The sequence below is a fragment of the Lynx canadensis genome, chromosome F2 (genome assembly GCF_007474595.2).
Source record: "Lynx canadensis isolate LIC74 chromosome F2, mLynCan4.pri.v2, whole genome shotgun sequence".
Lineage (NCBI taxonomy): Eukaryota > Metazoa > Chordata > Mammalia > Carnivora > Felidae > Lynx > Lynx canadensis.
Genome location: NC_044320.2, coordinates 47,755,043 through 47,827,131, shown reverse-complemented (window position 1 = coordinate 47,827,131; position 72,089 = coordinate 47,755,043). Strand labels below are relative to the sequence as shown.

Here is a 72,089-nt window from a genome sequence, read left to right as displayed (position 1 = left end):
AGGCAAGGAGATTTAATCTAGTCTAAAGGTAAAGGAAGGCCTCCTCATAAAGTCAAGTTTATGCTGAAATTTGTATGACAAGAGTTTGTTAGGCAAAGAAGTGGTCTCCGTTTGTACCATGACTTTGCTTCTTTAATTCCTATTGTTAAGGAGTTCATTTGCTTCTTCCTTCAGATTCTTAAAAGAGATCAATAGATCTCTATTGACCCTTATTTTATCCTTTCCAGTCTGGACAACAGATCCTAGGTCAATGGTTAGCCTATGTTTGGTTTCTCTTACATCATATGTCATATACCATACATTTGGCTATATGGCAAAAGCCACAGTCAAGATTTTATTTAGAAAAGAAGATAAATATTGGTTACAGTCAGATGGACAGCTCCAGAAAAGGAGTGTTCTGGTTCCACGTCCTATAACATTACTTAATCTGTCATTAGATAACTTACTTCTATAGTCTCCTTCCCACTTGCCCAGCTGGAAGGAACACTGATTTTTTTCCCCTCCTATTAATAAAGGCCTACAGGGAAGGTGTGGTCCTCTTCAAAATGTTTCACATTTAAACGCCAGACAGAAAAGAAACCATTAGTCATAGATGAATGGAGACCTCTGAGACTTAGCAAGCATGGGGTGGTCAAAAGTAACACTTTGAGTTATCATTCCCTTGAGGAGGTGACTAGGTGGGTGGAGGCTCTAGGGCCTCATCATCCAAGTCGCCAACCCATTTTTACTTTATTTCTTAACATCTGTGAATAGTTTAGTGTTTCAAACAAGGAGTCATTAAATCAGCTTTGTTTATGACTGACTCCAAGAATCTCTGATCCTGTATAAATTCAAAAGGCAACTGGAAATTTTCTCATGCTTGTGGTCCAAAGAGTTATATTAAATATTTTTGCAAGGGATTGCTTATCTACAACTCTTGTTAATGTTAATGGCATGATCTACTTTACACTCTAGGCTTATTTTTTACATTAAGCTTCTATGAAATTATTCTAAAGAATAATAGGGATTCTAGGCCAGACCACCGAGGCTGAGGTCTGTTGAGGATAGGCAAAAATGACAACTTGGAATTTTCTGGGATTACTTTCACATGGGGGATTTATTGCTTTGGCTAGGAAGTTGGGCTAAGAACACAGGCAATGAAGCATATGTAGTGGAGTCAGTGCATGCAGATCCCTGATGCCTTCCTGTTTCTTACATAGGCACACCCATCCTGGATCCTTTCAGTAATCTAGATGAATTGAGCAGGACACCAGGTGAATGCAGGCCAGAGCTGCACGCTGATTTTACACTTTCTCAGACTAAAGGCTTACAGATGAGAGCCATATCAGATTAGCATAAAGAGAAATTCTGCTTGCCACCAGTTACAAAGACTAGTTTCTTTCTTTTCTTTCTTCTTTCTTTCTTTCTTTCTTTCTTTCTTTCTTTCTTTCTTTCTTTCTTTCCTTTTTAAATTACGTTGTTCTTTTATTGTTGATTTATAGAGATTCCTTATATAATTCTGGATTTCAGACTTTTGTCAGATAGATTTGCAAGTGTTTTCTCCCAGTCTGACACTTGCTTATTAATCTTTCTGTTTTTTAAGGTTTTAAGTAAACTCTACATCCAATGTGGGGCTCGAACTTATAACCCCAAGATCAAGAGTCCCATTCTCTTCCTACTGAGTCAGTCAAGCATCCCTAGACTAGTTACTTCTGTGTTGTATTTCTTGTTGTTCCATTGGACATTCTCGAGATTTCACTGCAGCAGGCTACACACAACCTAAAATAACAGGACTCTGTATTGATTAGGGCAGTACTTCCAAATGTTTCTAACGTAATGACGTACATAGAAAAGCATTAAACAAGAAAGTACAGCAGAGGGAATATAGTCAATAATATTATAATGTTATATGGTGACAGATGGTGACTACACTTACCTTGCTGAGAATTGAGTAATGTATGGAACTATTGAATCAGAATGTTGTACACATGAAACTAACATAACACTGCTTGTCAGTTATACTTCAGTATTTTTTTAAAAAAGATCTTTTGAGAAGATGATAACTAGCCTAATGGTTCTAGCAGCTTCAGGCTCCGCCTGACTATTCTAAGGGCTGAGGAGAAGATTTTCTTGGCACACTTGAAACCGTTTTGTGGCAAATCAGTATTTTGTGGTTCACCATCAAATTAAAATGAATTAAACAAGACAGTAGTTTATTTCCCTTAGGAGAAAAGATGGTAGTCTAGGATTTATATGGCAGCCAGCAACTCAGGCCAGAGGTAGCATCAGTACCCTAAGGTAGTCTCTTTGTGCACATGACCTGAGATAACCCATCGTCAAGTTCATGTTTCAGGAAGCTGGATGAAGGAACAGGGTAAGGAGGGTATGCCCTTTTCTTTTAAGGGTATAACCTAAAAGTGGAACACACTACATCTTTACACACCATTGCTAAAGTTAGTAAAATTTAGTAAAAATTACTAGTAAAAGATAGGCATGATTTCACAGGAGCCTGGGGAATATAATCTATGACTGAAGAAATGGCTTGATTTTTATAACAAATGATATTATGGAAGAGTAATCCAAAACTGGGAAATTAGTTGTCTTTCTACTGGCGGCCCTTTTGATCACCTAAATCTCTGTGTGCATTTCTTTGTACACATAGACCATACCTGTTTTCCAAATGATGGAATTCTACATGTCCAGTGAGTTAATGCACTTAACTCAAACTATAGAATCATGATGACATACATTCACCTTTATGAGGTCCAGATAGCCTTGTAGAGGAGGAGGGACTGATGACCTCTAAGTCAAAAAACAAGTTATCTAAATCTCCCCCCAACACACACACACACACACACACACACACACACACACACACACACACCTTATAACTTATATACAACCGTGGAGTCAAAACAAGATAATGTCACTAAAAATTATATTCAGAAAAAGGGGGAATGGAAAATACACAACAGACCCATGTCCATTTATAAGTATCAAATCGTACTCGTTGGAAATTGTAAATATGTCCCTGCCTTGGCAGTGAAGTAAGTTCCTGTTTGTTCCATCTCAAAAGTCCTAATTCTGTTCTCTTGGAGGATCACCCTTACACATGGTCCTCCATTTGTCCCTGAATTTTCCTCTGGAAGGTTCTTCCTGTCCATTATCCCTAATGACTACATCTAAAGTGAACAATGGACAGCTGGCCCTTCTTGGTGGCTGAAAAAAACTTTCCCAGCCCTATTCTTGCTACTGCTCTTCTGAGGACATGGGCATTATTATCTAGCTCACATGCTCTGGCATGGATGCTTGAAGTTTCTTTGTCAATACAGCCCTCGAGAAACATAATAGATTTCTAGGATATTTGCTTACAACAAATTCCACATTCATGTAACCAACACCAAAACTCTCATTTATCTATATTTTTTAAACCTAAAGACTTTACCTTTTTTTATTCACTAGTGTCTCTGCTCATCCCTCTTCTTAACGTAATAGAGACCATCTTAAAGCAATCTAGATAATAGGTTTAGGTGAGAGAGATAATCCCCTTAATAAGATTTCTACCACTATGACAGCTTCCTTTCTCTGGCCTAAAAGTCTTAAATTGGAAGTGTTTGAGAAGTACTTGGGGGGCATATCTCTTGCCAGCTTCAGAGGCACCTCACATAAATGTTTTAGGTTAAGTAGAAAAGCAGTTTTTCTTTTTTGTTTAATTTTCAAGGCTCCTAGTTACCAGTCACTCAGCCAACTTGGATTGCTGGGTGTAGGTAGAGAATGCCCCTCATCCTCGCTGTATATGTTCAAATTTCTCCTTGTAAGTTGATTAGCAATAGCCTGAGTTCATTTTTTCCTTTACAGAATTTGTTAAAAGTATCGTTACATACCAATTTATATTGGCATTCAGGACTTTTCTTTTCAACTATTTCCCTAGAGTTGTAGTACCAGTCAGCATTTGGTCTAGTTTTCAAGATCCAAGATATTAGAAGCAAAATTCTACCAAATACTTTTTAACAACATTCCAGCTTTTTCAGCCAGGTATATCTGTGTCTTCCCTGCCCACTTACTGACAATTTAGCCAATAAATATTACACATTTCAAGATATGTATGTCATGACATCACTTTCAGCTGCCAAATTTTGTGGTTAATGTATATTTCAGCTGTTTATAACAGAGACTCAAAAGTGCTTAAATAAGACAAAATGTTCTTTCTTAATAAGAATCTAGATATAGGCTGTCCAGGGCTACTAAAGCAGATCTACTTTACCAGAACACAGAGAGACCCAAGATCTTTCTAGATTGTTGTTCCACCTTTCCTAGTGGGTTGTCTTTTCCCACATAGTATAATCTGGCTCAATATTGTATTCACATTTCAGAAAAGAGCATGGACAAAGAAGAAAAAAGAAAAAAAATATGTTTCTTTAACATAACTGAGAAGTGGCTCATGCTATTTCCTCTCACAGACATCATTGGTCAAAATTTAGTAACAAAGCCAAAACTACATACAAAGGATGCCGGGGAATGCAGTGTTTGGCTAGGAAGTCATACGCTCACCTTGGAATTATATTAGTATGGACAAAGAAGAGCATCTACTTTGGATGGAAAATGTCAGTCTTCTTCACAAGTTCCTTTTTTTTTTTTTTAAACCCTTAAAACAGAACACTTAGTTTTATTTCCTCCAGTCAAAAAGTATATATACTTAGAGAATCCATGACCTTTAGAAATGGAATTTCTAAAAGTAGAAAAGTAAAGGTGAACAAAGTTTCAGATTATAGTTTTCTTTGGTTTTCCAATAATTTGTTAGTAGGTACTTATTAAAAGCTTGTTATATGAACCATTCTTTGAAAAAGGGTCCTCTTTTTTATTACTTTAAAATATTGATTTATTTTTAATTCTTGCTACCAAATATTTGATCTTTTAGCTTAAGGGAAGTTGAATGTTTGTTATGTATTTAAGACACACACACAAAAAAACCCTACTATTATATGTTGAATTTTATCTAGAATTTGCTCAGAATATGAATTATAGCAACTATTTGCAAAGCCAAGGAGAGAGCTGCAATGAATGAGTTTTTCCTGAATATCTGACATATTTTCGTATAACTTCTGATTTTGAAATTGAAAAATTCTGTTAGGGGGTTCCCAGGTGGCTCAGTCAGGTAAGCGTCTGACTTCAGCTTAGGCCATGATCTCATGGTTTGGTTCCTGAGTTTAAGCCCCACATCAGGCTCTGTGCTGTGAGCACCTAGCCTGCTTCAGATCCTCTGTCCCTCCTCTCTGCGCCTCCCCTGCTCACTCTTTCTATCTTAAAAATAAAATAAAAACATTAAAAAAAAAAAGAAAAATTCCGTTATTACTCATCACATTGTAACTAATACCTCGGTTATTTAACTGCAGAGGGGAAAAAAAAGTAGCTCCTTTTACAGATTTATAAAATGTTATGCCACACCATTAATTGTTCTAGTTAATACTACCTTAAACATTTCCAACATGTTTATCAGCAACCTAAGATTGTAAAATTGGCTCTTCCCGCAAATCAAGTATCCCAAACATGAACGAAGGTCTTGGTGAAATAACATTTCTAACATGAGAGCTATAACGATGTTTGAGGATTCTCTGGGCTTAGAATTTAGACAGATTTGAGTTTAGACTCTCAGTTTTATTACTTACAAATGTACATCCTGGGAAAATAGTGTACTCACTCCTCTAAGGCTTAGAGTTCATATCAATAAAATTCAAGTAATAGCACCACCTATTTTTCAGTTTAATGTAATTAAATGAGATTATGCATTAAATGTAGTTATACAGCCTCTAGCATACGGAAAACATACAATATTTATTTGCAATCCCAGTGGGAGTTCCCATATACATTTGTGTGAAGGAAAAAAATCAAACATAATAGTGCATAAAGTGGGTTAGACACAAAAGAATATATACTGAATGGCTCTTTTATATACAGTACAAAAACAAGCAAAACTAATCAATCAATAGTGTTTGAAGTCAGGATAGAAGTTACCCTTGTAGTGGGTAGTCACTGGCAGGAAGCAAAAGATAAGTTTTCTTAATTTCCTGGTAATATGTTGATTCTGACATGTATGGTGATTAAAATAGTGTGATGAACTTATAAAAATTCATGAATTTTCCTAAATCATATTTTTTTCTAAATTTTTATGAATTCATCACAGTACATGTAGTCTTCTGCTTTCTGTACTTTTCTATGTATATGTTATGTTTTAATCAATGTTTTTCTTTAATGTCTTTTGACAAAAGAGGGTAACCACTGACTAGAAAACCTTTCAGTCTGTTATTAAAAGAAGTAACTGTACTTCCTAGCCAAAGAAAAAAAATAGTAAGTCTATAAAAATTTTATGGGAAGCGTGCATTCTTGAAGACACTGTGTTATGTGAAGTCACCTAATCCAAGACTAAGTATCTCATTGAAATAAATGCAAATAAGCATTTGCATTATTCTTTTGAAAATTTGGTTCATAAAACACGATTTCATGAATATTTTATACTATTTTAAACTAGCAAAATCTGAATTAACATAAAATGCATAGCATTTGTGATTATCAAAATTCCAGTAATAGCTAGAAAAGATTACATTCTACCCTCTTTAGCATTCTAGGTATTCCTGGTGTCTAATAGAATATTTGATAAATGCTTAATAAATATATCCCGAAGGGCTGATTTTTGAAAGGTGGTTTCATTCTTATATTTATAAGGGTGCTGTTCCTCAAAGTATTGTAACATGAAAACGGAAAAGAGAATGTGTGAGGATGCTATACCCAATAGGCAGTTAACTCTTTACAGTTTAAATTTTCTTATATGTGAGGGCCAGTACAAATAATAACGAAGTTTTCCCAATATTTATCATGTGTTCAGTCACTGGTGTAAGAAGTCTACAAATATTTTTGCTTTTAATTCTCACACTGAATCTGCAAGAGGTATTGATCTTCCCATTTCTGAGATAATGAAACTAAGGCATAGAAAGGCTAAGGAACTTGGTCAAGAACACCAGTAGGAAGAAGAATGAGACTTGAATCTAGGCACCCTACATCCAGAGAAACTGAGCATACTTAACACTCCTCTATATCTGGGTAGGAATTTCTTGTGGATTCTTATCCCTTGTCTCCCAGTAAATCATTAAAATATCTTTTTTTTTAACAAATTTGAGTTTCCGTGATGCAGAATGCAAAATGTGCAAGATTGTAAGATAAAACATAAAATTTTTCCTTCAGAATTTTTAACCCTTTTTGGTGTCTCTGGATTTCTAGTGCTGATGTTTTTGAGGAAAATTTTGAGTTCTACATGGAAGTATTTTTCTTTTTTCTTTTAATTTTTTTTAACACATTCATTTTTGAGAGACAGGGACAGAGACAGAGGGGAGGGGCAGAGAAAGAGGGAGACACAGAATCTGAAGCAGGCTGCAGGCTCTGAGCTGTCAGCACAGAGCTTGACACAAGGCTCGAACCCACGAACCCTGAGACCATGACCTGAGCCGAAGTCAAACACTTAACTGACTGAGCCACCCAGGTGCCCTAGAAGTATTTTTCTTAATGAAGTAGTTAAGTGAAGGCAGCAATAAATGAAAAGTCACTGAGTTGAATGATGTAGTAAATAACTAAAGAGATATATATCAAGTGTAGAATTTTCCCTTTGCCTTTTATGCATTCAATTGAAAAGAAATTGTATTTTACCTATGAACTCAGTTTATATCTTCTAATTTGCTTTCAGTATTTAAAATTCTGTGCCACATAGAAAGAAAAAAAGAAGTGCTTGCTTTAAAAATTGAGTAACTCGTAAGGATATACCTTCCTAAGGAAGCCTTTCTTTTTTTATTTTTATTCATTTTTTTAATTTAATTTTTTATTTTTTTAAAATTTACATCCAAATTAGTTAGCATATACTGCAACAATGATTTCAGGAGTAGATTCCTTAGTGCCCCTTACCCATTTAGCCCATCCTCCCTCCCACAACCCCTCCAGTAACCCTCTGGTTGTTCTCCACATTTATGAGTCTCTTCTATTTTGTCCCACTCCCTGTTTTTATATTATTTTTGTTTCCTTCCCTTATGTTCATCTGTTTTGTCTCTTAAAGTCCTCATATGAGTGAAGTCATATGATTTTTGTCTTTCTCTAATTTCACTTAGCCTAATACCCTCCAGATCCATCCACATACTTGCAAATGGCAAGATTTCATTCTTTTTGACTGCTGAGTAATACTCCATTGTATATATATACCACATCTTCTTTATCCATTCATCCATTGATGGACATTTGGGCTCTTTCCATACTTTGGCTATTGTTGATAGTGCTGCTATAAACATGGGGGTACATGTGTCCCTTCTAAACAGCACACCTGTATCCCGTGGATAAATGCCTAGTAGTGCAATTGCTGGGTCATAGGGTAGTTCTATTTTTAGTTTTTTGAGGAACCTCCATACTGTTTTCCAGAGTGGCTGCACCAGCTTGCATTCCCACCAACAATGCAAAAGAGATCCTCTTTCTCTGCATCCTCTCCAACATCTGCTGTTGCCTGAGTTGTTAATGTTAGCCATTTTGACAGGTGTAAGGTGGTATCTCATGGTGGTTTTGATTTGTGTCCCTGATGATGAGTGATGTTGAGCATTTTTTCATGTGTCAGTTGGCCATCTGGATGTCTTCCTTGGAGAAGTGTCTATTCATGTCTTTTGCCCATTTCTTCACTGGATTATTTGTTTTTTGGGTATTGAGTTTGATAAGTTCTTTGGAGATTTCATCTGATATATCACTTGCAAATATCTTCTCCCATTCTGTCGGTTGCCTTTTAGTTTTGCTGATTGTTTCCTTCGCTATGCAGAAGTTTTATTTTGATGAGGTCCCAATAGTTTATTTTTGCTTTTGTTTCCCTTGCCTCCAGAGATGTGTTGAGTAAGAAGTTGCTGCAGCCAAGATCAAAGAGGTTTTTGCCTGCTTTCTCCTCAAGGATTTTGATGGCTTCCTGTCTTATATTGAGCTCTTTCATCCATTTTGAGTTTATTTTTGTGTCTGGTGTAAGAAAGTGGTCCAGGTTCATTCTTCTGCATGTCACTGTCCAGTTTTCCCAGCACCACTTGCTGAAGAGACTGTCTTTATTCCATTCGATATTCTTTCCTGCTTTGTCAAAGATTAGTTGGCCATATGTTTGTGGGTCCATTTCTGGGTTCTCTATTCTGTTCCATTGATCTTAGAGTGTGTTCTTGTGCCAGTACCATACTGTCTTGATGATTACAGTTTGAAGTCTGGGATTGTGATGCCTCCTGCTTTGGTTTTCTTTTTCAAGATTGCTTTGGCTATTTAGGGTCTTTTTGGATTCCATACAAATTTTAGGATTATTTGTTCTAGCTCTGTGAAGAATGCTGGTGTTATTTTGATAGGGATTTCATTGAATATGTGGATTGCTTTGGATACTGTCGACATTTTAACAATATTTGTTCTTCCTATCCAGGAGCATGGAATCTTTTTCCATTTTTTTGTGTCTTCTTCAATTTCTTTCATAAGCTTTCTATAGTGTTCAGTGTATAGATTTTTCACCTCTTTGGTTAGATTTATTCCTAGGTATTTTATGGTTTTTTGTGCAACTGTAAATTGGATCAATTACCTGATTTCTCTTTCTGTCACTTCATTGTTGGTGTATAGGAATGCAACCGATTTCTGTGCGTTGATTTTATATCCTGCAACTTTGCTGAATTCATGAATCAGTTCTAGCAGTTTTTGGTGGAATCTTTTGGGTTTTCCATATAGAGTATCATGTCATCTCCAAAGAGTGAAAGTTTGACCTCCTCCTGGCCAATTTGGATGCCTTTTATTTCTTTGTGTTGTCTGATTGCAGAGGCTAAGACTTCCAATCCTATGTTGAATAACAGTGGTGAGAGTGGACATCCCTGTCTTGTTCCTGACCTTAGGGGGAAAGCTCTCAGTTTTTCCCCATTGAGGATATTAGCATTGGCTCATTCATGTATGGCTTTTATGATTTCGAAGTATGCTCGTTCTATTGCCTACTTTCTTGAGGGTTTTTTATCAAGAAAGGATGCTGTATTTTGTCAAATGCTTTCTCTGCATCTATTGAGAGGATCGTATGGTTCTTGTCCTTTCTTTTATTGATGTGATGAATCACGTTCATTGTTTTGCAGATATTGAACCAGCCCTGCATCCCAGGTATAAATCCCGCTTGGTTGTGGTGAATAATTTTATTAATGTATTGTTGGATCTGGTTGGCTAATAACTTGTGGAGGATTTTTGCATCCATGTTCATCAGGGAAATTGGTCTATAGTTCTCCTTTTTAGTGTGGTCTCTGTCTGGTTTTGGAATCAAGGTAATGCTGGCTTCATAGAAAGAGTTTGGAAGTTTTTCTTCCATTTCTATTTTTTGGAACAGTTTCAGGAGAATAGGTGTTAAATCTTCCTTAAATGTTTGGTAGAATTCCTCTGAAAAGCCATCTGGCCCTGGACTCTTGTTTTTTGGCAGATTTTTGATTACTAATTCGATTTCCTTACTGGTTATGGGTCTGTTCAAATTTTCTTCTTCCTGTTTCAGTTTTGGTAGTGTATATGTTTCAAGGAATTTGTCCATTTCTTCCAGATTACCCATTTTATTGGCATATAATTGCTCATAATATTCTCTTATTATTGTTTTTATTTCTGTTGTGTTGGTTGTGATCGCTCCTCTTTCATTCTTGATTTTATTTATTTGGGTCCTTTCCTTTTTCTTTTTCATCAAACTGGCTAGTGATTTATCAATTTTGTTAATTCTTTCAAAGAACCAGTTTCTGGTTTCATTGATCTGTTCTGTTTTTTTGGTTTCGATATCATTAACTTCTGCTCTAATCTTTATTATTTCCTGTCTTCTGCTCGTTTTGGGTTTTATTTGCTGTTCTTTTTCCAGCTCCTTAAGGCATAAGGTTAGGTTGTATATCTGAGATCTTTCTTTCTTCTTTAGGAAGGCCTGGATTGCTATATACTTTCCTCTTATGAACGCCTTTGCTGCATCCCAGAGGTTTTGGGTTGTGGTGTTATCATTTTCATTGACTTCCATATACTTTTTAATTTCCTCTTTAATGCTTGGTTAGCCCATTCATTGTTTGGTAGGATGTTCTTCAGTCTCTAAGTGTTTGTTACCTTTCCAAATTTTTTCTTGTGGTTGATTTTGAGTTTCATAGCGTTGTGGTCTGAAAATATGCACGGTATGATCTTAATCTTTTTGTACCTACTTAGGGCTGATTTGTGTCCCTGTATATGGTCTATCTGGAGCACGTTCCAGGTGCACTGGAGAAGAATGTATACTCTACTGCTTTAGGATGAAATGTTCTGAATATATCTGTTAAGTCCATCTGGTCCAGGGTGTCATTCAAAGCCATTGTTTCCTTGTTGATTTTTTGATTAGATGATCTGTCCATTGTTGTGAGTGGGGTGTTGAAGTCTCCTACTAGTATAGTATTACTATTGAGTTTCTTTATGTTTGTGATTAATTTATTTGTATATTTGGATGCTCTCACATTTGGCACATAAATGTTTACAATTGTTAGGTCTTCTTGGTGGATAGACCCCTTGATTATGATATAATGCCCTTCTGCATCTCTTGATACAGTCTTTATTTTAAAGTCTAGATTGTCTGATATAAGTATGGCTACTCTGGCTTTTTTTTTTTTTTTTTTTTGACCATTAGCATGATAGATGGTTCTCCATCCCCTTATTTTCAATCTGAAGGTGTCTTTAGGTCTAAAGTGGGTCTTTTGTAAACAGCATATATATGGATCTTGTTTTCTTATCCATTCTGTTACCCTATGTCTTTTTATTGGAGCATTGATTCCATTGACATTTAGAGTGAGTACTGAAAGATATGAATTTATCGCCATTATGATGCTTGTAGAGTTGGAGTTTCTGGTGGTGTTCTCTGGTCCTTTCTAATCTTTGTTACTTTTGGTATATATATATATATATATTTTTTTTTTTTTTTCATCTTTTCTCCCCTCAGAGAGTCCCCTTTAAAATTTCTTGCAGGGCTGGCTTAGTGGTCACAAACTCCTTTAATTTTGTTTGTCTGGGAAACTTTTTATATCTCCTATTTTGAATGACAGACTTGCTGGATAAAAAATTCTTGGCTGCATATTTTTCTGATACAGCACACTGAATATATGCTGTCACTCCTTTCTGGCCTGCCAAGTTTCTGTGGATAGGTCTTCTGCAAACCTGCTGTGTCTTCCCTTGTATGTTAGGGACTTTTTTTCCCTTACTGCTTTCATGATTCTCTCCTTGCCTGAGTATTTTGTGAATTTGACTATGATATGCCTTGTTGATGGTCAGTTTTTGTTGAATCTAATGGGGGGGTCCTCTGTGTTTCCTGGATTTTGATGTCTGTGTCTTTCCTCAGGTTAGGAAAGTTTTCTGCTATGAGTTTCTCACATAACCTTCTACCCCTATTTCTCTCTCTTCTTCTGGGAGCCCTGTGATTCTCATGTTGTTCCTTTTTAGTGAGTCACTGATTTCTCTAATTCTTAAATCATGCTCTTTTGCCTTAATCTCCCTCCTTTTTTTTTTTTTTTGCCTCATTATTCTCTATAAGTTTGTCCTCTATATCACTGATTCTTTGTTCTGCCTCATCCATCCTTGCTGCCCCTGCATCCATCCGTGATTGCAGATCAGTTATAACATTTTTAATTTCACTCTGGCTATTTTTTACTTCTTTTATCTCTGCAGAAAAGGATTCTAATCTATTTTAGGCTCCAGCTAGCATTCTTATTATCATGATTCTAAATTCTGGTTCATATATCTTGCTTGTATCTGTGTTGGTTAAATCCCTGGCTGTCATTTCTTAGTGCTCTTTCTTTTGGGGTGAATTCCTTAGTTTTGTCATTTTGAAGGCAGAAAAGGAATTAATGAGGTAGAAAAATTGAAATTAATGAAAAATTAAAATTAAAAAAATATTAAAATTAAAAATAAAAAATGCACACACAAAAAAATCAAATAGATGATGCTAGATCCTAGGTGTGTTTTGGTCTGGGTGTTGAAAGTGATTTGACAAATTAGGGAAACAAAGGGGGCGAAGAAAAAAAAGGAAATTGTTTGAGAATTTGAAAAAATGAATACACTGAAGTAGACTAAAATGAGATTATGGGGGTAAAATAGAATTTGAAAAAATATACAAAGGTAAAGAATACAGTAGAAAAAAATTAAAGAAAAAGATTTTTAATAAAAATTAAAAATAAATATGAATTTTTTCTTTTTCTGTATTTAAGAAGAAAGAAAAGAAATGAAAAAGAGAAAAAGGAAAAAGAAATCTTTTGAAAATTTGAAAAAGTGAACACACTGTTGTAGACTAAAATAAAATGATGGAAGTAAAATAGAATTTGAAAAAATTTACATAAATGCAAAAAAATATAGTAATAAAAATTAAATAAAAATATTTGTAATAGAAATTGAAAATGAAAACAAAGTTTTTCTCTTTATGCATTCAAGAAAAAGAAAAGAAATGAAAAAGAGAAAAAAGAAAAAGAAAGAAAAAAAGGAAATTGAAAATTTGAAAAGGTGAATACACTGAAGTAGACTAAAATAAAATGATGGAAGTAAAACAGAATTAAAAAAAATTTACACAAAAGTAAAAAAATATAGTAATAAAAATTAAAGAAAAATATTTTTAATAAAAATTGAAAGTAAAAAGGAATTTTTTCTTTCTGTATTCAAGAAAAAGAAAAGAATTATAAAAAAAAAAAAGAAAGAAAATTGAATTAATGAACCTGCTAACAGATTGAAGTAGGACTGAAATTGCTTCGTTTTCCCCTAGAAGTCAGTTTATGTAGCTCCTTATCACCCATAAACTAAGCGGGGCGTGAGACTTGTGTTCTTGAAGAGCGAAGTTGGCCCAGTTGGGCGGGGCTCAGTGTAACAGCTCTGCTCTCCACTAGATGGCGCTGCTAGCCTACTGGGGTAGATTGTCGCGGTGCTCGTAGGTGTATATGTGCATGCGCGGATTGGTGAGAATGGCCCCACGCAGCTGTTCTCCTGAGTCTGTTCTCCTGAGTCAGCAATCGTGCACCCGTCCTCTGTCTTCAGCTCTCCTCCACTCCCCGCTTTTTCACTCTCCGTGACCAGGCCCCAGGCAGTACCTCTCTCCTGGGTTTTGTCTCAGATGCGGCTGTTTTCCCCGGCCTCTTACTTCCAAAAGAGTGTGGCTTTGACCCGTTCGGCCCCTCTGCAGGAGGGTCTCACTGAGCAGTGACCAAATGAGCAATGGCCGAATGTCGGCTGCTCCCATGAACGCTTGCTGGACCCCACTGCTGCCGGTGCCCCGAGACTGTGGCCAGGTGCCAGCCTGCCCCAGAAAAAGTTCGCGAGACAATGCAGCAGCAGCATCTCAGGGATTATGGAAAATCACAACACACATCTGGCACCAGGCTTCACCGTTAACGACCTTGTTCCAGCACCAGCGAATGTGGGAGTTCTCTGGGGTCTGCTGGGACCAGGTGGCTTCAACAGTCTCTACCAAATGTCCTTGCAGCAGTGGAACCGTTTTTTCCCGTGTGGCATGAGAGCCTCCCGGACCCCACTCTGCTCCTGGGGATTCGCCCTTCCCACCAGAGCATCACCAGGTATCGAGCTGTAGAGTTGCAGCCTTTGTGCTCCCCTTGTTTAGTCTTAATGGAATTTAAACCCTTTCCTTTCTCCTTTCTCCCTTTTTAGTTTAGTCCCTGCGGCTGTTTCCAATTTTTAACTCTCTCTCCAGCTGCTTTTAGGGAGGGGTGCTTTTCCTGTAGTCTCCCCCTCTCCCCAGTCTCCATCCTCTCTCCACCCGCAAAAGTGTTTCCCTACCTTTTGCGGCTTCTGGCTGCCCAAATTCACCTCTCCGCGCCGCATACCTGCTGAATTCTGTGGTTCAGGTTGTGCAGATTGTTGTGTTAATCCTCCAATCAGTTTTCTAGGTGTGTAGGATGGTTTAGTGTCGGTCTGGCTGTATTTCACAGACAGAGACACACAGAAAGCTTCCATGCTGTTCTGCCATCTTGGCTCCTCCTCCCAGGAAGCCTTTCTTGTTCAGTTGTAAAAATATTCCTCCTGAGACTTAAGATAAACTACCTGATGTTAAATCAGTTAGCCAACCAACAACAACCACAGTTAGGGAACTTTAATGTGGTTGCCCCTCTGAAATTACTATGCAGGTTTTCTAATACTGTGCCCCACAGAACAAAATATCTAATTAACATAATGTTGATTATGTTTGACTCAGCTGAAAATGCAAAAAAATAAATAAATGAAACCTCAACTCATCTTTTTTTTCCCTACCATATAGACAAAACAGCTGGTTGACTGACAATTTTTCACTTTACACTTTTGCATAGTATCTACATTTAATTACATTACTAGTTCATGTTCCTTGGGTTTCTTACACCAACTCACAGAGCTACAATCTTTTCTATGAAAGGCTTATTTTTCTACTACAAATAAAGGAATGTGGTCATTTTCTGTTTAAATTTTCTTTCCTCTGTCACTGGTAATTACCCTTTTTGCTTCTCAAATCTACCAGCTGCTGCCACTACAAAGAATAAACAAATCAACTTTACAAGATACTTAAGAGAGATTTTTAGCAAGATGTCCTCAGAATGCAGAGGTAGCAAACTGAGTAAAGACACCCTTTGCCTAATATAAATATATAGCTCTAACTTTTAGAAACAAAATTAGTTGTTAAAGTAATTAAATAAGAAGACCATTCGACTGATATGGCTCTACTGCCTTTGCAGCTTGTGTAAGCAAAGCAAAACCTTAGCCACAATTAATTCACAGGAAGCTAAGAACAAAACACTTAAGAACAACCAATCACAAACAGCCACCTAGGCTTTTCCAAATAAAGCAAATACTTAAGCTACAGCCAATGGAATAATTTCCTTGCTTCACTTCCCATTTTCTCTATAAAAACCTTTCCCTTCAATCCTATTGGCAGAGTGGCCTTAATCGCTATCTGTTTGGCACGGCCTGATTCTAATCAATGTTTGCTCAGCTAAACTCTTGTGAATTTTAATGTGCCTCAGTTTATCTTTTAACAGGGGAAAATGAATAATATGCATTGAGATATATCAGCTGAAGAATTAACTGTAACATTTTAAATCTGAAAAGAATGGATTTTTAGTTCTGTACTTGCTGAACCTGTATCTTACAATAATGAAAACATTACTTAAAACTGAAAACCTAAGTTATATTAGTGTGATGTAAAACAATTTGGATATCCGAAAATATTTGTTATTTCATAATTTATAATATTCTATGCACAGGTTTAGCAGTATATTTAGGGCATTACATGTAAGTAACAAATATTAATAAAAAGGATGCATTTACATTTAATCAAATGTTCTTAAAAGCTTTCGACACTTCATAAATCTAATGGCAACTAAATTAAGTTCTTGGTCTAATTGAAATAATAGGGATACTATAATAAAACATATGTTCATCTGTGCAGTTTTCAATTTTCATGTACTTAAAATATTTTAAAATGAGAAAAAAATTTAAAAACTAGGCAAAAAAATTAAGTTGTATTGTGAAAAATTTCTATCGTGTGAACTACCATGCAGCTTCAACAGACATCACTTATGACCCTTCATACGTCATGCATAACTCCATTATTCTGAAGCAAAATCCAGACATATTTCTTCACACCTAAATATGTCTGCACACATCTCTAAAGCAAAAGGATAGGAAGCAAAACATTTGGTGTCTATACCTAACTCCCTGGCGGCAGCCTTCTGTATCTTCAATTTTATAACTTGTAAAATATGATTTTATAGGAGGTTGCAACAAAATTTTTTTCTTTTAAGTAACCACAATAAAAGAAGATGTACAGTGAAACCTTGGATTGCCAAATGTAACTTGTTCTGCAAATGTTCCACAAGATGAGCAAACATTCCTAATAAATTTTTAACTTGATAAATGAGCAATGTCTTGCAATCCGGGTAGTGCCTGATGCTGAACGTCACATGATCACAACTGAGCCAATGGTTCTTGGAATCCACTTTCATATACAAGTGCTTTGGATTACAAACATGCTTCCAGAATGAATTATGCTCACAAACCAAGGTTTTGCTGTAGTTAAATCCTCACAAGGCTCTCCAAGAGGGTTGCTCACCCTATAAATCCAGGTCGGAATTTGATTCCCTAACTAGAAGCACAAGACACAGTTGGAGAACACTTACTTTCAAGGCTGAGATCCCAGTTATGGCCAATAGAACCGGTCCTTTTATGGGCCTTGCTGGTCTTCTCTGGGCTTTTTCTTCTGGGGAAAGTCTCAGCCCACTGGGCCCCAGCAGCCACCCTCCCCCCATCTCTGTTTGCAGCAACCACAGGGTCCTGGAAGACCTAGGCCTGGGCTTGAAGCATGTGATCCCTGAGAACCCAGCTCACTAGGGATTCTGGTCTGGTGCTACTGGGAAAGTCCAACAGTATGGTGCTCTTTGTTCTTTTCTGAGGCGCTCTATATGGCTAGCCTTATTGTGTGGTAAGGAGGCTCAAGAATGAGCTTGGGCACTGCTGTGTGTGCCCAATTACTAAAAATAACTTTGTTTCATATTAGGACAAAAAACTGTATTTTTATTGTACTTTAAAAGATCTTCTCAAAATAAAACAAAAAAAAAACAGTAAACACTTTTTTTTTAATTTTTAAGCATTTATTTTTGAGAGAGAGACAAAGTGTGAGTGGGGGAGGGGCAGAGTGAGAGGGAGACACAGAATCCGAAGCAGGCTCCAGGCTCTGAGCTGTCAGGACAGAACCCGACTTGGGACTCAAGCTCACCAACAGTGAGATCATGACCTGAGCCGATGTCGGATGCTCAACCCACTGAGCCACCCTGGGGCCCCAGTAAACAGTTCTTTAAAAGCATGTTGGGTAGGAGCACCTGGGTGGCTCAGATCATTAAGCTTATGACCTTGGCTCACCTCACGATCTCAGAGGTCCTGGGCTCCAGCCAGGTGTGGGGCTCTGTGCTGACAGGTGGAAGCCTGAAGCCTGCTCCAGATTCTGTGTCTCCCCCTCTCTCTGCCCCTCCCCCACTCACCCTCTGTCTGTCTCTCTCTCAAAAATAAATAAATATTAAAAAAAAAAGAAGTATGTTGGGTTTTTGGTTTTAACTTGCTCTCCTCTGCTTTTTGAGAATAAAACAGCTGCAAGTATATCCTTCCTTTCTTTACTGATGAGGAAGCTGAAACTGAAAGCTTTGGTTACACAAGGTCTAGAACTTTAAAATTAGAACGCCATGGTTGGAACCTAGGACTTTTTTATCTCCAGAGTCCACGCAGGCTGCGTATCTGTGGCACATAAACTGCCATGGCCTTTTCCTGAGCGCATGACAGACATCGCTAATCGATTTGAATACCCTTTTGCTTCTCTTTTCCATGCCATCCCAGAATCCTTTTCTACCCAGCACTGTAAGAAGCCATTACCAATCAATTGGCGTCGGGTACAACTTAAAACCTGTTTTCCTTCCCTGGTCCTTGCGTTTGCCACTAGAGCAGGATGCCTCTCGAGAAATGATTAAATAGTGGCTACTTCCCTGATGCTCTGAGGTTTAAAATATGAAAACCCAGATTGTCATGTAGCTGATTAATGTTTTCAAAGTCTTATGTGAGTGAATTTTAAATAGATTCTGTTCAGTGTATCAACTACTCTCTGGAAACATTTTCCTTTTTGGAAAGCTGCTTTGGGATGGTTCATTAACGTGACACAATAAATTAGTAATTTTGCAAACTAAAGAGTACTTAAAAACATTTAAGTGCTCTAAAATAATGCAGACTCCCCAAGGGCTCTCAGGGACAGGTTATACATGGGTAGTCACAACCAAGTGATTGGAAAAGATGTAGGAGCAGGACTGTTAATTTAAGGCTTCTATCAGGATGGGGTTAGGAAAGAGTGCCTAAGGAAAAGCCCTCTCAGCTTGAGTGGGTTGGTAGGGGCAGATGTGGTCCTGATCATACATATTCTGGCTTCAGTAGCTGAGCTCCTTAATGGTGCGAGCCACAGTGGAACTGATTGGGCATGAGAGGATCAGGTACAAGCAGCACCTAGTGGAACACAGTCCATGATGAGGAGACCTGATTTAAGTATTTGAATTGTTTATTACTTTAGGTTACTCATGGTTTTCTTTGTCAGGCACAATTATGTTTTATCTGGAACTGATGTATGAATTGCTTTCAACTTTTTTCCGCCCTAAGCCCCCAGATATGGTTTTTTCCACTTTAGTCACATTGATAATGGAAGGGCATCGAAAGACAAGTCTAAATGATGACCTCACATAAATAACTATATATCCCTCTAAAATCTGGCTGTTTTAGACTGACTGATAGGGAGAAATTGACTTAACTCTTATTTAAGAATTTCTAGATTTCTATTTAGGTTGAAGTAGAAATAAACATCCTTTTCTTATTCTTTTCCAGTTGAACTGATTAGAGATTCCAGGAAGTTCAATTAAAAAATTAAAAGTAAAGTATCTGTGGTGACAAATAAATAAAATTTTGAGTTACATCCATCAAACTTTTGTGTCTTTGCATCCTTTCAATTGTTCTCCTTATGACCTGAGAAATTTTGCGCTCCCCCAGTTGTTTTAATGAAAAGTCAGGTGTGTGTGAATTAAGCATACTTTGCCTGGACAAAATGTATAACAAAGCATCTAACTGACAGCTTTGCTTCACACAAATGAAAAATCTGGCCAGCTCAACAAAGCCTTTGTCAATTCTGTGGGTTCCATAGTGGAGACTCTTGATGTGACTGATTATTGGGCTGCTTCTGTTTGTTTGGTGGTTTCCTCTTTGTGATCTTTGATGAAATGTTACTTGAAGTTATGGGATTTTTCTCTCTTTTTAAAAATTCTTAATAAAATTATAGGGCAAGAAATACAAAAGCAACAAGGGAGAGATGAGACAAGTACATGTAACACGTAGAATTTCTGACAGTTGTCTTTGTGACTATCAGCAGAATGCAGCTGGATATCTTTAGAATGTGCATAGAACTCACTGTTGATTTAATGAAAATCATTTTCAAATCATTTTCATGCAAGACCAGAATAAATGGTTTCTTCAATTCCTCATGAAATTGTTAAGCTTAGACTTTCCTTCAAACCTTCAGGAAATTGTCTGGTGAGAGGATGCCGATGTTCCCTCCAGGAGAGACTAGTTCCTAACAATACTATTTATTTTAAGGATAGCAAAAATTATATACGACTAGGTGCAAACGTTTTCCTTTGTTTGCTATCTCCTATCCTTTGTCTTTGCGAGTTTTCTCTTTCTTCACAGACCTGCCTCTCAGCCTTCAGGTACCAGAGAAATGGATGTGTTCTCATCACAGGCAAATCATGCAAGTTCTTTATAAACTGTGACCTTACCTAGGGGTCAGTCTGTGTTTTTCTATAATCAAATAATCTACCACTTAGCACTCTCCAGCCTAAGCATGGCATGCTATTCAAACTGGCAAATATTTCTGGCTTCTTTTGTCAAACTTGGGGTTGCAAATATCCAGAGCAGTCCTTTTCTTTAATTTGATCAGTAAAATAATTTTGTCCGTTTGTCCAGAAAAGGAACATAGTTTTCCAGAGGCCGAGGCACACACAAGTACACAAAAGCCTAAAGAAGGGCCAGATGTAAAGAAACACTATGATCAATCTCACACCTGTACCCATCAGTTCATAACTGCACACGTTGTCTCATCTCTGCTACCAAAGTAAATCAGGAATTGGTAATCTTTAGACAATCATAGCAGTGACATTCTTCCCATTTGAATATGCTTGCTATCCTTAAGATATGGGACGACCAAACACTTTGTAATCCAAGAAATCCACTAATACTGAATTTAAGATAGACCCCAGGTGACTTTTCATCATCTCTAGAAAGAAAACAAAGATCTTGGATTTATTAAGCCCCTGCTCTTGTCAGTCAATGACCTCAGTAATTTCTTCCTCATTTTATTTTATTCTAACAGCAACCATAGGAGATACATATTATTATTACCCTTTCTTTTCTCAGTGAGGAAAAGAAAAATAACCAAGTAAGTAGAAACATCTAGATTTGAACCCTGGTGTGTCTAATTTCAAAGCATACTTGATACGGAGGGTGGTTTTGCTCTATTATCTCATGTACTCTTCTAAATATACTAATTTGTTAAATAGAGTTTATTCCCAGTTTGTGTTCAGAAATGATAGCCACTGGGACCTGTTGTTAATATTTCCATTTAAATATATGGCATCCTTTGACCGAAAATAGTCTGGAAAATTTACTTATGAACAAATACACTTGAACACTAAGTATGTGATTTCTCCCTGGGCAGACATGGCAAGAAACAATGAAACTAAAATTGTGGACTGGAAACTTAATTCCAAGACATTCATCCTAAGGAAAGTATTCACAAGGAAAAGGAAAAAGTGAAAGCATAATTTACATAAATTACAAGCTTTTCTTTTCCTTCTTCTTCTCCTCCTCCTCCTCCTTCTTCTTCTCTTTTTGTCATGCCAGGGAAGGGGCAAGGGAGGAGGAAAACAGTATCTGGCAACAGAAGATCGATCATGTAAGTAAATCTTCATCAACTTAGTGTAATAGTTTTCAGCCATTAAAATATGAAAGTTGGGGCGCCTGGGTGGCGCAGTCAGTTAAGCGTCCGACTTCAGCCAGGTCACGCTCTCGGGGTCCGGGAGTTCGAGCCCCGCGTCGGGCTCTGGGCTGATGGCTCAGAGCCTGGAGCCTGTTTCCGATTCTGTGTCTCCCTCTCTCTCTGCCCCTCCCCCATTCATGCTCTGTCTCTCTCTGTCCCAAAAATAAATAAACGTTGAAAAAAAAATTAAAAAAAAAATATGAAAGTTGTAGGGCACCTGGGTGGCTCAATCAGTTAAGCGTCCAACTTCAGCTCAGGTCATGATCTCGAGGTTTGTGGGTTCAATCCCCACATTGGACTCTGTCCTGACAGAGCTTGGAGCCTGCTTCAGATTCTGTGTCTCCCTCTCTGCCTCTTCCCCGCTCGTGTCTGTCTCTCTTTCAAAAATAAATAACACTGAAAAAGAGTATACTCAGATTAATTAAAAAATAAAATATGAAAATTGTGAAGACTATGGAAATACAATGTAATATTTTAAATTACATATGAATTTGAGCAAGGAGGGTCTTAAAGATTATATTGAAACAATAGAACAGTGAATGTATTCTAATGACACAGTAGCAGGGTAAATTTTTTGCTTTAAACATTCTCCTTTTAAGTGTTGTCAAAAAATTTTTAAAGTTTGTTTGTAAAAAAGTTATTCACATCTAGCCTTCCATATTGCAAATGTCATGTGCAATATTTAATGTGATTTTGCATGTGGTTATAGTGTACATTTATTTCATGTTGTCCTGAATAAGTAAGATATTCTACATAATGTGGGAAAATTGGAGGCATGTCTCTTCTGTACCCTATTCTATCTGCCATCTTGGAGGATAATAATAACCAAAAATTTTGCAAAAGAAGTTAAATGGTTAGATCACTTGCTAACCAATGTGATCCACCTCTCAGACTTAAAGGAACAAACATACATATTCAAATAACCACACTCCCTATTATATAAAAAAACTTTGTATTTAATAGAGAATATCTAAACCAAACTTATTTTTTTTTAATTTTTTAATGTTTATTTTTGAGAGACAGAGAGAGACAGAGCATGAGTGAGGGAGGGGCAGAGAGAGAGGGAGACACAGAATTCGAAGCAGGCTCCAGGCTCTAAGCTGTCAGCACAGAGCCAGACGCAGGGCTTGAACTCAAGGAGCCGAGCCAAGCAGTGAGATCATGACCTGGGCCAAAGTCAGATGCTTAACCGACTGAGCCACCCAGGCACCCCAAAACTGAAATTATTTTTTTAAAGCTATCTTAAGTGAGGCTTTCCCCTTGCTCTTACATATATATAAAATCAGTTATTATTATATTCTACAAAATACCAAAAGACTCACTAAAATATCCTCCAAATAAATGTACAGCTGAATTCATTGTAAAAGGACGTTGAACATTCCAGGGAAATAAAAAAAAAAAAAAGCCAGAGTCTTCCCCAAATTCTTCCTCGGTGTTCTTCTGTATCAGTGTTAGATTTGAAAACTTAGAACTTTACAACTGGCCCTATTCCTGCACTCAAATGTGGCAAATGTGTACATATTTCTCCACAATAGGTCATGAGTTTGTACCATCAGTCCAGCCCAATTCTTTCCTCTTAACCTTTACTATCTACCCTGGTGATACATCTCAGTAACCACAGAAAGGTTTTTAAAGATAATCCCAAGGCCCATATAACAGGTTGTCTGAAACCTCAAGAACACCAATTCTTTCAAATTTCAGAAATACAGGTCTTGGAGAACCAGCCAGGTACATAAGTCCAGATTTTTTTTTTCTAACTCTGGGATATCAGTACCTTCTATGAATCCAATATCTGGGGTAGGGGGCAGGGAGGAATTCAATCTGTACTTTTTCAGGGATGTTCCAAAATCAATGAGCATACCATTTGAGAAAGAATTCCTGGAGAGGTTATGTATTTCCATGGACTGCTTAAAATTGACCACTGAACCTTAGACCCAGTGCTTCACAGCCTCACTGACAGTTCAGGTACAGGCCCTGGGAAGCCCCATATTGGCCTCCTTCTCTAATTTCTGTGTTTCTTCATCCATTCACCTTTTCTCAGCAAATTTAAGAAATTCTTTCTGCATCACAAGAACTACTTCTTTTGCATCTTCTGTGATTCTGCTTAAAAGTCATCTCCATAAAAAATGCACCATCCAATTAAATAGAATTTGGTGTCTGTGACCAAGAAATACCTCTGATTACACCACTTCTCATCAGTTAGACAGTTTGTGAGTTCAAAACCCCAAAAAAGCTTTAATCTATGGTTTCCTATTTAAAATACACTAATTGGTATTCCCGCTGTTTATAACTGATTATCTCAGTTTATTCCATCACAATGGATGTAAAATCATGGTCATAATTTGGGGCCCTGTTTGGGCCATTGAGTTCTTCCTAACTGACCACTCTTAACTAAATTTTGAAAATATTGTTAATTAAAACTTATTGGATATAAATGAATAAAATAATGTAAGCCCAACTTAATATTGATGTTGAGAAAGTTTAATTAATTAAAGACAGTACTATTGTTAATCTGAACTTTTTCTTTTTAGTGTGTTCCCTGAAAATAGAAAACATGCATTCTTGTGTAATCTCATGAATCATAATATAGTACCATTCTTTTGTTAAAAGTGGAACAAATACATTCCTAAGAATGATCATGATTTTACCACAAAAAAACCCTAAACTCTGCCTTTATCACATGTCAGCATGGAATACTTGGTAACAGTGTTGGAGTTGAGATCTCTATGAACAAAGAATATCAACAGGGCAGTCATACAATGGGCTGTTTATATATTATAACATTAGAAACGTGAATTGACTAGAAAATGAGCACAGCATGAACTATGTTCATGAATATGTTCACTTGTACGTTCTTATGTATCCTTAAGACTCCACCAAGACTGTGATATACTGAAATATTAGTAATACATACACACATAAAAAATAAGGAAATAGTTCCTGTGCAATTAGAAAATTTAAAAAGAAATATCCAGTGTAGGTATAGATACTATATATAGTTGATTCTCATTATTCATATATTCTGTACTTGTGAATTTACTTATGCATAAAATTTATTTGTAGGCCAATCCTAAAGCCAATACTTCTGGTGTTTTTTCAGTCCTTCTTGGACATGTACTGAACAGTGAAAAATTTGAGTTGCCCAAGGCATACATTACCAGCTAAGATCAAACAAGATGACACTCTGCCTTCTTGCTTCAGTTGTTATACTGTAAACAGGTGACTTGTTTGCAGCCATGGTTTCTGCATTTTGTGCTCTTTGTTGATGACTTTGCTATTTAAGATTCCCCCAAGTGTCATATTAAAGTGCTATCTAGTATTCCAAAGTGCAAGATAGCTTCACTATGCCTATGGAGAAAATAAGTATTTTAGATGAGCTTTGTTCAGGCACCGGCTATAGTGTTGTTCACCATGATTTCAGTGTCAGTCAGTCAACAATGTATATTCAGTAAAGGATCTTTAAACAGAAACAGACATAAAACAAAGTTATATATTGATCACTTGACAAAAATGTGATCAGAAGCTCACAGGAACCTAATTTCTCATTTCCCCTAGGTGCAATGACTTAATTTTCACTAACTCAATGTTTTTGGTGACTTTATAGAACATAACTATCACAAATAATGAGATTCGACTATACATGCATATATATAAATATACATGCATGTAAATGTATATGCACACAGATGTATATAAGTATGTATGAATATGAACTGTTCTATATATGTACCAATCTGTTCACTCTTCAAACCCATGTTTTTTCTCCTCTCATATAGAATTTTAGCTGTCTTTATGCAGTATATTTCTTGCATTGTTATAAAATCACTTGTTGGTTAGGTATCATTATTTCTTGCATCCACTGATTCCTAAAACTGTATTGGCATCAAGTTATGACAGTTAATATAAATATTAAATCCATAAAATTTTTAAATAGCACATATAGTTTTAGAATCTTGGCAATAAAACAATTTAAAAACAGGGCAAGACCACCTTCGTGGGACATCTACAGGTTCCTGACGTGGTTTCTGTATACTGGCCCAAAAAGTTAATATGGCAACAGGAGGACATTAGGGTATTATTGCTTTAGAAGCACACCATTATGTATATCTAGGTGTCACTTACAATCTTAGCTTTCTACAAGGTTGTCTTATATATTAGAATGTTAGATCCAGCTGATATGAAAATGAAGGCAGGCAACACAACATTTGATCTATAGAGATATTCTGCTCCTATTAAATATTCATTGTGATCTTGAAGCTACTTGTCCTAAGAGATTGTCATGGTCACCCTGTTTTTTGTTTTTTGTTTTGTTTTTGTTTTTTTTAATCAAGTGAATCATTCCTCTTCCACTATCCTGTCAACTTCTATCCTGATACCAGCCAGTTAGCATCAAGTTGTGGATATACCACCTGCAGATTTTTACCCCTATAATATGGGAACTATTTTAAGTCTGTAGTTCCATCCTGAGGATAAATAGATACACCTTGTCTTCTTTTCAAAGTACATGTTATCCTTGGTTCTCTTTGATGCATTAATTATTTTTCTACCTTCACAAAAATACAGGGTTTCAATTGGCATAGCTAAAATTAGGATCGATGATATCGTTGCAATCTCAAAGTAAGTCACCTGGATAAAATGCATTGCAAATTGAGCCTTTTTATTCCAAAAATATGCCTGAAAACACTGGAATTCTTCTTTTCTTCTAAAAAAGGTGGCTTTAGAAAATCATTAAAGTCCACAATGTATCTATTAGATTTACAAAAGGCAAATCCCAATGCACTTATTGTTTTGGGGGAAATCGTAAGTTATAGACTAGAAATCTGGTCACAATACTTTGGAAACTCATCTTTCTGAAGTATAGCTGAAGTATAGCTCACACTGTGAATGAAGAGTGCGGCCAGGAACCACAGGGGACTAGATACAGGCACAAAATCAACTCTTCCTTGTTCTTTCCATTAGCAATCCAGAAGTAGTCATCTTCTTCTGGATGGTGGTCAACATGTGCCTTGCTGCTATCCCACACTGGCCTTCATTTATATCTTTGCTCTGTGGCCAGCCATCCAATAGGCAATGGAAAGTCTGATTTCCCAATTTACTTTGCAAGGCCCAAAATAACAGCAGGTGATCCCTATAAATCTTTGATGACCGGAATGTAGATAAAGTGCTCTCACTGGACCGGGTTGTGGTTGAAAGATTTCTGGTCCTTCTTCATCCAGGTTAGTTGACATGATGAGGTAGCTGTGAAGTAAGGTAGCAAGGAATGAAAGCCTCATACTATATTTTGAAATATTTAAATTTTTGTCCTGTTTTGAGAAAGAAAGAAAAACTTGGCGACTCTCAAACTCATTGCCTTTTTTATTTCTTTGATGAAAAATTCCTTTCCACTTACACTTGTATACTGGTTTCCTGTCACACAGAGACATTACACTATAATGGAAACTTAAAACAGCTTTTCTCATATTTTTTACCACCTTTATAAATCAATCTTCAAAGGAGAGATTTACTTTTCTTCCATTTTCTAAAGGATAACAGAGACCAATAAATGGCAATCTCAAAGGAAAATCACAACTGACATAAAGCCTAAAAATTTGTGAAAAGAGAACAGACTTGAAGAAATTATTATTTCCTAATGATGTTATCCATAAATGAAATGGCAACCAGTTTTTCGAGATACCCCATAGTCAACACCAATTTATATCAGCAGATAATTGTGTGTCTCGTCTCTTCGTATAAAGTAGATTTTTCAAATGTGATAGATATTTGGTTAACTTTAGGATTTTCTTTTTTTCAGTAAATGATTAATATGCATCTATTAAGTTTCATCTTGAAACATTCAGTATACTAAACGTAAACTTAAATACACACTTGTATATAATAATCACTTCTCTTTCGGTAGGAGTGTTGGTTGCTTGCTACACACTGTCAAGACCTATCCTTGACTATGAACATCTCATTGGTGAATGGATGGGAGAAATAGTTGTCAGTGAAAAAACAGAGTATGTCATGAGTATATATAAGTAAGAACTCAGGCCAGTGGACAAAACCTCATTTCTCCCAAACATAAATAATTTTCGGATCTCCTCTTGCAGAAATAAAGCTCAGCCATTGTCAAATAATATGCTGTGAGCTGAACCAGCTTCTCTATGTGAAGCTATAATTAGGGCTACAGCTACAGATACTCACACCCTTTACTTAATCTTCCCTTTGATGGCCTATACCTCCACAAAAAATGCACTCTTGCAAGGGACAATGCAAAATGATAACTCAAAATCTAGATAGTTTCACTTAAGCCAGTCTAACGGAGGTATTTGGATTATTTTCGCTTTAAAAACTCAATCAGTTCCCTGGTGGGATTCACCTAATTCCTTTCACCAATAAAGCAAAGAAAGTTTAACCTACTAATTGTATATACCTTGTGATTCAAAGTTAAAATAATAATAATAATAATAATAATAATAAAAAGGGTCCATTGTGGGCAGAACCAAATTTTGAGCTGTATGTATAGTTGAGATGATGCCTATTCCATTTACAGAATTCAAACAAGGAACTTTTTTTTCTTATTTCAAATTTACATTATTATAAATAAAGTACTCTGAGCTATGCAGCTATATTCCTCATTTTAAGACAAAATTTTAAGGGTAGATAATTGATTCTAAGCAAGGAATAACACTTAACTTTCTTTCTTTTTTTTTTTTTTTTCAACGTTTATTTATTTTTGGGACAGAGAGAGACAGAGCATGAACGGGGGAGGGGCAGAGAGAGAGGGAGACACAGAATCGGAAACAGGCTCCAGGCTCTGAGCCATCAGCCCAGAGCCTGACGCGGGGCTCGAACTCACGGACCGTGAGATCGTGACCTGGCTGAAGTCGGACGCTTAACCGACTGCGCCACCCAGGCGCCCCAACACTTAACTTTCTTGAAAAGATTAAATTCATTGTTATAATAAGTGATCTCTGTGAGCTAACAGTAGCAATATACACTTAGATGGACTACCTAAACTGAGGAATTAACAAGCATCTTCGTGCCCCCATATCACAATATTTCAGAACTAGAAGATCATGTGGTACATTTAGAATACTCTCATTTTATAGACAACGGATGGCAGTAGACTGTAATGGCTAAGGGGCCAAGTATCTGGACTCACGCATAGCACCAAATCAGCACTGCCACTTCTTGGCCAGTATCCCTGGGTAAATTAGAAATTATTAACGCATATAGCTTACATTTATCAAATACTTACCAGGCATCAACAAGCACTGTGCTTAAACACGTTATATGCATAGTCTTATTTAATTCTTACAACTGTATGAGGTAGGTATTGTTATTATTCCCAATTTATAGATGAGAAAATGAGACTTGGCAAGTTTGAATAAATTGCTTAAGTTGGGAGGAAACTCTGGTACTAAAATCATATTGGATTGACACTAAAGAGTATGCTATTATGTGCTACCCTGTCGTGTACTGTTTTTCTTAGATGTTCTGAGCCTCAATTTTCCCAACTTTAATATTGTGCAACAATATCTCACTTGCAATCATTAAATAAAGAAATATGTGAAAGTACCTGGAAATAGTAAACCTAAACTCTCAGTAATTAGAACTCCTATTTCTCATATCTGATCCAGTGACTCGTTCTTATTGTTAAAAACAGTGTGCCACTTTGGGCTTCACGTTGAATTCAAACTGATCAGTATATAACAATAATAAGTTTTATCTGTTGACAACATATTGCTTCACAACTCTTTTACCGCATCCTATTTTTAGGGCACACAAAACTAGTTTAAAACAAATTCATATTACTTAAGAACATGAGATAATTTGAAATATTTAGAAAGCAAGCAGTGTGCCTCTATAAATTGGACAAACTGGAGTTCGAGAGAGAGTTTCTTGAGCGAACAAAATGTGAACAGAAACATCGGATCTGATTTGTCCATCTTATTTTGTGTTCTAACATTGCAATTTGGAATTTTTAGTAGGAATTCTCTAACTGATGAGAGCTGGTAAATTACAGCATCCCAAAATCCTGTTATGGTAAATGATTTGAGACTCCATAATCATACTCCTCAGCGGTATCCCATAAATAACTGTACTCAGACTTGCTCTTTTATCATGTTTCTCTAGTTAATGATGCAGGGGCTGATGAAGTGGCAAAATGGCTTGATGAGCTCATCGCACTCTGGGTATGGAGGGAGTGAGGGCTGCTTTCGGAATGCTTTGGAGTGGTGTAACACAAGACATTTAACATCCAACAATGAAATAATACATTGGAAAGTTGTAAAGTGCTGTTCAGCTGAGAGTCATTACGGCTAATGCTAATTCATTCTATTTCTCTTGCTCTAAAGTGAAGACTAGGATTGGGAAGTACTTTGTAAACATACAGTGACTTATGGATGTATAATTATAAAGTAATGAATTCTGCATTTTTCTTTTTCACTTCCTAAATGTGTTCAGCAAACATTATTGAGTGCCTAAATGTTTTATCATATGAATATGTTTCATTTGTATGCCAAATTAAACATTTCAGAGAAAATAGGAATCATGAGTATTCCTCCAAGGTCTCCCCTAACTCTGGAATTATTGCTCTAATCTCCACCCTGGCCTCATGCCTCAGTTCTTTCTTAGAATTCTCAGAAATCAAGGAATTATTGTCACACAACTAGCCTCATGCTGTGTCCTGCTTTCTATTGCCAATTGTTTCTCACAGACCTATTTTTGATTCATATTTAGAAATGGGTAACTAGATAGCGTTGAAAAAAGTGTTTTTTAAATCATTCTCTCTGAGATTAAAATACAGCAACCATCCAAGTAAAACAGGTATTTAAATAAATTTGCTGAGCTAGTTGGGACCATTCCCTGACAAGGATCTAAGAATTGAAAGAAATAAAAGGGAACTCCTCTCGTCTACCTGGAATTTCATTTTGTGCCTTCATACGTCAAAACAAAAATTTTCGGAGAGTTCTTTGACCATCTTTTTAAGTAGGCTATCAAAGTTTCCAAAACTTTTTTTTTGTCAAGTTTAGCCCTAATCTTTTCAGAACTTTCTTTTTATTGCCAACCTTGAAAAGAATTAGAGTTTTGTCTAACTGCTTTGCATAGTTATTATTAGCACAGCCCATTAAAGCCCAGTGTTTACCTTCTTGGAGAGACTGAAGCAACAGGGTTGAAGTGTTCACTTGATTTGAATTGAAAGATTGCAAAGCAATTAGGACATAGTGTATTTTGTTGGGAGTCTGAAGCATCTGTCTAAGCATTCACTCTGTACGATGTCATTCGTAATTGAAATTAGAACTATTTAGCCGTAATGCTTTTTTAGGGTCCATTACTGAAATTGTAACACTAATGTCAGTTCGTGAATAAGGCTTTGAAATACAGGATAGGAGAATCTGCTTCCTAATTGGCAAAGTTTCAGGAGAGGAAGAACACTGACACATTCACATCCAGAGACTAAAGCACAACTGATTTGTAATTTAGCAATCTGCAATCCAAGAAAGTGCTGACAATGGACTCATTAGAACCTCTCTCCTACTGCCAACAGGCACAGGGAAAAAAAAATGAAAATTTTCTGGCAGTTCCTAGTGTTGATGGAGGAATCAAAGTAGCCTTCAATGGGCCTATGGTAAAAGGAGAGCTTTGTTTTGTGTTCCAATAGGCCTGAAAACGGTCATTTTGTAACTCAATAAAGGTGTGTGTTCTAGGAAGTCAGAGGAGTTATTTGTTAATACACTAGGCTCCAACAGAGGAAGTTGGGTTAAATATGTCACTAGAAAATTTATGATGCATGCCGGAGGCTTCCTGAGTTTAGGTCCCTGAGGGATTCTGTATTAATAGAGAAAAATCAGAGGGAAAAGCTTTTAGTGTAAGCCACAAAATAGGATGACTCCATGAGCTTTGGAATTAATTTTGGGTGAATTTTCTCAAAATGAAATTTACTGTTTCTTTTTTAGAATACTTCAATTGATCCAGTTAGTAATTTACTGTACATAAATGCTTAAAAACGTGCATATGTATATTTTGTATGTATATTTGTAACCAATTTCGTTATTAATGTCTTTTGTTAGTTGAACTTGACCAGTACCCTCTGCATTGGAGGTAGCTATACATCCTCAGTGCTGCAGTATGTATTTCTTCCATATTGGCACAAAATATTATCCTACAGTGTTTTCCAACACCCGTCACTGTGGCTTTTAGTTTTGTTCCTTTTAATTAAAAGAGTTGTTGACAGTTCGAGAAACCCAGAGAAAGATTTATAGCATCATGGCATATAGATGCCTTGGGTTGCTGAGACATAAGGAATTTCCCTTTGAGTAATCATTTCCACATCTTCATTGTTATAAGAAGGCATTGAAATATGTTTTGAATATTTTATAGAGTTGTTAGAAAATTATTTGTTGAGCATTAGATTTATGAGTAGAATGTAAAGTGAAATTATTGCAAGGTGTAAAGATATTCACAAAATTTCAACTGATGACACTAATTTATAATAAGAATTAAAATTATTCATGTATAAATTTCCAACACTGAAAAACTGTGTAATTGGTATTTTCAAGCACTTACTGCTCTGTGAATAATGATAAAGTTAGATTAGCAGTAATAACTCAGACATCGTCTTGCCTGGGCTCGCAAAGAACACTCACCAGGTGCTGTTAATACACAACTGGATTCTCAAGGCACTGACCTGTGTATCAAGCATCTTGGACATATTTTTAACACAAAGGCTATCAAGACAGCAAATATGCTACATTTTCTACTGCAAAATAAAGACTGCCCTCTCACCTGTGTATGTTACTACATTTGAGGGCTCCAAAGGCAATGCTGTTCTTCCTCTGAATTTAAACAAAACATCTTTTTTATAAAGATACATATGACTTTGAATAATTCAAAATAAACTCATTTGTTTTTCACTTATTATCTACTTTAATTCCTAAAGTAGAGAATTGTAGATAGTTTGTTTAAAGCATTTTCAATAACATTAAATACTGTTTATTTCCTCACAAAGTTGTTAAATCCAATTTAAACATATCATTAAAACAATTTCCTAAATTCTCTGTTTAAAAAAATTTTTCTCTTAACGTTCTTTATGCAACTTTTTACACGTTATATACAACTTCTTACATGTTTTAATTTTCTTTATACAACTTTAAACAACTTTTTAACCAGTAAAAGGTAAAGGCCCAGTTGCTTGGGCCAGAATCCTTGGAATCACTCTTGGTTCAAATTTTTTCTCATACCACATCCTAAATACCAGAAATTTCTGATGGTTCTGTTCTCTTAACTCTACACAGAATTTTACCACTTTTGTTGTTTCCAAGGCTAACATTCTGTTCCATGACATTGCTACCACATCATGGATTATTGCAATAGCCTCTCTTAAGTGATACCCTTGCTCTGTTCTCTGATTCTAGAATCTGAAAGAAGGAGTGACCCTTAATATGCAAGTTGGATCTTCTCACTCCTTTGTTTAAAATACTTCAATGGATTTTCTTCTCACTCAGACTAAATGTGACTTTACATGATCCCATCTCACCATTCCTCCTCCACAATGCATCTTCTACTCTCTTCTTCATTGTCTGCACAGCACCCACATTGGCCCTCTTACCAGTTCTTGTATGGACCAGGGCATTTCTGACATCATGTTGGCAATAAGCCTATCTCTAACCATCTGATGTTAATTAGTGCACACCCACCCAACAAACATTCTCTATCTTTTTTTTTAAACATTCTCTATCTTATTAACCTGCTTTACTTCTTTTGTTTATTTATTATGGCATTCATCAAATACTCACTGTGTATCTATCATGTTCCAAGCACTATTCTAAGTAGTAGGGATATAGTGGTCAACAAAAATAGCAAGAAGTCTGTTCTCATGGAGTCTGTATGTGGGTGGAGCTTACATTTTTTTAATAGCAGTTATCAAAATGTGACTGTATATTTACTTATTAGAATTTTAGCCCCTCAGACTTTAGAATACTGTTTGTCACCTAGTTATCACTAAATAGTTTATAATTGCATAATCAACGAATGAAAGGATAGAGTTAAGCCAAAAAGGAGTTGTGCCATCACTTTTCCTACAGATCAGAATTGGCAAGAAACCTTTTCAACTAACCTGCTTTCCCTATAGCAGACAAGCCTGGATGCTCATCAATTATTCAGATTTGGGGATCTGAATTTAGAAGGTGTTTTTCAATAAAAGATCAATGTCCCAAATATAAATTATAACAATATATTTTATTTATAAAATTAGCTGAAACACATTTTAAGTAATAATCTCAATTAGAAAGGGTGGTGTAAATTGGCACTCATGCAAAGTTGTTGGGAAAATTAGTTATGAGCTTTCTAGAAAGCAAATTTGGCTTTGCACAGGTTTCCCCTGGAATTAAGCACCTAAGAATTTATTCTAAGTAAATAATAAGAGAAGCTTACAAGTTATGTACAAAAGTCATCCTCCAGGTATTATTTATAATAGTGAAAACTTTGAGGTAATATACACATCCAACAGAAAGGATAAATACAAGAGAAAGGTTAAATAAACTGTCGCTGGTTCATGTAGTTGAATTCCATGCAAGTATTAAAATCATATGTTATGAGAATATTTAGTGATACTGAAAAATATTCTTCCAAAATAGGAAAAGAAAGCACTGTTTAATATTGCATAAGCAATATGATCTCAATGTTCTGATTATCTCATAGGACAAACACTAAAATAGTAATAATAGTTCCAGGTGGGTGGTGGAATAATGGATACTTTCCATTTTGGATTTTATTTGATGAGTTTTTCTTTTCTTTTTTTATGTTTTTTTTTGTATTTCTACATATTCCTCAGCATAAGAAAAAAATGTTTTCATAAGAAAAAATGTTATAACATTACTGAATTTTTGAACTAAATGATGAGTGTTCAAATGCTACCTCCTCAGATAGGTCAGCCCTGAAAACACCAGTGCATCACTATGTCTATGACTTTGTCCTGTGTCAATCTTCTTTACGTTTCTTGCCTCCTGACATATGTAAAAGCTAATTTGTATTCTGTTTGTCTTCCTATCTATTCCTACTAAAATGTAAGCTTCCACAGAGCAAGGATTTTGAAGGTTACATCCATTGCTTTATCTCATTTGTACCTAAAAAGTGTTTGGCACATACTGAGTACAGAGTAAATATTTGTTGATTGGATAAATAAATGAATGGATGAATCACTTAATGAATGAATCACTTTCAGTTGTATGAAGTTAGGCAAATCCTTTAACTCTGGGTTTCAGTTTCCTTATACATAAAACAGGGACAATAATAGTAACTATCAATGAAAAAATAAGAAATATATATATATATATATATATATATATAGGTCTCTGTCTCCAGTTCTTGACACAGAGCTCTGAAAACTCTAGTAAATTCCTAAGTGATAAGAGCACTAGGAGCATCTTTTGTTCTACTGAGGCAACTCTGGGTGGGCTCTTAGGTGGCACCTGGATAGGGACTGAACACCAGAAAGACCAAGCCATGAGTAGAAACTTGGAATTTTCACCTCCCCCTCCTATCCTCCAGAGAGGGGAGAGGAGCTGGAAATGAAACTAATAAATTGATCATGCCTATGTGAGGAAGCATATATAAAATCCCAATGGTAGGGCATTTGGAGAGGTTCCAGGTTGGCAAACTCATCCACATAGGGACGGTGACACACTGCAGCCCCACAGGGACAGATGATCCTGCACTGGTATACCCAAGTGTTCCCCTGAGTTCTGTGAGCCCTCGAGCAAATCAATCACACACAAAAGGGGCTCATTGGAACCTACCATCTGTAGTAGGTTGGACAGAAGCACAGGGGACAACCAGGGCTTGAGACTGGCATCTGAGGTTGAAGAAGGGGGCTGGGGGAGGGGAGGACAAGTTTGTGGGATTGAACCTGTAACCTGTGGGATCTGAGGCTACTACCTCTGGGTAAATTGTGTCAGAATTGTGTTGAATTGTATGCCACCCAGCTGTGTCACAGAGAGTTGCTTGCTGTGGGGGAGAAACCTCCACACATTCAGTAACCAGAAGTGTCCTATGTGCATGTGGTAGTAATATGAAAGTAAAGGAGACACACAGGAAAGGAAGACATGGGAGATGGAAAACTAGGTGGTTTTCTTGTACCCTATCTTATGAAAGTATGAAGAAAAAGTGAGAAAATAAATGTAAAATATGTAATACCAGTGCCCAGCACACAGTAATTGCCCTAAAATGTTAGCTATGAAGGGCGCCTGGGTGGCTCAGTCTGTTAAGAGTCTGACTTCAGCTCAGGTCATGATCTCACAGTTTGTGGGTCCAACCCTCGCATTGGGCTCTGTGCTGACAGCTCAGAGCCTGGAGCCTGCTTCGGATTCTGTGTCTCCCTCTCTCTCTCTCTGCCCCTCCTCTGCTTCCGCTCTCTCTCTGTCTCTCAAAAATAAATAAAACATTTTTTTTAAATGTTAGCTATGCTACTTATTAACTACGGCCTGTCTACTTTTATTTATATGACCATATCTCCAACACCCAACACCACCTTTGCTGGGTTACAGATATCTCTACGACAAGATGCTTCAGTTAGTTTCATGTATTCCATCGCCTTTTACAGAGCTTTGCACATAGTAGATACCATGGGACTATTTATTGTTATAAGTATAAAATATATTATTTAACTATTTAATTTCTTAATGACACTTTAGAATCTTCCTGGATAATTTTCTCAATTATCTAACACACTTCAGTGTTTGTGACCAAGGTAGTAGACTAAAATGATAATGCACACACCTTGTACACATCACTATTTAGACTACATTAAATGGGCAATAACTACTGAGGAGAAATAGTGAAAGGCTGCTTTCATAGGTTAGCTGAGAGCTTCCAAACATGATGCAGTGTCTAGTCGCCTCCCCATTCCAGGATGTCTATATTAGGGGGAGATATTTTGGCAACTTTTAGCGTGCTGGATGAAGAGGTGAGAAAATAGATGAGGTTTGAAATTAAACATGCCAGGAAAAATAATGAAAATTTTAGGGCTTAAAAGTACTGCCTGATAAATTTATTTCAAGCCTATGACCCAGCTGATGGTGTGCTTGGCTTTGAGAGCTGGCTGCCTGTACCCCGACTTCTCTATAGTCAATGGCCTTACTCGCTCAGGTGAGCTAACAAGAGTTCCTAGGACACTTTCCAATTCCAGCGCTCTAACTATACACCATTTCCCATCTTTAATGATGGTGCACTTGACTGTATGACTTTTGTGGGAGATGTTTCAACCTGCTGTTATAATAAAAAGTAAGCAACGTTAATACCTCTGCTTGCATATTGTATTGAAATCGTGGTCTAGTTCACAAATGAAGTGTCCTAGAATTAGGTGTTTGTTTTACTATGAGCAACTATTTGATGACTACATAATTAGTTGGTTACCTTCTCCACTGGCATTCAGTGAACTTCTACAAAGCCTCTTAGTTTATATCTCCTAGGTCAAGGATGCTGATTAGCCATGAATGTTTTGTTTCTTTGGTTTTTATTTTGAGAGATTATGATAGGAAAGGAGACATGGAAAGAGCACAAATATTACATTTTCATTTTGTGGTGGTTTTTCTTTAGTAGTTATTTTCTCTAATCTACAGTTCTGCTGACAGAACCAATTTTTATTATTTTCATTTGGACTTTTGGCAAAACTCATGAAAATACCAAGCTATATTCTTTAGATTTCATTCAAATAACTTTCTTAGTTCGTTTTAATTCTTCTCTCACTTTTCCGACTTGGTTGACAAAGCCTGTTCTATCAGAACTAAAAACATGCCATTCAGCACCTGGGTCTCATCTTATCTGTTCCTAGCATTATGAGAGAAAATTTAAACTAAATAACATGAAATAGCATTTAACTATATGAGGCCAGCTGTCAAGCTAAACTTTATACATTTTACTGATGAAAAGTGAATTTTTATCCAAAGCAAGAACAGCTGGAACTAGTGCTGTTTTCTCTCTAATAGAGATAAAATCCTATTATAAACAACTCTGGAGGACACTTGAGTTGTCCTGTCTCAATGGGATTTTACTAAAAGTAATACAAACCTATAAATCATATTCTAGTCTGCACTAATAGAATATGAAAGTGACACATGGAACATGCTTGAATCTCATTAGGAACAAAAGAGCCCAACACACTTCTACTCTACTCTTTTTTTTCCCCTCTAAATGTTTGTTCTCTTGGCTGATTTTTTCGTGGTGGTTTGGGGATTCCTTAGACTAGGTTGTGGAATACTTGAGTGGGGAGGACCTAGGTGGAGACAACTGATATTTGATAGCAGAGGAAATAAAGAACAAAGGGCTTAACTTCAAGGGATTGGCTCCTTATCCTTTCCACTGAATAGCAAAGTACTGAATGAAGCATTTTGGTTAGAGCAGGGACTATCATTTAGAGAGGAAATCAGATAAAGTTTAGACCACTCTTTGTAAGGAAACAGTGTAATTATTTTGAGAAAAACACTACTGTTTTCATGGGCAGTCAACCAGGAAGTAGGTCTAATTTGATGAATAAAAATGATTTTGTGCTGATTTTGTTGGAATGGTATTTTACCTGTAGTTTTTCTGGCCTTGTCTGAAAAGCAGTTCTTTCTTATCTGCCTAGGGCCTTAAAAACAAAGATACAAGTTCTTTGTCAAGTATGTTTACTTAGCGAGGAATTGGTATCATTTGTGCTGATATCCAATTTGTTTTCACCACCTTATTCCACGCATGGGAAAAAGAAGAGGATGTCTGTTCAGTGTAGTTATAACCAATTTATTCCTCTTGGTCATAGAACTGTTCAAGTTATGTCTAGTGACTTATCTTCTCTGAAACTGCACATCTGGAGAATTGTGCCTAGTACTTATACTATAGTACCTTGTTAGATCTTAATGTATATTTATTTATTAAGAGAGAAGGTTTTTATATCCTTACCCCTTTTGTTCTATAGTAATATACTCCTCATATTTTTAGCAAAAGTGTTTGCTTAAAATGGAATTTGAGGAGTGGGTTTATTAAGAGGAACACATTCCAAAATGTTTGGGTTCATTTTTGTTTTTTACCTACCATTTAATATGTGCCAGATGGTCTTCATGCGTGATCTCACCGAAAGCCCAGAAAACTCTACTGAAGTGTAGGGGAAATTTTGCCACACCAAAATATGTCTCTTTGGCCTGTGGATTATTTTAAGCTGCTTATTACTTTTTTAAGTTTACTTATTTATTTTGAGGCAGAAAAAGAGAGAAAGAGCATGAGCACAAGTGGGGAAGGGGCAGAGAGAGAGGGAGAGAGAGAATCACAAGCAGGCTCCACTCTTGTTAACACAGAGCCCAACATGGGGCTCAATCCCATGAACTGTGAGATCATGACCTGAGTCTAAATCAAGAGTTGGACACTTAACCAACTGAGTCACCCAGGTGCTCCTAGACTGATTGTTTTTAAGAAACAAAAGGCTCAGGAAGAAACTGGCCTTCCCCCTAGCTGCCTAAAAGAATTTAGAAAGAAGATTTGCTCCAGGAAGGTAGCTATCATCATATATATATATGTATATAACTATATATATATATACATATATATATAACTATATATATATAGTTCATATAACTATATAACTATAGTTAATATGAAGTAGGTGTGGTCTACAGAGAGAAACTTAACAAAATCTACTAAAATTCCTTTCTATGTCCCATTATTTCTGTTGGTGCAGTAAATATTTATTTACCAAACATTTACTCTTTTTCATTTTCCTATGCTTTGTCTTCCTTTCATTTGAAGTCCCAGGTTACTATATTCTTCTCCTTAGCTCTAGATTTCATATAAGCCTCTATTGCCTGACTGCCTATGGGCCTCATATTCTTTGGGAACCCCTGCATGTACAGAATTAAATTAGATTTTCTTCTGTTGGTTGGTCTCATGTCAATTTAATTCTTAAAACAATCAAAAGAACTTTGAAGGGGAGAGGAAAAGATTTTCTCCCAAACAGAGGTAAGGATTATCATGCCCATTTTGGAAATAGGAAAATTGAGGCTCAAAAACATTGTATGGCTTGCCTAAAGTCTCTCTATTCATAAAGGACCAAGTCAAGACTAATAGTAGAAGCTTCATTTAGGAGGGAGGGAAAAGAGAGGTAAAGAGGATATTTTCTCCTCTGAGTCCATAATCCATATTGGTGACTTTTCAATGTGTTTCGTGTAATGTATCAACAGGGAATTTCTTGGGCCAGAGGAAAATATGTTTTAGGAGATAATATGAAATAAGTTTGCAAAAAAAAAAAATAGGTGCAGGAGATTTGGTGAAATGGTGTAATCCAAAGAGTATAAAGGGAAGAAAACATGTATATCAGTTATCTTCTTGCACACATAAGTTTTCTGAGGTATGGTAGACTGAAAAATGGCCACCCAAAGATATCTACATTCTAATCTCTGGACCTGTCAATGTGTTACCTTATATAATAAAAGTATATTTCCAGATGTGATATGTTAAGGATCTTTAGATGGGGGAGAATATCTTGAATTATCACAGTGGAGCAGATAATCACAATAACCCTTACAAGAGGGAAACGGCAGGAGGAGAATCAGTGAAAGAGGTAGGACCATGTTAAGATGTTAATGTTGAAGATGAAGGAAGGGGTCATGAGCCAAGGGAGGCAGGTAGCCTCTAGAAGCTTGCAGAAGCAAATAATTTTGCTTTAGAGCCTCTAAAAGGAACCAGCCCAGCTGACATCTTGATTTTAGGAATTCTGACCTTCAGGACCGTAAGAAAATAAATTTGTGTGTTTTTTTAAGCCACTGTTCATGGTAATTTGTTACAGTGGTAATAGAAAACTAATATAAGTGGTTACTACAAAACAACCTTTCTCCACCTTCTTTTGTGAACTGTTAAAAGAAATACAAAACCTAAGTAGGCTTAATTTCGTCACAAGTGTCATATAATCCCAACATCTGTTAGAAGATCTGAAGTTTTTTTGTGATCAACAGATGGAACATACTGGAAATATTTCAGGGAACTAGAGAGAAGTTACCATGTATGATCTACTTTTCCTTGTTACTGCGGTGCTTGAAACATTGAGTCTTCTATTTATCTAGCTGTAAATGAGAATAAAGCTGTGGCTTGCCTACCTCATAGAAAAGCTGTTTAGCTTCATTTGCTAAAGCTTGTAAAATACTGCGAAGATAATAAACACTAATCTTTATTTAATCAACTAGGCAAGAAGACAATTAAATGAAAGACCAGGAGTGTGCCTGGCAGCACAGTATCTGATGGAGTTCTGTAGCTCAAACCAATGGAGACCTACATTTAAAGTACAGTTTCTATAATCTGCCCTATCAAAGTGATAAATTAAGGTTTAGGGCTTCCAATTCCTTGTTTATCTCAACTACTTAAATTCAATTGCTTTAATTAAAATTGCATTGAGAATGCATTTTCCAATTTAGACTTTCAAAGGCCATTGGGGGCTTTGTTCTATTACATCCTTTTCATGTTATACTGTTTGAATAATCATCACTTAATTTTCTCAACAGGAAAAAGAAATTTTCCTTCTTAAAGAAATAATTATTGTTTCAACTAACAAGTCATACAGCAGATTACAAAATTGGTAGTTGCTAGGTTAGCTGTGGGTAGAGATATTTTATAAACACTTTAGCTCTGATATCTTCTTTACTTTGTTCTTGAAACATGTAGATTATATGCAATATTATAACATATTGCAATAAACAGACATCTAATTCAATAGAGCAACAAATAGTGAGTACACACTAACAACCAAGTCAATTTAACATTTCCTTGATGACCCCAGAAGTCATATATATATATATATATATATATATGTGTGTGTGTGTGTATTTTGAGGGTCATCATAAGTGAGGAGTATAACAGCAGCATCAGAGTACCATCAAATCCAGAAACTGGTCCCACAAGAATAAATTTGGATGGATGTTCATATAAAAGTCCCACCCATCCATCCCTTACCCCATTATTCTAGACATTGCAAACTACCAAGCCAGAAGAAACCCATTCTACCTTAAGGCCACAAACAACCTCCCTCCCTCTCACCCTTGTTCTTCCCTTCCTTTTTAAAAATATCCCTTATATTTATTAAAATTATAATTTTATATTAATTATATTAATAATTTCAGACTTGCAGGAAAGAGTCAAAAATAATATAAAGAACACCTATGTACCTTTTATCAAGATTCACAAATTTTTATATTTTGTCCCATTTGCTTGACCATCAATTCTGTTTTGCTCTTTCTCTCTCTTTCTGTCTCTGAACTTTTTGAGAGTTAGGTGGAAGCATCATGCCCCTTTACTTCTAAGTACTTCATTATATACTCTCTAACTAAAATTATATTCTCTTTGACAAATTATCAAAACCAGGAAATCTAAAAATGATGCCAAATGTTTTTTTTCTGTAAACCATAGCTCATACTCATATTTTGTCACATGTCCCAGTAAAATACTTTATAGCTATTATTTTCTACTCCAGGATTAGGCACTGCAATTAGTGGTCATGTCGATTTAGTCTTTTTTACTGGACAGAGGTTTTAGCTTTTCTTTGTTTTGCTTGATCTTGACATTAATGCCAAATGCAGACCAATTATTTTTGTAAAGGATCCCCCAGTTTGGGGTTTTTGGTTATTCCCTCATCATTATATTCAGGTTATAGATTTTTGGCAAAAATACTGTGATGCTCATCTTTCTTAGTGCAACCTATTAGATGGCATGCAATATTTTCCTGATATTGGTAATGTTAACTTTATCATTTTGTTATTGTGGAATCCACCAGGTTTCTTCACTCAAGAGTTATTGTTTTCCATTTGTAATTAATAAGCAGTTTGTGAGGAGATAACTTCAGACTATATAAATATTTTGCATCCATAAAACTTTAATCCACCAATTTTTTAATCCATTGATGATTTTCTAACTCTTTCTATATTTATTGGCTATCATTATACTATAGGGAAGAATGTTCCCTTCTGTCGCATTTATTTATGTATTCATTATATATTTACATCAGTATAAACCCATAGATTTGTATTTTAGTGTGTTATATATGACCCATTACTATATATTCTTTGATACACAAATTTTTCCAGATTTGACTACCTTGACCACTTGAACCCTCCTTCAAGATGATTCCTTTGTCCTTTTGACATGACCCCATTTCTTTTGAAACACTTCCTTACTTTCTGGCACACCAAGATATTCCAGGTTCTTTTTGTATTGTATTTTCCCTGACTCATCCCCAGAATCAGCCTTCTCTCTAATGAGCCATGGTTCATTTTAGTGAACGATGGTATTTAAGAGCCAAGATTCGAGTGCCATATTTTTGCTTATTGCTGCTAGCGGGTCATTGATTTCAGGCCCTCTCAATTAACACAACTAGGATATATGTATATGTATATACATATATATCCTCATATCTAAATGTATTTTCATCTATGTCTATCTGTAATTTTATATTAAAAACCATGAATTTATGTGCATAACTTAGTCTAACCACCCACACACATTCTTTTTCCAGAGATGCCAGCTATTAACTAAAGAAGATTGAACTGGATTCCAGACTTCTCTGATCTAAAAATCTTATTCAAACCCACTGAAATTAAACTTATTGTTCAAGCCCCATCAACTCTATAAATACAAGTTCCACTTTCTTCTCCCCAATCACTTATACAAATTGAATGTTCCCCATCACTATTCATTCTTTCTTAAGGAGATGGTTAAAACACAGGTTACTTTATGCATCCATATTTGACAAAGGATTACAGTTCATGTTATTTTCTAGATCTTGAAAAATGGCTTGTGATATACTTTTTTATTCATTTTTTGGCCCTGATGAGAGGCACAGTTAGCAAATTCAGAACTGGATTCTCTCTCCAGTCAACTTGTCGCAACTCTGAAGTGATGTTACAAGAGCATCCTTTTCACATATATTAATTTGGTGACTTCCTTTACTTTCGGTAGACCAAATATGTTCTTTTCTGAAACATGAACTACATAACTAGAATAAATAGACATCCTGTTGTTTCTCCTGTTTTCATTTCATCTACAGCACACCAGAATTTTTTTTTCCATACCTGTTTTGAGAAAACTTTCATTGGACTAATTGAATGAAGCAGCATCTATGGCTTACTGTTTCTTTAAATCCTGGAAAGACTGAAAAAAAATCAGGAATAAACATGAAACTTTCATCATAGTGTCCTTCCAACACATGCACATTATTTGTGAAACTTCCAGAGGTTCTCTAAGGTGCCTGGAATCTTCCTGTTGATATTGTCCTAATTGTGCAAATTATCAATGCGACTCAGTGTTTGCATCCAGATGAAGCCTTTCACCACTATTGGTCTTATTTGCTTAGGAGCTTGTTACAAGTGTGTTTTTGAGTCCAACCCTGGCAAAGCCTTCCAGAATAACTCTGAGGAAATAAAGACTATGAGTACAGAAAAGTCAAGTTGAAACTGGTTAAATAAGGTTGTTAAAGAAAGAAATGCATAGTTTTGTTCACTGTCATGAAGCTACAGCATAATATATAAACCCTTCCCATCACCACAGTGAGCAATGGAGAAAAATTAAATAAATTTCCAATATTTATAATATCAGATATCAAAAGTATGGCCACTCCTTAGTTTTAGCAAAGTCCATGAGATTGAAATATCAATAGCTCTTCTTTTCAGCATTGATTATAATACTATGTAATATACTATGGAAATATAAGCCAAAATAGTTTCTGCTTTATTAGTTTCTGTGTCTTTGATTAAAAGTCTAATTTTAAAAATAATTTTAAAGTTATTTGTAAGGAATTTAATTTTTAAAATAAGAACGGTTTCTGAATGGGCGTGAGAGTCAGAGATCAGTTTCTCCTGAGTTAGAGACTAGAAATACTCTCCTCTGTAGAATGTATTAGTTATTTTTCCTTAAAAAATATTTTTGCTCCAGGCAAATGATATGATCAGAGTGGATAGAGCCTTGACAACAATTTCATTAACAGTGTAATTAACAGCAGTGTTTAATTTATGCATGTAATTCATACACGTGGTCTTGGAATGGTTAAATTGCAAAACCACAGAAAGAAAGAAGGTGGAAAACATCTGATTGTGAAACACAAGATATGCCAGACAATGATTTCTTCATGGGAAGAATTTTACTTGAAAGACAACACAGACATTGTTCTCTTCCAGTCCTAAAGCTAGAGCACTCTTATATAAACCCTTCCCATCATCACAATAAACAACAGAGAGAAAAATTATTCTGAGATCTGCCTTGAAGCAGGCATTTTACAGAGCTTATGAATCTGCATCCCAAGCATCTCATGGAACTTTAGGATAGAAAATAGGAAAAGTAATAATGATAAACATACAGGATATTTAAGAAGAAACTACTAACATTTGCAAGGAGACAGGGTGAGAAAGAGGGAGATCTTAAGAATTCTTTTTTTAAAATTTTTTTTTTTAACGTTTATTCATTTTTGAGAGACAGACAGCATGAGCAGGGAAGGGGCAGAGAGAGAGGGAGACACAGAATCTGAAGCAGGCTCCAGGCTCTGAGCTGTCATTCAGAGCCCGACACGGGGCTTGAACTCACAAGCTGCGAGATCATGACCTAAGCCGAAGTCGGATGCTCAACCAACTGAGCCACCCAGGCGCCCCGAGATCTTAAGAATTCTAAGACAAGGAAAAGACTATTGGTTACATCCATCATGACCACAGAATTAACCAAGAACTGGATCAGTGGACAACGTAGAATAACACAATAGTGAATGTGTAAGAGCATTCAGCTCCAGATGGCATGGAATGGTCCTTTAGTTGTTTCCAACCTTATTCTTCCACCTGGGCAATAGGGTCTCTGCACTAGGCTCCTGCTTTCTGAATTCTTCTGACTGTATTCTTCTTCACAAAGTGTGGAGTCCACAGGACTGAGCAGGGGTGTCCATCCAGAGAAGGCACGATCACATGCTCCGGCACTTGGAACCTGGAATTCTCTGCCCAAAGTTCTGAACCTGCTTCTGTAGCTTGTATGGGTCTATCCTTTTTAGAGTAGAATGTGTCATCACAGTACATAAGAAGTAGCCATCAGTTTGGAGACTGGTGGAAGGAGCTTGGGTGTGTGGCTCCTTGAGATGCAGGATAGAGCTGGGGATAAAAAGAGAAATTGGGCAGTCATGGGGGTGCATGCATGTGTTGATTCTCCTCCTGCTACTCCAAAGTGACTTTGAATATTCCAGTTCAGTAATTTTATTTTACAGTTGGGGAACTAAGGCCCAGAATGACATCATTCAATACTAACTGATAACCTATCTTTCACCAAGATAATAGTAATTTAGTTGGCCTGAAAAATAGCTCTTAATAAGTGCTCAAATTTTCAAAAAAGTGATTTTCAAAATTTTTGGTTCATACACGTGTTCTGTTTTTGAGGTCGGATATGTGTCAATTAGCCAAATACCGACATGTTCAGGAGATATACAGACTTCTGCATTTTAAGCTAAGCTGGTTGATAGCTGAGAGCTTTGAAACTGAATACAACCTGTAAGCCTGTGGTTTGAAAGGCAGGATGAGGAGGTGTGCTGGCAAGTGAGCTGGGGGAGGGCCAAAAAATTTGCCTACTAGACAGTTTTGCCTAAGGCCAATAATATGTGCAGGAAAATGCTGACTGGAATAAAAGTGGCCCCGTTGTTGAAACTGCAGCATAAAACATGCTTTGTGGCAAACAGGAAGTGACAAAAATAACTACCTTTCAACACAAGCAGCAGATTTAAATGGTTCACAATGAATTTTTCATCTATCAATTATATTGCAAACTAGAAAGTCATGGATAACAAGGATGCTTCCGTATGTCACTTCAGGGGACTGTTTAAAAATAGAAGACTGCCGGAAAACAGGAGAAGCATAATCAATACTGTGATTAATGGCAGTAATTTCACATAAACATCTGGGCAATTAAAAATGCTCTTTAGGAGGTGTTTCACATGCAACTGGTGAAGGAATGAATGAGTTTCAAATCAAACATCACTGTCAGTGTATTGAATAATTCACAGCCACAAACACATTCAAATTGGAACAGTTCCAGCTGTCAAATCTATAAGAAAAAGTCTTATTTAGAAGAAAATACACTCTGGATCACTTTTTCATTCTGCAATCCTTGTTCATTAAATTAAAAACACCCTGCCAAATATGTACACACAGGTGTACTAGCTATTGTGTCCCCAAACATTGGCTTGGCATTATGGGAAATGATGGGACTGTGTCAAATGACCCCTGCTCCCAGGAAAGTTAAGATTCATGTTGGCTAAGCGATTAATATTCTCAGGAAAGGACTAGCCAGCAATAGCAAATGACTATGTATCTAAACTTTGGCCAAACATCAAAAATATTTGAAGTGTTTGTTAAATTTAATTCAGTAAGCCTGAGGTGGAAGTCAGGAATCTCTATGGCCACTCAGTACCTTAAATGTTCATGATAATTCACAGTTTTTGAGAAACACTGCTGTACTGTAAGAAAAGATGATATGAAATCAATCTCTAGAATGTGTGATTTAAGAGATGAAACTATTTTACCCCAAAATGGCCCCCAAAGGAACTGTCTTATTAACAGCTTATTAACAGCTCTTATCCATGTTATCATATAAATGTTTGTCCTTTCATGAAGCCTTGTCATTTTAATAATCCTCTCATTTCAGTCATCTCTAGAATCCTGGAACAGACAAGGACTAGTAAGACAATAATTTTTATAGATGGAGAACCAAAGGATCAGGGATATGACTTGCCCGGTTCCCAAAATTTAGTTAGTGATTCACTGGACTCCTATCCAGCTCTACTCACCACACTATGCTACCTCTCTCAATGAAAAGTGAGAAAACATGAAAGGGGTATGATTAGTTCAAATATTTTAGTAGCTTTGCTTCTAGTTTAAAAACGTGGGTATCTCCTGAGAAGCCAGCTGACGTTACATCTCTTACATTGTTCAAGAAAAAAAAAAAGTTCTTACAGCTAAAGTATCATAATATTTTATAGTAAAAAAAAAAAATCAAACCATGAGTAATGTCATTAGTTAAGTGGATACTCATTTTAGTAAGGAGAAAGCACTGTTGTGAAAATGGCTACTCTGTTTCCAAAAACTGAGACGATGAAGAATGTCCACTGATAAATTGGTTATTGTGATTCCAATCTTGTCCCCTTCAACTCCCAGATCATCCAGTGAAACTATTAGCCACAATCTATGCATCAGTGTAGACACCTTAGAGCCTCTTCCAGCAAAGTGAGAATTTATCACTCGAAGAATTTCTTTTCCCCATACTCCTTCAGAGCCACTCCTGAGTTGGACTCTGACACTGCAACTGTCCCCTTCTGTTGGTGTCAGCATTTCAAGTAACCAATACGACAAGCTGGAAATTTTTCCTCCTGTTCACTGCCATAACTTGAGGCAGGGGTGACTTTGCAGCAGATATAGGTAATTTGGGAATGTGTATGACTGTTTCATGCAGCTTGTGCATTCATGACCTTCTTGGACCTTATCCAGTACCTACCACTTCCACCTGATAATGGAGCCTTACTGGTGTGCTTAACTTTTTGGCATGGTGCATCAGATTTTCAGTTCATGGAAAGAGCCAGTACTCGTGGTTGGCAGTTTAATATCTAATACAGCACAGTAAGAAGTCAATAATTATTTTTCAAAATGAGAAAAGTTATTTGGTTAAAAGTGCATGATTCTTGTTAAGAGAGCTCTGAAGATTTCTCTTATCACAGATTGCTGTATGTTGAACCTACCAAAGACAGTTTGAACATACATAGGTACACTGAGTAATAATAGCCAGATAGCAAATTGTTTATACTGTGGACAAATACCTCTTTCTCTGAGCCCCATTCAAATTTAGCTGTCTTAGATTATCGAGTAAATGAGTTAAAGAGCCATATCCAAAATAGTTCATGTGCCTCTTTCTTGCTGGTAGTATCTATAAGGTAGAGCAGCTTATTAATAATTTATCATTGTTAATTTATAGAGAATATTCTGATGTGCCCTGAGTAATTAGACATCTAGAAATTTCTTTGGGTAGGGCAGACCTCTTTGTCCCATTTTTGTGTTCCGTATGCTGACATGTATGCATTTGCATCTTCCGGCTGTTCTATCAGCATGCTGTCATCAGTGCAGTTGGCAAGCAAGAATTCTATGTAAGGGTAAGAACGATTTATTTTCCTTCAAACTAAATTGTAACACAGATTTGACATAACATGGTGGCAATATGGCAAAGGTGTGCTGCTATCCTGGCCAAGTGGGACAACTGAATCTGATATTCTGTACTAATTGGAATAAACAAACAACAATCATCTGTTAGATCAGTAGCCGCAAGTTAAGTGACAGGGACTATACAGTTTATTCCAGTAGAGAGATTACATCTGGAATACCCATGGCAATTTAAATCACCATCTGATTATCATTATGACAATCCACCATCATTCTCCAAAACCCATTCATATGCTTCAATGGCTAAGGCAGAATATTGAATGGTTATGTGGTAGCAATAATAGTCTGAATTTTTCAAATCTTTGATGACAGCTCTAGTTTTTTTAATGAATTATTCCAAAGATGTCATTTTAAATTTTCTATGAATAGGGAACTCTGGGAGTTTCCACTGGTTCTACTTATTACAGTCACTCTTCACTTAGATGGATACCCAAAAAAAGACTACTAGATACTAAAGGGAATATTCCCAATTCATTAGGTAAATAACAATAGCATATGTTGGGATCCTGCTGGGACTACCTTGAACCAAAACCTCTCTCCATACATCACCTGCCTAGAAGACCAGAGTTACTAGGAATTAGAGTTAGAGCAACATCAGTGTCAAAATATCCATGAAATGGGGCGCCTGGGTGGCTCAGTCGGTTGAGCGGCCGGCTTCGGCTCAGGTCATGATCTCACGGTCTGTGAGTTCGAGCCCCGCGTCGGGCTCTGTGCTGACAGCTTAGAGCCTGGAGCCTGTTTCAGATTCTGTGTCTCCCTCTCTCTGACCCTTCCCCGTTCATGCTCTGTCTCTCTCTGTCTCAAAAATAAATAAATGTTAAAAAAATTAAAAAATATATATCCATGAAAAGACTGGCTATTTATCTTACTCTAGAACATGTTTATCCTGAGAAATGGCCTTTATGAAAGGGAAAGGGAAAGATTCACTGTGACAATTGTGATAATATTGAAAAATTCTCCCTCAGGGGTAAGCAGATATTCATTTTGGGGAGCCTGGGTGGCTCAGCTGGTTGAATGCCCAACTTTTGATTTCGACTCAGGTCATGATCTTATGATTCATGAGATCAAGGCCTGCATTGGTCTCCGTGGTGACAGCACAGAGCCTGTTTGGGATTCTGTTTCTCCTTCTCTCTCTGCCCTCTTGTCTCTCAAAATTAATAAACATTTTTTTAAAGGAGAGCTTCATTTTTATTGCAATAGATGTTGACTCTGAACTGATTCAGGTCTGATAGCTGATTCAGGTCAACTGAGAAAACTCTAGATCTCTAGTGAGGCTTTATTCAGGCCTCTGTTTACCAGATTTATTATTTTTATCGGTTCTACAATTCAGATAGAACTTTATGGGATGCTCTTTATTTTGGTCTCTGGGGCTTTTATGACTAAATACCTACCTCTAAAGATCCACTGATTGTCATGGTAACCACATACCCCTTTTGACTCTAGATGCTTCTAGTGATCAGTTATTGTTACTTGTGCTTTTCTATTCTTGGAAGCTATCATTCAAATAATAATAGAATCCTCATTGAAATAGTAAATGATTTCCATCTATAGTTTCTCTTACTAGCTTTCCCACTTAGCAGAGAACAACCACTAAAAAGTTCTTTCAAAGCGGATGATGCTCCTCTCGCCATCGCAGAGACTGCCTTCTTGGCCTTTATCTGGGAGTCTGGTTGGGTGTGGCTGAGTGAGTTACATGTTATATATCCACCGAACATTCCATCTCACTCAGTCTTTGGATCCTTCTTCTTTTTCATACAAAGGAGTTTTTGGCATCTCATCATCAATTATGTGAACCAATTTTGATTACAATTGTACAATATTCTCTGCTGTTTGACCTAGCTCATTTGTTACAGAACCTCTAGTAATTAAACCATATTGGTAAAGTTAGCCAATTAAAAAATGTGTTATCCCTTTTGGTCTGGGAACTTCAGAATCCATTCTCATACACATTCCACAGAACCTGGATGACATAAATTAGCTACATTTTGTAGCATTGGTATGTAAGCTGTTTCCTCCTGTGTTTGACCTTATAATTCATTCTTCCTCAGGGTATGCTTTTAGAACTGGAGACAACTAAGGGGGGAAAGGAAATACTTAAGTTCATAATAGATTGGAAATTTATGAATACTCTTAATACCATAAATCACCCAATTTCAATGACTATAGTTCTGTTCTTTATCAAAAACCCAGACCCTCCATTTTATATAATACATCTAATGAAGCTGTGAATTAATGAATATTGAAATTTGGCATCATACTGGATCAAACAAAGGTTTTATTTTAGTTCACTCAAACCTGTGGTTGCAAAGTTAAAAAGTCCATAAGAAGTCCTAAGTTTTCAGTAAATGCTTAAACCAAGAAAATATGAATTTAACTTATAATTTTCTTTAAGTTTTCACATGCTATTAGAAATAATATCTTTATGCGTTGCTACTATGCGGTAGCAGTAGCAACAGGGTCTTCTGAAGCCTTGCCTTCAGTTGTACTTTATTCCAGGTGACGTAGGTGATAATTTGATTGTTTCGCCTCCATCTTCCATTAGGTATCAAATATATACCACTTTAAAATAATTTTCACCATTCATTGTCTAATAAGGATAGATATATCATTTCTGATTCTTCTCTCTCACTAAGTTTCCACTGCCGACAACTTTTTAGTCAAAGGTCTTAGTTGCATGCCCAAGAAATCCACTGTAGAGAAATAAACAGCAATACAATAGGAGGGAACTTTAATACCCAACTTACATCAATGGACAGATCATCCAGACAGAAAATCAATAAGGAAACATCAGCCTTAAATGACATGTTAGACCAGATGGACTTAACAGACATTTAAAGAACATTTCATCCAAAGGCAACAGAATAGATATTCTTCTCAAGTACACATGGAATGTTTTTCAAGATTATATGTTAGGGCACAGATCAAGTCTTAATAAATTTTAAAAGATTGAAATCATATCCAGCATCTCTTCTGACCACAATTGTATGAAACAAAAACTTAATTATATGAAGAAACTGGAAAATTCACAAATATGTAGAGACATAAAAAAAATGCTACCGAATAGCAAAATAGACCAAAGAAGATATTCAAAGAGGACTCAAAAATATTCCTGATACAAATGAAAATGGAAATTTAACACACCAAAATTTATGGAATGCAAACACAGTTTAAGAGGGAAGTTCATGCCTATGTCGAAAAACAAGAAAAGTCTTGAATAAGCAACTTAACTTTACACCTGAAGGAACTAGAAAAAGAAGAACAAATGAAACCCAAAGTTAGTAGAAAGAAGGGAATAACAAAGAACAGAAATAAATGAAATAGAGACTAAAAAGAGAGTAGAAAAAAATCAGTGAAACTAAGAGCCTGTTCTTTGAAAAACAAAATTGACAAACATTTAGCTACACAAATCAAGAAAAGGAAATAACTCAGATAAATGAAATCAGAAATGAAAGAGGAGATATTATGACTGATACAACAGAAATAAGAGACTGTAATAAATAATTATATAAAGACAAACTGGACAATCTAGAAGAAATGGATATGTGTTTAGAAATATAGAACCTACCAAGACTGAATCATTATAAAATAGAAAATCTGAACAGACAAAAGTCCAGGACCAGACTCCATGGCTTCACTGGTTAGTTCTACCAAACATTCAAAGAAATAATACCAATTCTTCTCAAACTATTTCAAAGAATAAGCATGGGTGTGGGGGAACTCTTCCAATTACATTTTTATGAGTCTAACATTAACCTAACACCAGAACAGAACACCACAAAAAAAAAAAAAGAAAAAAGAAAAGAAAATTATAGGCCAATATCACTGATGAACACAGATTCAAAAATCCACAACAAAATATTTACAAAGTGAATTCCACAATACATATTAAAAGAATCATACACCACAATGAAGTGGAATTTACTCCAGGGAGGCAAGAATGGTTAACTTCTGCAAATAAATATGATACACCACATTAAAAACAAAGGATAAAAATCAAATGACAATTTCAATAAAAGCAGAAAAAGTGTTTGACAAAATTCAAAATCCATTTATGAAAAAAAAAAACTCTTCAAAAAATGGGTGTTGAGGAAATGTACCTTCACATAATGAGAGGCTTGTATGACAAGCCCACAGTCAACATCATACTCAATGGTGAAAAGTTGAAAGATTTTCTTTTAAGATAAGGAACAAGACAAGAATGTCCACTGTTGCCAATTTTTTTTTAATACGGTATTGGAAGTTCTAGCCAGAGCAATGAGACAAGAAAAAGAAAAAACATGCAAATTGGAAAGGAAGAAGTAAAACTGTTACTGTTTGCAGATGACATGATACTATATATAGACTAAAGACTCCATCAAAAAAAAAAAAACTATTGGAACTAATAAATTGAGTAAAGTTGTAGGATACAAAATCAATTCACAAAAATTTGTTGCATTTGTTTACACTAACAACTATCAGAGAAATTAAGAAAATAATCCCATACAATTTCATTAAAAAATATCCTGACAATATAACAATGTAAAAACATACATATTGAAAACCAGAAGACACTAATAAAATAAATTGAAGAACACACAAATAAATGGAAATATATTCTGTGCTCATGGATTGTAAGAATTAATATTGTTAAAGTGTCAGTATTACGCAAAGCAAACTACAGATCCAAAGCAATCCCTATGGAAATTCTAATGACATTTTCCAAGGAAATAGAATAATCTTAAAATTTGTACACAGGCACACACACACACACACACACACACACACATACACACATACACACACATATACATTATGGAATATTAGTCATAAAAAAGAATGAACTCTTGCCATCTGTGACATGGATGGACCTCAAAGGCGTTATGCTAAGGGAAATAAGTTGGACAGGAAACGACAAATATCAAATGATCTCTCTTATTTGTGGAATCTGAAAAACAAACAAATTAAAAAAAAAACAGACATAGATACAGTGAACAAATTAGTGGTTGCAAGAGGCAGGGAGTGAGGGGTTGGAGAAATGGGTGAACTGGTTTTTTTTTTTTTTATTTGTTTGCTTTGGATTAAATAAACTGAATAAGAATGGAAAAAATAAAACAATGCTGCCTGATTTTAGCCAAAAACAAATGCATTAAAAGGGTAGTGGGTAGCTCATAGAATCACCAGGTAGGCTAGGCAAAAAAGATTTAGAGGCATCAAATCCCTTCATGATCTAGCACTTGCCAAAATCTTTGAACTTATCTTTTATAATTCTCCTTCATGTAAATTGGGCTCCAGTTCCAGAATAATTCATTTTCCCAAATGTGTTATGCTCTCTTAACACTTGTGCTCCTTTCTATAAATTGTACAATTGCCTAAAATACTACTTTCCTGTTGTTTACTTGTTAACCTACCTTTTTTTTCATGCATTACTCTTTTTATAAAATCTTCCATGATAACCCCAAGCAGAGTCACCATCTGTTCTCTCATGATTTTTGTACCCATAATATTATAATATTTTTCCTATTACCTATCATATTTTATGTTATGTTACATTGTGCTATGTATATTATGCTATATGTTAACTACAATGAGGTAAAATAATTTAGGCAAATTTGACTCCCCTACTTTACTCATCTTATCCCCTGTCGTAGGTAATATTTAAAATGTGGTAAAGATTTAATACTGAATGAACAAATGAACCAATAATCATTTTTTTTCAGAAAGAGTAATTTATAATTTCACTGAAATACCATTAAATTGACATATAACATGTTAAAAAGTTATATGTATTTCTTTAGAGCCCGCAACAATTTCTGTCAGATCTTAAATCTTACTTATTTCTTCAGGATTCTTACTTTCTGGTAGGGCAGATGACCTAGAGTTGGTTGAAATCCTGGTCCAATTTAATTTTACTGACTGTTACTTACCCCACTGACCCTTCCTTTGAAGAATATTTTTCACACTCAATAAAATGAAATATCTACCTTTTCTAAACTGTCATCATCCAAAAACATTTGACCAGATATCTTCCTAAGGCAAGAGTCAAGGGTCCTTGAAAAGCAGTTGCCAAGATTTTCATTAGTCCCCTTTTTCTCTGCCAAGTGAGGGGACTACAAGTGCTGTAACAGAAGGGTGGAGAATGTAAGGAGGATCAAAGACAAAGGGGACTGTGTTGGGAAGTGGGTGAAAAGAAAACAGCCATAGAATGAATATGATTAACATCCAGAGACAGAGGAAAAACAGTGGAGTCATGGTCAGGGCACCCTTATGTTCTTGCAGATTTTGGACTTGTTGACCACAGATAGTTTTTGTGCTTTAATTTAAACTAATTATCAGATTAATACAGTTAAGTCTTTTAAAGCATAATTTAATGGTAAAATAATACTATAAAAATACTATAATTTTTTTACTATAGTAAAAAATCCTATTAAAAATGCTAAAATAATACTATAAATAAACATTCCCTCCCCTATTGGTGTCACTTTGTGTTTCTGTATGAATCACACACACACACACACACACACACACACGAGTCATTCATTCTCCTTCTATTTGGACTAGCCCTCTCCAGGCCTGAAATTCCAGGATTTATCTTTGCCTTATTGTAGGAAATTTCTTTAAATTTCTCCAAAATGCATTCCCTATTCTTAGGTGTTAGCAGTCTTCATTTATTTTCTTGTTTTGGTAGAGCACATTCTGCAGTGGCTTCACAGGTTAAAAAAAGATGGCATAATGACAGAAGTAAAGAGGATGAGTCCTTAACTTTTTTTTCTCTCTGGCTGATGCAATCTGAATTGCTTAGCTTTTATGACTGCAGCAATGTTACAATCCTGCAAGTGTCCTTCACCACTCTTTTGGATAATCCCTTTACTTCTTTCTTCCTTTTGGTTGAAACTTCTGTTTTTCTGAATCCAGTGTTTCTTCGATTGCTCATTATTTAGTAGAATACATTTTATAGATGAGAAATGGAAAACGAGAAAAAGAATTTAACTCTGTCTTCCAATCTGTTGAGGTTTTCATTGTTCCTATCAAGTTTTAAATTTCTATGCAAATCATTAAAATGTTTTCTCTGATAGTAGTTTTAAAAGTTTCCCCTCCCCACCCCCACATAATGTTTTTTTTCTTTCCTGTTATTTTTATGTTTGTCTCTTTGAACTTTTCTTTAAATGCCTAGAAATCCTCAATTGTCTACTCCTGTTTAACATGAAGTAACAAACAGCTAATTCGAAACACTGATTTTAAAGGCCCAATAATAACTGATCTAAGCAACAAACAATTTGTTAAAAATCTATTTCTTGCTGTTGGACTGTTTATCTGTGTTGTCCCTTTTGTCTGTGACTTAACTCTTTCCCTTTTGAACCCCTTACCAATTTCTTATTTATTTTTCAGATTGAGCACTATGTTGACAATCCTGTCTTGTAGACCCAACACTATCCCTGCAAGAATTTGAAATGCATTTCCCTCTGAATAGGCAGAATGATTACTATTCTAAAGTTTTTTTCACAATTTCTCCTTTGTAGGGGAATATGGTAAGAAAATGAATAACCATTTCTCTTATGTCTATGCACATATTTAAGTAAGCAGAATTTGACTTTTTGAATATTTTACATATTGATAATTGTTCTCTACTCACTGGTGTCTCCCAAACACAGGTCTTTCCATTTTAGTTGGCTATTGTTACTGAAGAATTTCCTGTGGTTAAAAAGGTGATTATTAGAAGTAAAAGATAAATACTAAAAAAGATTAGCCTAAATATGAGGCTTTCTTTATGATTTAATTAAAAATATTTTAAAAGCTTTGGAAATAAGTTACATCCTGGAAAAAAAAAATCAGTTAGCTGCTTAAAAGCTTTTATCTTGGAAACAAATACTTTTATCTTTATTCATAGGACTCCTAGAAAATAGGCTAGAGAATATACAACAACAACAACAAAAACTAAGGTAATAACAAAGTATAACAAATTCAATTTAATTTAGTGTAATAAACATTTCTGGAGCTTCTTCATTCAAGGCACTGAAATAGATACTACAGAAAGGACAAAAACAAAACAAAACAAAACAAACAACACACACACACACACACACACACACACCAAACCAAACCCAAACCAAACCAAAACAAACCAGGAAGAATGCAGTTCCCAGGAGCTTAGACATTCACAAGGAATAATGGTTTAAGTTCATATAAAATTATAGATTTTGTTAAAATGTTGCATGAGTATGACCATGTAACTTATTACTAAAACTGAGAGACTTTTGAAGGGAAAGGAGGGATGCAATATTAATAATTATACTAGGGTCATCCTCAACAAAACAAAATGCAAGGAGGTAATATGAGAATTCAAAGTTGGGGGAGCTTTATTCAGTGAAATCGGGAAAGATGAAGAAGGGAAACATGGAAATTCAAAGTACAGAGAACAGCATGAGCCAAACTATGGATGAGGGGTGGCAAGTATTTGGATGGCTTCAGGTATAAAAATATATACTGGTGAGAAAATTTGAAATGCAAGTTAAAAAAATAGATTTTGAAGGGTCTTCCTATAAAATCTTTAATAAAGAATTGGTATGATTCAAACTCTAATTTGAGAGGATTGTTCTGCCAGGAATGTGTAGATCAGCTAGAAAAGAGGTGGAATTAGGCAAGAAGATTCAGAAAGAAAGAAGTAAGGAACCCTAACTAGGACAAGAATGTCAAGGAGAAATTAGATGCCAATAATATTGTCAAAGTAGTAAATATCTGCAGGGGGACATCAGAGGCAAAGGGAGAAGGGGAAGGCCAAGAACAAAACGTTTTCATGGATCGCTAGCCAAGAAAATATAATGCATTAAGAGGTTAGATAATTCAAGAGGAAACATGCTTACTTTGAGGGGGACAAAAGGAATGTTCATGTTTTATATTTAGTAGATCGAAATTAATTGGGAAGAAGAAAAATCCAGATTCGCTTGTCCAGCAAGTGGGTGGAAATTGTCAATATGGATTTTGTGAGACATCATATCCACAAAGCTAAAAACATGTTTGTGCAGAAGGGCCAGGAGAGGGTATAGAATAGAGAAGGTTAAGAACATATAGGGGGTGCCTGGGTGGCTCAGTCGGTTGAGTATCTGATTTTGGCTCAGGTCATGATTTCCTGGTGAGAACCCTGAAATCACACCCTGCATTAGGTTCACTGCTGTCAGCACAGAGCCTGCTTCAAATCCTCTGTCCCTCTTTCTCTTTGCCCCTCCCCTGCTAGTACTGTCTCAAAAATTATATATATATATATATATATATATATACACACACACACACACAAACATATAGGGGTACTTATGTAAATTTTCAAGAATTCATTTAAAAAGTTAGATATGATAGAGAAAAAGATTTTTAAACCCTAATATGTAGAAGCCAACATTTTCCTGAGGGCTGACTATGAGCTAGGTACTATAGCAGGCTCTAGGTATAAAAAAGGAATAAGAAATGAATAGGTCTTGTCTGAAGGAGCAAAAGTATTAATGTCAGAGTAACTATCAGTATTAAATACTCTGTAAATTTTTTTTTAATGTTTATTTATTTTTGAGAGACAGAGACAGACAGAGCATGAGCAGGAAAGGGCAGAGAGAGGAAGACACAGAATCCGAAGCAGGCTCCAGGCTCTGAGCTGTCAGCACAGAGCCAAATGTAGAGCTCAAACTCACGAAACGTGAGATCATGAGCTGAGCTGAAGTCAGACACTTAACTGATTGAGCCACCTAGGTACTCCCAGTATTAACTACTCTTAAGAAGTCAAGTAAGAAAGGGAATTAGACTAGGTTTAGTTATAAATATATCATTTAAATTTGAAGAAACAGTGGTGATGAGTGCCACAAAATTATAAGAGTGAATAAAGAAACATGAAAGGAGTGAACTATACATTTTTCTTTCAAAAATAGAACACTTAAGGGGGGTAAAAGAGAGAAAGAGGGGAGGTGGAGGTAAAAAGGAGAAGGAAGAGGAAGAAGAAGGAAAGAAGACGGGAGAGCTATTGACACATTGGGTGACTAAATGGAGGAAGTGGCAGAGTGTATCAAACTGGGTTGAAGTTATGCCCATTCAAATACTTGCCATAAAGGATGTAAAATGTACAGGGGCCCTGGGTGGCACAGTCGGCTAAGCATCTGACTTCGGCTCAGGTCATGACTCGCAGTTCATGGGTTCGAGCCCCACGTTGGGCTCTGTGCTGACAGCTCAGAGCCTGGAGCCTGTCTTTGGATTCTGTGTCTCCCTCTCTCTCTCTGTCTCCTGTGCTTTCTCTCTTTTTCTCTCTCAAAAATAAATAAAACATAAAAAAAATTTTAAAAAGGATGTAAAATGTGCAAACATTATCATTTACTTCATGGTATTTATGCTTCTATAGTGTTCTGGGTGTGTTCTTGAGTTCTCAATAACCCTATCTGGATTTCTTCTTTTCTCCACAATATAGCATTCTAATTTGGTCCTTGATTGTGGCATCAATCATGCAAGATAGGTCATGTAATAGTGTATTTTAATATTAAATAAATAAAATTCAAGTACATAAGAAAAATAAATACTAGGTTAGATCGATATTTCTACCTTTTATTTCTCTTTGATAATAAAAACAAGGAAGATTTATTCTTCAATTTAGCCTGATTATTTAAGGTTTCATATTGTTGACAGCCTTATAAAAATAAAGGTTTTCTTTAGTTTAAAAGCCTTCTACAGATGCACATGGGTGGCTCAGTAGGTTGAGCGTCTGACTTCTGCTCAGGTGGTGATTTCGAGGTTTGAGTTGGAGCCCCAAGTTGGCCTTGCTGCTGTCGGCGCAGATCCTCTGTTTCCCCTCCCCCTGATTCCCCGCTTGCACTCTCAAAAATAAATAAAACATTAAAAACAAAGCTTTCTACAAGCAAAAATACACTATATTGTTTCTTGGCTAAACTTGTAGGTTCTTATGTGCTGACATGTTTCAAAAGCCCAACAACTCTTATCTGTCAGTTTCCCTTTAAACTCTTTGAGATAGATATCCAAATTCCCAGGGATTCACCCTAGAAGTAGATTTCAAAGACAACACAAACAGTTCTCTGTCCCTCTAGTCTACTGTTTATTGCTTCAGACAATTAAGTCCCTTGTGATTGTGTTAGTTACCTTGCTTCAGAGCTCCCCCCCCTTTTTTTAAGAGCTCCTCTTTTTTTGTCTGGATTAAAATTTAAGATGAGTTTCTTGGTGCACAGATGCATCTTGATTCTTGTATGAGAGAACACATTTTTCTTCAGTTCCAGAGTGCATTCCTAATTCTTCCAAAAATTCAGACGACTGTTTGGGACTATTGATATCACATGAGATCTGATTTTCAGGAAACTTTGACTTTAGCACCTGATTTCATGCAAGTCTTTGACACTGCAAGAGATTTCATAGTGGATCCTCTGTTCAAGATAATTTAATAAAATGTAGATATGGAAATGTTTATCTTTACTTCTGTTTTCTGGGCATCTGTTCTTGACTCATGGCTATTCATAGCCATCCTTTAAAATGTCCTACCATTTAAAAAATAGTATTAAATGGGGTTCTGACAAAGATTTTTGCTATAAAAATTAACACCCTTGATTAGATTTACCTAGACAGTCATGATGTATGACTTTAAACAATAAATTACACTCACCTATCCAAAAAGTAATCTTTATTCTTGTCAAGTGGTGATGACATTTTAACATAGCCTATGTTCATGGGTATTGGCCTGAAATATATCTGATGCAGTGATTCTTCCTGCTCCTGTCCTTGGCCAGCCACATGCATCTAGTTGGTTGTTAAACAATTCTCCAGTTGATGTGGCCAGTTTAATATACTTGATGATTCAGGCAAACACACAGGAAATTTTGGCCTAAATTATTTTAGGGTTGTCATTTTGCTTCATATCGATTAGGAAGACAGAGTGTAGGCTGCTATACATCACAGCCTCCGTATTAGTCATAAATGCATGTATATCATTCATTGAGTAAAACCACAATATCTATGAACTGTTTTCTTTTCTCTTATTTATTGACAGTTTTTTTTAATTACAACACAATGAATTGATGGTAAATACAGAAGATGCAATAGTATAAAAAGCCATTTAACCCTTCCCTAGGTTAAGACACTTACAGCAGACAAAAACTGCCCCACCCAAATTCCCTCCTTGAATGGAAACAAAATAAATATAAATTAATAAATACAAAACAAATCACTGCACAGCCCTTAACTCTTTGATTGCCATGGCAAGAACCATGCTGATGATTCTAGCTTGTGACATTTGTGTGGTTAAAGGTTGCCGCAGCAGTCAAAGGGTTATAGCATTGTAAACATAAGTACTTTGTGGAAAAGTTCAGTCATGTTAATGGTCTGCAGCGATGAGATTAATAGCATGACCCCTTGACCTTTAATGACGCAACATTATAAGGAGTTGAAGAGATAGTAGCTTGGTGAGCTGTTACATAGACTAGTCAACCATTTTATTTAACAATGTGCTATGAGGCCTTGTTTTACTAATAAAAGACAACTTGTGAATAATAAACACTGTTCAATGCATTGATCAATAAAATCAATGAAAAAATTAATTTAAGCACCACAAAATTTTGCCTGATTATATCTGACAGTCATAATACACTTTAGCACCATTTATTTAGCCTTATATTTGCACACAAACAAGCTTTGTGTTTGTCAGTAGAAGCTATCTGAAAAAATATATATATATCTATATGCCAGATTTAAGATGTTATAAATGTATAGAATCCTGTGTGGGCAAAAAACCACTAACAACTTGCAAATCTTAAAGCTCATTCAGCAAATAAATGTGTTATTTATTTCTTTCTTTGCACACAGAAGACTACATATTATCAAGAACTTAATGAAGTAGTGTTGAGTGTAATGTGAACAATCCAGAAGCTTAAAGTTAGATTTTAATACCCTCTCCAGAACTGAAAATATCATGGGGAATTAAAATAAAGGCAAAGTATTGTCAGCAAACCAAAAGATAATAACCTAAATATTTAACTTCCTAATGTTTCTCTCTGCTTCATATTTTAATGTTATTTAAATAAAGTCTGCATTAATTATATGCATTACATTCTTTTAATTTCCCATAACCACAATATAGAAAGGAAAAATGGTTTTCATAAGAAGCTATAAAATGTCTATTGTTTACCCAAGAGACAACTTTCCTTTGCAATTGCTTGCATCTCATTCTGGCTCTGAAAGACAAATGTATGTGCAATTATTTTTTAATATAGTATATGGTATTTATTTGATAAACTAAATTTATGGGAGCATTTTCCCCTTATTCTGTTAAATATGTATGTGTGTGTGTATGTGGGCATACACACACACATACATACATACACATACACACACACTGTGTGTATGTATATGTATGTATACACACACACACACACACACACACACACGCACTATATACTTCCAAATCTGTATTACCAGATAGCTCATATGGATGGCATAAATTCTGTTCATTATCATACTGATCCACTACTGGAATCAAGATAATGTTAATACAAGTATACAGATTTTAAAACATCTTGAAGAAAGGTTACTACACTGACGAAGCAGGCAATTTTCTCAGTATCAATAACTGATTCTTTTAAAAACCATCAATAGACTATGGACTAATTAGATTTTATGTTTTTGATAAAAAATTAAGTTTATTAAAAGTTATAGTAGCGTAAATTTGAACTAGTAAACTCCATTTATTTCCTTCCTCTAATATAAAAACAAGATATATTTGTTTAAAATTATATACCTAAAAAAAAATCTTTCAAGACTTTTAAGCCTGAAGCAAATTTTTATGGGTGAGTCTCTAAAACCCCTGAAAATAGAGGTTCACAATAGAAATGCTGATGCAGTCAAAACCAACGCAGCAAAATGCTGTCGCTGTAATACCCCTTATTCTCTTATTCACTCTGTTTATAATATACATGTGATTTATGTAATTTACACATAAAGGCAAATAGACCAAAGAACTGAGGTTTTAGGCATTTTTGTACTCATGATGTACCTTAAGCAGAACACTCTATTATGGTATTTACTTTCCTGTATAATTATTTAAGAAACGTTCTCCAAAAGCAAACTTCCTTAGCTGGCTTATCAACAGACAACAGCCTTCATACTCAGCATTTCACTTTTCTCAGGGGAATAACTCTAAAAAAGTTAGCATCCAACGTAAGAGATTGGAAGGTGTGTGAAATTGACTGGGACTGTCTTTGCGTGAAACTTGTGAAGGAAATTACTGAGGAACAAAGACAGAGTTTCCAGGCACCAAGTCTGATGTACAGTGCTGCTCAATTCTGGTTTTCATAGATGGAAGGGGAAATCAAATCTGTAACTAAAAGAAGGGCAAGGTGGAAATGGGAAGGAATGCAAATATAGGCACAGACTGCAAAAGACGACACAAAATAGTATAGCCCTCCCAACCGTCTGTGTGTTCACAGAAAGCAAACAAATAATTTCAGGATTGGAGGAGCAGAAAAACCAGACACGCAATCATCCTGGTTTGGAAATCAGGTTTGTTTGGAAGTAACAAAGTAACTAAGATTGTGAAAATCTGTATTTATGAACATACAAAGGAATAACGTATCCCACGTCAGATACAAAAGAAGTGACGAAAAAGGCAAAAACCTAATTTTACCCAGGCAATAGTACATACTAAAGAGCTGTGAGAAGACAGGCAATAATGTGGCCTCTGTGATAGTATTTCAGTGGTAAGCAAAAATAAGACATTGGTTTAAGGACTGAATCATTCATTCATTCAAGGAAACTACATTTCACCTTCAAAACTGGGTTGTCAATGTATAGAGAGGGAGCAAGTCCAAACTGGCATTACAAAAGAACAAATGAAACATGCATTCTAGTGACTTTGCAAATAGCTCACACCAGGCTTTATTCATCCATATCTCAGCAAGACAGGCCAACATAGAAACATATATTCGTACAAAAGGTGGCAAGTATAAGCAGCACCATATCCTAGCCTAGGAAAAAGCATTCTACCATGCAGACACATCTCACCAAAGCTTCATCGTATATGAGGCATGTATAAAAAGGCCTGTGTCAAACAATGTTATGCCTGGGATCCAATCTAGCTACAGACCAAGTGCTACAGATATGTCTGTATTCTGTGTGATATTTTTTCAAGGAGAAAAACAAGTGGATAAAATACTCAAGAAACATCTTCATAAGTCAAAAGTTAATCATTTTATTCATGTTCACCATTCTCTTCTTCCGGTTTTTCTACGTGGAAATGAGGGTTAATAACATCTTGCTCTGAAGCTAAGTGGCCTCACATGATACAATTATCGTATGGTCATTTTTCTATTTAACTGATTTTCGTCTCCCTTCTTAAGGGCATATAAATCCAGCTCTATAGAAGAGCACATGGCAAAGTTATGTAATCAGCACAACATTCTAGTTTATGATGTACTTGTCCTACGATGCCCAGTGTGCCCTTGAATGTAAAGACACACTGAGTGAAAACTTGAATATTATCACCAGTCCAATGTTAACATAAGATAAATTTTAAGACACACTGCTCTTTAAATTGAAAAGGCATAGAATCTTCAGAAAGCTTCATAAATAAATATCCTTCATATGTTTTTTATTCTTATGCACTGACCATGAATTAACTGGGTATGCCCTCATTTTCCTTAAAGAGCTTAGTTTTGAGTGTCTGTGATGTGCTTTGTTACAGCACTCATGATCTTATACCCTTACTCCATATAAAGAATTAGCATTGTTCAAAACAGAAGATGCATGTCTCTGTCCATTTATAAGCTCACAAATTGTTTAAAAATTGAAGGCTGCTACTTTAGTATTCCGCCAGAAAATTGACAAATTTTACAATATCTATCTTCCACCCAATTTCTGTGAATTTGTCAGCGTTTGTTCAGATCAGCGTTCACTCTTAGGCTTTAGATAATATTGGTTTAAATTTCAAAGGAGACATACGTATAACATATTGAAAGAGATATTTGTAACTGTTATTCAATTGACCTGAAATATCTCTGCATCATTTCAAAATGACACCAGTGGAAGCAAAAAATCATTTGAGTAGGACAGAAAGACAAAGGTTACGATTAGAACACAAAGGCAAGCTCTTTGCTACTATGCCAAGTGTTTGTGTTATATGATTACTGAGGTAAATGTCTATCCTAGAAAAGTGGCTTTTCTCAGGAGATTCTAACATTCTAAATCTTTCCAATTGAGGTTACTGAACACCTAACTTTTGACATTTTTAGCCTATAAGGCAGTGCATTAGTATGAGATGTGTTTATGCAGGGTAACATCTAAAGACCACTGGTTAGTTATATACATTGATATGTCACATACCCATGACTAGTATGGAGAGCTTGAAGTTGCATTTTTCTTTAGTTCTAATACTTGCTAAAGTAAGATTTCCAGTTGTATTAAGGAGTGCTATAGTATGTTTTTATATTTTACAAAACACTCATTTTTCCTTTTCCTCCATTTTCATTATATTTAATATATATAATATTTAATTTTAATATTTATGGTGTGGTGCTATGTCTGGTTGTAGTTTTCTTTATTATATAAAGTACTAATTTTTAAAATATAACTTATAAAACTTTTCTGATGTAGCTATGATTTCCTCTTAGGCAACAGGTAACCTAAAACATAGATACATATCCTCTGCCAGTTATAACCTGTGGTCACAATAAGTCAGTATCATGAAGGTGCATGAAATGTAATGAAATGATTAGACCCTCTATTATCGACTTGAAACCTTCTGCGATATCATATATTGGCTGAGATTGTATTCACAGCTATTTATAAATAGCTTATCTGAATTTAACATTTTTGCTTCAGACGGCATGTTCCGTTTGACATCTGTGATATTTTGGAATGTGCTCCTGAGAGCATCAAAAATTAAATGAACTCTTTGCTATGTTTTACTGAAAAAGATTTCACCACCATCCACGAGGTTGTTTCAGTATATGTTACAATCTCACAGACTCAATACTATCTGTAAATCACCGCCTTTATTAGTTTCTGGAAATAATTCCAAAACTTAAAAAAAAAAAAAAAGATCTTTTCATGACTCTTGTGTTAACTCAGTCTACTTGATTATAACATCCATTTCTCATCAGCACATTGAATTTAGTCAATATGGACACATTTGTTATTCTACTGTAAGATTCACAAAGTGTGGGCATGTATTTGTATCATACTAGAGATATCAGCATAATATGCAGAACTTGGAAATATTATATTACTATACCTAGGATCCAGTATATACACATCATCCACATATTGGAACTACCGGTGAAGTTCGGCAATGTTCTCATCCACCGCACTGAGTTTTTAATCACCCACAGAAAGGGAATAAAAGTAAGTATACCGTATATGAAACCAATTGTGTCAATAGAAAAAGATCACAAGCAATCTGACTAGTAAAAGTAACACTTGCTTATTTCAGTAAATCAGCCTCTATCCTTTATTACTTAGTAATTATTTTCTGTAAATTATTACTTAGTAATTTATTACATCTGATTCAGAAAAGCCTTGCCCTCTGATTTATAACAGAAGTTGTCTTTGCTAGTATCATATAATGTTCTCTAATTTATCTATGGTATCTCTGCAGTTGTAAAGAGTCTCTGTATTCACCTGTTCTGATTGCCATGTCAGTAGACACTTTGTTCTAAAAGGGGTTGATAGTTAAATTCACAACCTCCTCTACGGTCTGATGTGGATTTACTGCTTTACAGGGAATACAGTCTGATTGACTATTTTAATACTTCATTTCAGTCCAGTTAATAATATACAGAACAATAATATTTGGCTAAAATTATAAACTATATAGTTCATTTACGTAAGGAACATTACCTTGTTTACATTTGTGTCTATATTAAAGTATTGAGAAATAATCAAACAGAAGGAGAATTTTGTTTTGTGATCATGAATGCGTTTTGATTGCAATTTGAGAAACCCGAAGTTAGAACTTTCCATGCTATTAGTGATGGTCTGATGAAAAATATTTCATAGATTGCATGTTTCTATTGATACTGAACTGGTACATTATGTTGTTGACCCATGGAAATTTATTCCACGATGTTTTTGAATCACTGTTCTTATGTGCTAGACCAATTGGTTGCTCTCCCTTTCACTATTCCAAGAAGATCGAGATTTTTTTCCAAACCCCAAATGGAAGAAGAGTCAGCAACCATTCCCACAAAGTGCCCTGTGTACGATAAACAAATAGAATCGTGAGGTTTGTGGTTATATTGAGCTTAATATTTTCTCATCTCTTGTAGTCTCACACCTGAAATTCTAACTGTTCTAGTAAAGAGAGAAGCTGTATATGTTTTTTTTTTCTTATCACACAAATCTCATCTCACATTGAAGTAAATATGACCCAGCACTTAGCCATGACATTCCTAGATAATGTCAGAGTCCTTCCTTTCTTAATGCTATGGTTATTTTCTAGCCCTTATATACTTATAGTCTTCTGATGGATCAGGATACTGTGACAAATGAGTAAAGAGGCAAAAGATTGTTTCTTCAGTTTCTTTCTCATTTTAGAAAAAAAAAATCAATGTTCAATGCAGGTTGATGGAATTCCTCAATGACTTACTCACGTCCCCAAATGACTTAGTCCTCATTTCTACGTTTAGCAAAATACAATTTCCAGTCATCTTTTTTCTTGACATCAAGGTCCTAAAAGGATTAAACCCTCTCATAAGCAAACACTATATCAATAAGCTTATGTAGATAGTCCTCTATGCTCAATATAAGTGACTAACTCTTTATAATATCAGCATCATCTGGAATGGAAGCACTGAAGTGAAGCTACAGGCCTGATTTTGGTCCTCTCCCCATGCTTTCTTGGCCCTCATGTACATAATCTCTGATATCCTGTCAAAATACAGTTTGCATTACATACTGTTTTACTGTAAACCCATTCCTCTTTTTTAACTGTTCTTTTTTCTTAGCCTTACGTTATACGTGTTCAGGTTGTAAGAAATAACCTGCAAGGCTCTGTAACATGCCACCCGGGATTATAAAATATTTTCCCAAACCAAATCATAAACATGTTGTTTAACCGAAAGACATTCTAATTTTCATGCTATGTTGAGTATAAATAGAAATTCAAGGCAGCCAAACTATCCATTTCCAAATAAGAATGTGTGTACCTACACTCATTAAAAATCATCTGGAAATATGTATTATTAGCAAATGAGTAATAAATTTTCACTAGTATAAAATTCTTGCTTTATATAAAAGCCACACTGGCCATTCAAGTATTTTGAGAGTTTTCTGTTGTTGTTGTTTATCCCCTATAGTTTTATATTTGTACTTAAAATGATGAATTTAGACTTGAAATTATATTAAAGGAAAATTAAAAGTCACTTCTACCTACAGGGCATTTTTCGAGTGTGCATGTAAATTGCAAAGTGTCCATCTGCAGAACCACCGTCGACACTCTTTCTCTCTCTCTCTCTCTCTCTCTCTCTCTCTCTCTCTACTCTAAGGAAACAGCTCATGCTTACTAGGGTTTTAGAGTACAATTAACACTCCAAAGGAGAAGCAATACCAGATTTCCTTCAGTTTGTGCCAGTTTGCAAGTTAAAGGTCAAAGGGCAAAGACATAGACAGGACTCTTCAAGGAAAATTTTCACAGAAGACAATGTTTAAGTTGTTGTTAATGACAGTCAACAGATCAATAATCAAGTTCAAGGCAAGCTGTTCATTGTTTCAAAAGCTAATCCCCTCAAAAGCTGGCTTTCACACAAAGCCAATGTCTGACTCATGGGGTGCGTTCGTTCTGACCATCTCTAATAAGTTCACAGCCCAGTGGCTGTAAAGCCTTTCACTGCAAGAAGCAGCTCCTAAAAATCAATAAAGAGGTCTGTCAGTTGCTGACTTTTCTCTAGGAAAAAAATATTGATACAAACCTGCTCTGCAGGTCACATGAAAATGACAATACTGCTGTTAGGACAAATTACACTCAACAATGAAATGCTTTGGTGGTCTCTTGGCTCTGTCAGTGATCAAATGGATGGCTAAATGCCAGAAGCCACACTAACCCTTTGAGAACTATGGTTGACATGCAATAGGTAATGTACTAGAGATATTCATGCAATCTCAGAGTCATCATTTTAAATCATTTGTAAAATGGCAATGCTAACTGCATGTACCAAGGCAAATTGAATTTTCATGCAATGGACCTTAAAACAGAAATTCAATATGTCTAAGAAAAATAAAAAAAAAGACTTAGGCTATCATAATCACTTCTTCGAATAAAATTTCACTCATATTTTCTTAATAAAATATCTTTTTATTTGCCACAAAATTTTTTGGCAAGTAACATCATTTCTGTTTGCTATAAATGCATTTATGTAGTACCGCAAATCTCTTAAAAATTACATGGGGTTATAGGATATCTTTTTTAAAAACTTGAACTTCTTGAACCTGTGCCTGTGTTCACCATTGCCCAGTTCTGTAAGTTACCAGACAGCAAGACTGACAAGCCTAAGACTCTGAAAGCTGATCTGATAGTTCTCAAAGGGTTACACCAATGTATTACTAGTGTCACATATCCTTGTAAAATAACTGTCACTTTAAACCACTTTGGAGACATACTGCTTCTTGCTCTGCTTATAATGAATATTTCTGACAGACCCATGGAAGGCCTGGGGCAATGGCCTAATACAACTTGGGGAGATTATCACAATGATGCAGGGGTCAGGTGGCAGGAAGGGGATTAGAAACACTTCAAAAACAATCCAAAGGTCCTGTTTGAATATAGCTATGAGTATAAATGTGATGAAACATTGAGGACATAGCTGAGAACAGCTGTATAAAACGAAAAATGGATGTATTATTATTAAGGCTGTTACTATATTGCAGATATTTTGGCCCCTTGTTTGTTGGAAAATGGCTGTCCCAACAGTCTAAAGTCCTGCATGTATATTCCAGATCTCCCACCTGACAAAAATGAAGTGTAGGAGACTATCCATAGCAGTCAGAGAGCTATCTTCTTTGGAGACAAAGCTGTTTTGGGTCTTCACACTTTCCTGAAAGTTCAATTGTGGGTTTTTTGTTTAACTTTTTTTTTTCTTTGCTTTAAAGCAAAATTCATGGGTTTTCCATTTTGCTTTTTTTTTTCCCCCAGATATGGGCTCAGACTTCAGAAGGAAAATAATATTAGAAACCTTTAAGAAGAATCTTTTCTTCTTTTTTTCCTCTTCTTTAGTTAATCCTGAAAATTTACTGGGCATTGAGCGTGCAGAGGAAAGGCCTAGAACTGAATGACAAAGAAAGACAAAGGACTGAAGAACGGCAGATACTGTGCATCATGGAAGCTTCCCCATGAGTGTATTTCCACTCATGTGCAGGACCAGCAACCCTCTGGGTTTGAAAGGTCAGCCCTGAATCAGGCTGCCACAAGCCTGCTCCTAGCTAGGAAACAGCATAACAGCTCTTGTCTTGAATCTCAAGTTACCACAAACTCCTGGAAAAGAAAGAAAGAAAAAAAACCCTACATCACACCCACTCTTGCATAGAGCGTTTACAGTACAGTATGTGGCGGGGTGTTCCTTTCCTCTTGAACTGGAACACAGTGTAAACCAATACAAGGAGACATAAGGCCAAGATGCAGGGAATGACAATAGCTATGGCTTTCACAGTGCTGGCTGTGTTGTCCAGTTTGATGACAATGTCTACATCGTCTGGTGGGCTGTGTCCTTCTTTATCTCTGTCTGTTGGTCCATCACAGCCCATAAAATCCTTGAGGATGGATCTGGGATATCCAGGTTCTACTTTGAGTATCTGGTTGTTGAATTTCCAGTACTCCTTCCCTTTGTAGAAATACGTAAAGCCTAGAGGGGGAAACACACACAGATGGGTACCACTTGTTTTGAAAGTGTATATGGATAGAAATTTTAGTTCAGTTAGATTTACATTTTAATTAGGCTACTTTGTAAATGATGTATGTGAAGGCCCCTCAGTTTTTGTAGGAAGAACACATCTTCAGCTCAGCCACCTGTTGAAATGAATCTGGCCGATATGCTGTAGGAATTGTGCCCCCTAATGCCCATGGAAAGCTTAGCCAAGAGCCAAAGTATCTACAGCAGAATGTTGAAAGATCATGCTGTACACATCTACTCCTAGTCTGGAAAGAGAACTTGACCTTATTTTTCACTTATAAGGTTGCTGTTTCAGAATTACACATCAGGGTGATAATTTCAACCTATGTTAAAAGATGCTGAAACAGCCTTATAAACTGAAGAACTGTTTGCCCGCTGACCGCTGTCGACAGGACATTGTACAATACATGCATGATGAGGAGGCCTCTCCATGAAACACCTCAGGGGAAATTTCTAGTCATCTTAGTATCAGGAGCAGTTGTACCTAAACAATAGGTTTGCTTTTGTCATTTGGATGAGAAATCATCACGATTCTTAAGTCATAACACTACAGGGATGTTTTCCTTTGCCTGTTGGGAATCTCAGCAAGTAAATAAGTATTTAGAGTATTTCTGCACTAACCTTATTTCTGGTTCTACATCATGCCCATTTTCTTCCTTCTCCTTTTGTCCTTTTTGTTTAACATTCTTATTTACTTATGTAGTGAAGGATTAATAAAGTAGAGTATCTATCAATCTACAATTCTATCTTTAATATTTCCAACTAACATATTTCATGGGGGAGGAGGTGGTCTGTGGAAAGCTCATGTAACTAGCAGTACATATGTTTTCTGTTCCAAAACATTATGGATGCAGATAATAGACTTTGAAAGCTGGTGTGTGTGTGTGTGTGTGTGTGTGTGTGTGTGTGTGTGTGTGTGTGTTTAGGGCTGTTCTCTCAATTTTTGTTGTTTTTATTGGGGAAAAAAAAGTTCTTTTCATTCAGAGCTTCTTCATGTCAAGTTTCTTTGTGACTATACTCACACTCATTGGACTTAATTCTTACTTTGAGATAAAATTCAAGAAGCCAAGAAGAAATGTTTTAATGCTATAATTAAAAACTTTATTTTGGGAGCTGTTTTGAATAGTAGGCCTAATAATCATTTATGATGGTTTTCTTTAACCTGTATTATTGAGCACTTATTATGTAAGAAGTACTGTGTTTAAAACTCAGTAAATGACATATTTTAATACTCATAACCATTCTGTCAGGTGGAATTATGCACCTATACCTTCAGGCAAAGATACCGAGGCTCAGAGATGAAATAATATGTCCAAGTCCTGGTGAAAGCAGAATTTAAATCTTGATCTAGTTCTGGAGCCTGAATACTTAATGGTTTTCCTAAAACTGTGT

The 72,089-nt window shown here is 35.9% G+C and overlaps 1 protein-coding gene across 1 annotated transcript in view; it reads right to left on the bottom strand.

Annotated features, from left to right (window-relative positions):
- Positions 1–69,999: 69,999 nt before the first annotated feature.
- Positions 70,000–72,089, bottom strand: part of MMP16 (matrix metallopeptidase 16) — a 285,679-nt gene continuing 283,589 nt past the window's right edge. The window contains exon 10 of the mRNA XM_030304358.1: positions 70,000–70,649. Coding sequence (XP_030160218.1) covers positions 70,315–70,649 — 335 coding nt within the window. The 3' untranslated portion in view covers positions 70,000–70,314. The remainder of the gene's footprint in view (positions 70,650–72,089) is intronic.